The sequence below is a fragment of the Cryptomeria japonica genome, chromosome 1 (genome assembly GCF_030272615.1).
Source record: "Cryptomeria japonica chromosome 1, Sugi_1.0, whole genome shotgun sequence".
Lineage (NCBI taxonomy): Eukaryota > Viridiplantae > Streptophyta > Pinopsida > Cupressales > Cupressaceae > Cryptomeria > Cryptomeria japonica.
Window position 1 is genome coordinate 711,080,855 of NC_081405.1, and position 72,089 is coordinate 711,152,943.

The 72,089-nt window shown below is 36.3% G+C and overlaps 1 protein-coding gene across 1 annotated transcript; it reads left to right on the forward strand.

Moving 5' to 3' along the window:
* Window positions 1-30,566: 30,566 nt before the first annotated feature.
* Window positions 30,567-37,942, forward strand: LOC131062529 (pleiotropic drug resistance protein 1). Its single transcript, XM_057996223.2, has 22 exons — window positions 30,567-31,441; window positions 31,516-31,636; window positions 31,750-31,838; window positions 31,937-32,021; window positions 32,137-32,296; window positions 32,389-32,465; window positions 32,554-32,607; window positions 32,732-33,124; window positions 33,250-33,531; window positions 33,649-33,965; window positions 34,064-34,224; window positions 34,333-34,436; window positions 34,546-34,699; window positions 34,826-34,927; window positions 35,077-35,159; window positions 35,275-35,607; window positions 35,750-36,040; window positions 36,159-36,376; window positions 36,482-36,709; window positions 36,806-36,977; window positions 37,127-37,381; window positions 37,502-37,942. Exons 1-22 carry the CDS (start codon window positions 31,083-31,085, stop codon window positions 37,769-37,771), a joined length of 4,308 nt encoding a protein of 1,435 aa, XP_057852206.1. The 5' UTR covers window positions 30,567-31,082; the 3' UTR covers window positions 37,772-37,942.
* Window positions 37,943-72,089: the final 34,147 nt, after the last annotated feature.

Genomic DNA, 72,089 nt, shown 5'->3' on the forward strand with positions numbered 1-72,089 from the left:
GATGGAGGGATACCAATGTCTTGAGAGTGAGTTGTGTAGACATGACCCTTAAGATATTCTTTGATATGGAGGGGTTCTTTCTGATGAAGGTCTACTCCTTTGCCTTTATGAATATCTTGACTTGTAGGATACTCTTTTCTTTGGGAAGAAGACGCGAGTCCATTATGAGGTGGATATGATATGAGAGAAATAATGAGATCTTGAAGTGGATCGGATTGCACCAAAGTGGAAGAACCCATTATGCATGTCGAGGGTTCATGAACATCTTGCACTGACATGTTAGAATCATGAGGGGGATTAGGATCATGAGGGGGACTAGGATTGTGTAGTGGACATGGTTCAATGACAGGCTCTTCAAGAGATGGAATGGGAAAAATAATGGGATCATCAAAAGAAATGCGATCTTGGAGTGTATATGGAGCATTAGGACAAGGAGATGGAGGAACAAGTGGATCTTGTGGAGGATCTGAAGGAATAATTTGATCTTGACAAGGAGGAAGATCATTGGAATCCTCTTTAAAGTTGCTTTGCTCTGGACTTTCAATGGGATCATCATAAATGATGGAAAGGATATCTTGATCTTTCTTAGGAAGTGGAATGCCAATGGGATTTGAAAGGACATTGTTTTCATGAAATGGAAGGGGATCATTTGGGATTGGATGGACTGGGATATCTTGATCTTGCTCGGGGAATCGAGTGTCAATAGGACTTTGGATAGGATGGACAAGAATAGGGGAATCATCGTGAGTGTTTGGGAACATGGGGTCCTGGTCAACAATTGGATGGGATGATAAGGTTTCAGGATCTTGATCTTGATCTTGATCTGTTTCAAGACACGTTTCTTCATGCTCTAAATTATCCTCTTGACATGGGGTTGGACTTTGGATATGCATGGGGGATTCTGGCAAGGGATCAATGCTTTGGCATGAAGGAAATGCACTTTGAACATTTGTGATGGATTCTGGCAAGGAATCAATGCTTGAACATGAGGAAGAGGGACTTCGAATGGGGTCCTCTAAAACAGGTAATGGCAATAAAGTGCATGGTGTCATTGGGTCTTGTATTTCTGAAACATGACAAGGATGTGCATCATAAATTGGATTATCTTGGCAATCAATTATGGATAGCTCTTGGATAATTTCATCCTTGGGTGTATTGTTTGATGAGGACAATATAAAAGGTTCTTGTGAAACTTCTAAAGGTGTAGGGATAGATGCCACTGGAGAGTGAATTTGTTTGTGGGGGGATGAGGCATTGCTAGACATAAGTGTATTATCTTGATCTTCTTCAAAGAACTCACTTGGTAATTTCCTTAAGATCATTGCAATAAAGCCACCTTTCTTTCGAGGTTTTGACATAGTTGTATCTGGAATTTGAACTTGTTTGGCAAGGAGTTGGTTCTGATCTAATGTCATGTTTTGATATTGGACTTGGTTCAATTGTTCTGACATGTTTTAAACTTGGGTTGGTGTGTGCTGCAACCTTTATTTTTGAATGTTTGGTTGTGGTTGTTGACATTGATATTCCACCATTGGTTGAACCATTTGTGGACATTGTATAGTTGGTTGGACATATTGTTGAAATTGGACCATTGGTTGTATTGGTTGTATATGTTGAACAATTGGTTGTATTGGTTGAAAATTTGATTGATATTAAACACCTTCTTGTTCTTGTTGTGGAGGCACATAATGTTGAAATTGATGTTGTCTCCTTTCTCAAAATTGTTTCATCATCTCTATTTGGGAGAGGAGAGCGGGTATGTCTGATCGTTCAAGAAGAGATCTTACATCAATTGGCTCAATCTTTGGATTTTGACCTAGAAATTTTTGAAACATTTTGGCCATTTGTGATCTATTCTTCTCAATGTTTTTCACTCTTTGTTCCAAAATCTCATTTTCTTGAGCTAGTTTCTCCTCTAGTTTTTGTATTTCAAGACTTGTTTCATCATGATAAGTTTGATCCAAGCTCTGAGACATGTAGAGATTGGATTGACATGATTGATTGCTCAATTGTGATGACATGGCTTCGTAAGAAGGTTGAGACCTCATTTTAACAAACATGTCACTATGCAATGCAACTAATGGGATTGACAAATGCAACCTAAAGGATGACAATGCAACTTAATGTTTTTGTTGTTTTTCAAGATTTTGACAAACTCATGAATGCAATTCTAAAAATGAGACCCTTAGGAAATTGAAATGATGTCTAGACCTCAAAGGACAAAAGGACCAAGTGACAAAAGGACAAAATGACAATGTCTCCCCTATATGCTTGGATACTAAGCTAGGTTTGACCAAATGACATCGATGACAAAAAGACAAAATTTTGATAAGGTCAAGACTTCCTAACAATAACTTAGGGTTTATCAAAGATTTGCATTACTCAAGTATGACAAAACCTAGTTTTGACACTATATGCAAAGGGACAATTACTATGCAAATGACCCTAATATGATATGATAATGACCTAAACTTAATGAAGAGACCTAGGGTATGCAAATGTGACCTAAAGTTATGAGGACAAGGATGCAAATGCAAATGTATGACAATGTCAACCTAAGACAAAACCTAAGGCTGAATTAAGAAATGGTATTACTCTAATGCAAGAGGACACATGCAAATGGATGACCCTTATTGATATGCAAAGGAGTATGACCTAGGTGAAACCTAACCTTGGTAGTTGACAATGAATTTGCAAAATGCAAACCTAGGATGAACCTAATGTTGGACATGCAATATGACACCTAAGTGAGGACATAATAATGACATGCAAGGGGACACCTAAATGAGAACCTAATAAGGACTTGCAAATGGACACCTAAATGAAATGGACCAAGTGGAATGCAAGAATGATGCTCTAAGACCTAAGTATGGACAATGGAGGACCTAAATCTAAGTGACATGAATGTTGAGACAAGATTTTGAAAAATGTTTGACAACCATGTTTGAAGGTGTTTTGAACTTTGTCGAATGAAATACTCTTGTGTTTAACCTTGTTTTGAATCAATTTGTCTTGTTTTTGAAATGAGACACAACTCAACTTTTGACAAGCAAAGAAGACAAGATATTTTAACTTAGACTCAAGACAATCATGCTCTTTCACACATTTCTTATGGTAGGTAAAGATAATAGGTACTTGAGGTATAGACTCGTTATGAGATTCAAGGAGAATACATAGATGCTTGACCCCACGGGCTCCCCTCCACGACACTCACTTCTTAGGGTAGCCAAGCATCAGTCCCCATGGAAATCTCCCCATGGCGAACTTAGTATCTCTTCCAAGTATCCGAACTCCTCCTTCTCAAGCAACTAGAAGGATTTTTGGCCTCTAAATACAAGGTGTTTAATAAGGATTTCTGTTAAGCACTACTCCTTGGTGTCACGCAAGCGTGATTGAGACACATGCCCATCAAGATACCAAACAAATGTAGTCGCGCAAGCATGATTTAGACTGTGAGGCCCTACTTAGATGTTGATATGAGAAAGAGTTCAAGGGTCATCACTTCCCAAGTAACTACAATTCCTACGTAACCCTTCCTTCAAAGCTTTCACCCATCAAGTATTTATTTATAGTGAGTTAGAATGCCAAGGTACTCTGGCTGTGCTCACTTTGGGTCATTCCCTTCTCATGATTGTCACTTGCTTGCAAAAGAAAGCAAATGGTCGGGAAGGCAGGCCCTCTAAAGGTAACAAACAATTCGAGCCATGAGAATGATATCAAAGATCTGGATTTTTGATCACCCTAAGAAGGATGAGAGCATACTCTCCTACTCCAATGTCAAACTCGACAATCAAAGCAAACACACATTCATTCCATCCTACTTAGCAATAATACTAGGTGCCTAATTATGAATCACAAACACAAAAGTTTGGTTGAAATACAAGGCAACCTGCAAAATCACCAAGTTAGAAGTTTGATTTGTTTGGTCTTTGACTAGCGAACCTGCATAAAATTTGTTAGTAGTTTCATTTTTGTCTTTGCCATGCGTAATGCCAAGGTGTTGCACAGAGAATCAATACCAAAGAAAAACCAAAATGCAGAAACAAAATGCAAAACAAAGCAATTTGCAAGTAAAAACACTGCTTTTTACCTCTGTTTCCGGCCTTACACAGGCGCAGAATGTCTCACACAAGCACAGAATGCAGTAACACAGGCACAGATCCCTTTGACATAGGCACAGAAGTCCTTGACATAGGCGCAAATTGCTTGACACAGGCACAAAACTCTCCTACACAGGTGCAGAAGTGCTCAGAAAGCCTTGAATTACCCTGTTTCTTGGGTTTTTAACCTACAAATCAACTCAAAAGCACTCAAAAGCATGGTTAGGGGGTTAGTTCACGTTGGGTTCACCAATTAATGTAGATAGGAATCTGGAAATCATCAAAGCAAATAGATATTAAACTAGTTCAATCACAAAACCAGATTGCAATGATAACAAAACCTACAAACATTCAATAAAGATATGGAAATAAAACATTCAAATCAAATGCAAACCATCGCAAACGTGAATGTCTCCTCCAGAATTCTCCATTGTCCTTCTTTCTCCTTCAAATGGCTTTGTTTTGTGGATCTCACCTACAAGTGCATAAGCATAATATGAAAGCAAGATTGACAAGACAAGATGACAGCGTAAGGATACTAGAAGCGTGATTGATTCGGCCAGGGACTTTGATTGAAGAAATTCATCCAATTTATAGAAAAATTAGAGAAAAGACAAGATTAGCATGAAATTGATTCGAATGGAAATTCAAATCAGGAATAGCAAAATTATGACAAGTGTATGACAAATTGCTATGCAAGGATTTATGACAATTTATGACAATTTATGACAAATTGTTATGCAAGGATTATGACAAGAATTTGAAATAGAAATAGACATTTAGGAATTTAGGAGAAATTAGAAAATTAAGTTGGAAATAATGACTTGGAAATTAGGAAATTGATGAAAATTAGGTAAATTAATTAATAATTTCTCATTCATTAATTAATTTACAAAAATAGGAGGAATTAATTAGCCAATTATATAAACATTCAATTGTGTCAAGAAGACTTAGGATAAATAAATAAATCATTTATCCCAAAGAGAAAATGGAGAGAAAATGACAAACAAGGTTAAATGAATAAATCATGAAACCCTAGAAGATAAATTAGAAATGCAAGGACGACAATTAGGTCTTGATGTAAGATTGATTTGATGTTGATTCGATCATGATTTTGAATTGATAAATGATTTGATTGATAAATGTGCCAATTAATGAGGAACAATGACAAATTGATCCAAATTGACATGATTGAGAAAGACGATTATCGATGACAAACTGATCGCAAGACGACAAGATTGAAAATAACAACGATCGATGACAAATCGATCGCCAGTCGACAAGATTGAAAAGAGGACAACGATCAATGACAAATCGATCGCAAAATGACAAGATTGAAAAGAGGACAAAACCCTAATTAGGATTGACGATGTCCAAAATGATGACAAATGAACACGCACATTGATGCGACAGGATAAGATTGACCAAAATCATGACTGAAGATTGTTATCGGCAAGACCAAATTCGAAAGCAAGACAACTGAAGAATGCAGAAGAAGGACTCGATGCTCGCAAATGATAAAGACCAAGTGCGAATCATAGAAGAAATGTTAATGCGATGCAAAAACCTAAAATAAGGCAATGCGTCGATGTTAAAATATGACTCTGCAAGCGTTGACCAATTTTAGACGTCTACAGATATAGGTACCAATAGCAGCAGTAAGGGGGAGAGTGGAGGGTAGAGCAGGTGGGGGAGGGGGTGGTGGCGATGGTGGTGCAGATGTTGCTATGGAGTTGGGACAAGGAGCTGCAGGCGATGCACAGGGGGACCTACGAGAGGTTATGATTGTGCATTTATAGACTCGTCTCATTGCCGCCGAGGATCACATCTGAGATTTAGAGGCACAACTCAATGATAGGAATGCAAAGATTGCCTCCAAAGATGCTCAGTTATTGGCATGATGAGATGGTATGTACCAAACCCTGTTGTCATCAATTTGCTAGAGATGTCTAGTTAGTTTGGTCGAAAACGGTACCAATATGAGGTCACAAGGGTCAGATGCTCAACAAAGTCATGTTTATACAACTAATGAGGGTTACAATGCCCATGTATAAGGGCTTGGGGGGTTCATTTTCCCCGTTTGCATCTGACATCCTTAGATATAAATTTGTCTACTGATTAAATAAATATTAAATATCTATTTAATGACTAATATTTCTCTATTAATTAAATGGACATTTAGTTAATCCACCTTAGCCTATTCTATTATTCTAGTTAAATAAACTTTATCAATTTATTTAATTATTAACTATAGTCCAAGTTATTAAATAAATCTAATTTATTTAATATTCACCTCTTCCTCCTATTTAAATAAATTTAATATTTATTTAAAAATCATAAAACCCCAAATCAAATCTCCTTTTTAAATAAATCAATATTTATTTAAAAATGACTTATCCACTTGCATTCTCCTACAAATGCAAGTTGCACATTTAAATAGATTTTTATAAATCCTATTTATACACACCCATCTCTTTCTAGATTTTTCTAGACTCTTCTAATCCCCTTCTAGATTCTTCTAACCCCTTCTAATTTAGTCTAAGCCCTCTTCTAATCATTTGCACAACCCTAACCAGGATTAACCCTCAACCCATCATCTCACCCATTTAAGACTCTTACAAAATCATAAATGCTTTTTTTCTTCAACACTCCAACCCACATGTGTCTTGGCCCTTTAGTCAAGGCTTAACCATGGGTAAATGTTGGACAAGACTTTACCCATTAGATAATAACCTTACCCTTGGATAAAAGATTTATCCAATAACCCAACCCACATGAGGTTATCCTCGTGTCTTCTCAAGTATTAAATGTTCCTTCCCTCTCATCTCAAGGCATCTCATGCTGACACTTGTCATCATGGGATTGGGTTGAAAACCATCACATGGATCATGAATCATGCAATCTTGGACCCCACATACTAGATCAATATTGACCATTCAATCTTCTATTTTGCCTATAAATAGAACCCTTCTCCTCAAGCAAAGGAGGGAACATTAGAGCATTGTTATTATAGTAAAATTGGCTTAGATAACTAGAGCTTTTTCATAGCATCATTATTTGCATTTGCATAGCATTTGTTTATAATTTCCAACCATCTTGAATCTCCATATGGCATCCATGGCTAGTGCTGAAAGTTGAGAGCTTCATTCATTTGGAGCTTGGAGAGGAGAGAAACAAAGGAGAAGCATCACAAAGAATCATCGAGGCATCTTAGGAAGGCTGTTCACCTTTCCTTCTTTGTTAAGCTTCTTTTTTGTTTTGTAAAATCTCTTTTGATATATTTTGAAATATTTTTTTAGCTCATTTGGTTATGATTTTTGGTTGGAACTAACATACTAATGTTGAACTTTATTTTTGCCTTGTACCCATTTCTATCAGCATCATTTGGTTAACCCAACATGAATCCAACTCTTAAAAATTAGACATTTGCCTAAACTTTTGAAAATTTGTAGGTTTTTATGCACAGACTGTGTTTTAGGACCTTCGTCACTCAGAATAACACTTTTTTTGCGTGGTTTAGCGCCTTGTTCCTGGTCTATTGGGTTTTAGTATTAGTGCTTTTGTTCATTTTTATAGAGCTTTTGATCTATTGTAGTGCTTTTGCACTATTTTGTAGCACTTTTAGTTTTGAATAGTGCTTTTGTTCTATGTTGGTGCTTTTCTAACCTGCACCATTTTAGCGCTTTTGTACCGAACAAAGGACTACTATTGTAACCTCAAGGAAGATTTTTAGGCTTGCAATCCCACCATGTGCACTAACTTTTTGACTGTTTTAGTTGCAGGTTTTCTAACTCGTTGTGCAGTTTTTGGAAGGAGTTAGTTAAAACATTTTGTTTTGTTTTTGCGTTCTTTGATTTAAAATAAATATTTCTTGTTTTTTCACAAAGGGATTAAAATGAATTTCATTTTCATTTGGTGCACGTAAAACAAAGCTTCATTTTTCATTTTGGTGCATAAAAAGAACTTAATCTTTCTTTTTTTTTATAGAGGGATTAAAATGAACTTCATTTTCATTTGATGCACCTAAAACAAAACTTCATTTTTTTATTTTGGTACATAAAAGAACAAATCTTTCTTGGTTTTCACAAAAGGATTAAAATGAACTTCATTTTCATTTGGTGCACCTAAAACAAAACTTCATTTTTTATTTTGGTGCATAAAAAGAACAAATCTTTCTTGTTTTTCACAAAGGGATTAAAATGAGTTTCATTTTCATTTGGTGCACCTAAAACAAAGCTTCATTTTTCATTTTGGTGCATGATTTTTTTTTAATATTTCTTGTTTTTTTACAATGGGATTAAAAACAAACATCATTTTCATTTGGTGCATAAAATAAAACCTCATTTTTCACTTGGTGCATAACAAAGAACTTCACATTTACTTTTTGACTCCAAAAGGCTACACGACTTTGTTTTGTTGACCATGATTTTATCTTGTTGACCAGGTTTTTTTTTCAAGTTTTCCTCAAAACAGTTCAAATCATTGCTATCTTGGATGAATTAAACACCATGTCTTTTGGAACAAAATTTCCAATTAGTATTTAGACAACATTGCAATATTGGTTAAAAAGAAACATTGTCTTTTGTGAATCGAAGGTGATAAGTATATGCTCTCCCCTTAATTGGGTGATCAAAAAGCCAAACTCACCATTTTACTTGCTTTCTTTCATTTTCACAATTAAGATAAATCCTTTAGCAGGCCTGCCCTCCCAAGAAGCCCATAAGGTCGGTGAGAGGGGAACGATCTAAGTGGGGTATGACTAATGCCAAGTATTCCAACCCACTATAATCAAATATGGATGTGATGAAAAATCATGTTCAATGGTTTTACTCAGCGATTAGCCTTCCCCCAGTATCCTTGAGATACATAAAGCCTTTGTTCTAAAGGTTGGGAAGCCTCCCAAGGGAGTTTATCACTGAAGACCAAACAAAAGCATGATTAAAAACTTTAGAAGTAGAAACCTAGCCGAGTTAGTTAGCCAAACGTTTGTAATATCATAGTGCAAGAGTGGGGAAGAATCTGCCCCCAAGACACTCACCATATATCTCCCAAGAAAATGATCTAATTGAGGAGCAATTCTCTTTGGTTCACCTTCTGGACAAAGGGAAAAAAATAGGCGCACCTTAGGGTGTGACAGGGCTATTTGAGCTGACGAAGTATCAAGTGTGGGCTATTGATATTAGGAATGAACTTTTTGACAATAGTAGAGTCTATTTTATTTGTCTTTTGTTTGTTCAAAAACCTGTGAAAACAAAAGGGGATTTGAAAATATCCTTGAGTGTATTTAAAAAGATCCTAAACATACATCAACAATTATCAAGAGAAAAAAAGTGTTTCAATGTGCTTATGTGCTTGTTGTGTCTTCTTGTCAAAGAAATCATCCACCAGTTGAAACAACCTACATCCCAAAAATAAAATTATTGGAAAATCCATCAATGCTTCGTGTTTGGAAATCTCTCAAACACACCAAGAAATCAATTCATTGACAAACCAAAAAGAAGCAGTGTGAAAAGAAAATCCAAAAGAGAACAAGTTTCTTGTACAAAAACCGTAAGATATTTTTAAAACATCACACCTTCATCCATCGCTATCACGATTTTAGTTACAATCTAACAGACGATTTTGGACTAGAACCCCTCGCATCACAAGATTTCTTTCAACGAAGAGATTTATCATATAGACAAAACCATGGTCAACACATTGGTGCAGGGGCACAAGACTAAAATTAATCATTTCCTCTTCAATGAATTTCATGTTTTTGTTTCAAGGTGTTGTAAGGGATCTTAGAATCCCATGTTCATGTTTAGTTTTGATAATAAAGTCCTCATAGTCCATTTTTGTAAGGCCTAGTGGCCTAGGATGCTTTATAAACCCTATGGTCAACTATGGTCAAAAGGACTTAGGATGTGTGGATTTAGTGATTCAAGTGTATTTTGGTCTAATTAGGTCCAAAATAATATTTTTAGGCTCCTAGGTCTGTGTTTGAAAATAGTTTGTGGGCAAAATACAAAATTGACAAAAATTGACAAAATGTTGTCAATATTGGTGAACAACTTTTTGAAAAGTTGTTAAAATCATTTCCTAACATTCACAACCACCTGATTTTGGTTGGAACATGTTGGGATGGCTATATAATGCCTCAACAAACCAATTTGGAGGGTTGTTGGTTGGATATGGTGAAAGTTGATAATTTGAAGAAATAAAAAATTATGTATTTTCCTGCACATTTGCTGTTATTTCGGTTGGTACAGGCTTGTACGATCTAAAAACTAAAAAATTCTTCCATGGTGAGTTAGAGGGGTGAGATACCTTTCATTTGAGTCCAACTAGAGAATTGGAAGTGAAGAAATAAGCGAGATATTGAAGTTTTAGTGAAGATAGCCCGTGAAAGGGCATAAACCTAGGGTTTCACTTTTTTTTTCCCTTTTCTTCCATTTTAACCATGGAAAAAATCTAAAACTTGGTTGGATGGAATATTTGGGGCTGTAATTTAATATTTTCTTTGTTTCAGACCTGGAGGAAGTGTTTGGAAAGAGCATGAATTAAAAGAAGCCAGACATCTCTATGTGGCTGGCAATGCAAAAGTGGTAAAAAGACACAACAGTCCCCATAACTTTTGATGGGTTGCAAACCAGAGTCTATAACCTTGGAATTGGTGTGGATATGGATTCCCAAAGGTTCTCAAGTTGTCATTTTTCTATGGTTGCATGTCTGAAGGGTACTTCCTTCATTAAGTGCCTTATTTAGCCCTTCTAGTCTGACATGAGGGTTTCTTAGAAGTAGGGTTTATTGGATGTTCCAAGACCTGCCCCTTTGGGAAAAGTGCTGTCCACAGTAGAGTATAAGGTATGTCAAATAAAAACTAATAGTCCTTTGTATATTTTTTGAGTAATGCTACAAAGTTGGTTTTGTGGGTTAGTAGGCTTGTAGTGCCAAATTGGGCTTTGTTGCCTTGGAGTCTTGGGGTACCAAACCAAAGGGTTGTTTTGTATCTCTTGTGGTATTTGGAACTTTTAAAACCTATTTTTAACCTTTGAAAGCCTAAAAATCAATTGGGAGGAGTCGTGAGCATCTTGAGCAAGTTTTGAGCATTTTTGCCTGTGGGGTTTGATAGCCAATTTTGATAACCTTTACATAATGTCTCAGTGTGGGTTATGGGGATTAAAATTCATGTGTTGAGATATTGATATGATGCTCATAAAGGTGTGTGGTCTGGTTGGAGATATTCCTGAGTGAGGGGGATTGTCACTTATTGCAGAAAGTGAGTAACTTGAAGGCATTTTCAAGTTGTTTGAACCGTACCTCTACATAAATTGGTATCAGAGCAAGTGTGATCCTTAGGAGAAGGATTGTTTTAGTTTAGCTATGTCAGGGGAAGAAGAAGAGGGTGAGTTGTCCTCAAGGATGACTAATGCACAGATAGTGAAGTTTTTGAAGGATCAAAACTTGGTTCACAAGATTGATTCCTTGCAGAAGGAGGTTGATAGACTTAATGGGGAACTTCATAAGAAAAGTGGTGGAAACTTTGATGTTGTTGAAGATTGGAGTGATGAGGAACCCCTTGAGTAGGATGAAGAAGAAGAAGTGCCTGCTGATCAGAGACTACTTGTGAAGACCCTGAAGGCCATGGAGAGAAGGACCATGGATGTTAGGTTGGACCTACCTTCCTATGATGGAAACTTGAATCCAGATGCTGGTGTGGATTGGATTGATGCCCTCACAAGCTTCTTTGAATGTGAAGACATACCTGAAAGTCAGAGAGTTAAGATTGCTAAGTCTAAGTTGAAGGGACCAGCCCTTACATGGTGGAATTTCACTCAAGATGATAGGGTGAAGGAGAAGAAGAATCCAGTGACCACTTGGAAGAAGATGGTTGCATTGATCAGGGATGCATATGTTCCTGATGATTATGAAGTCCAACTTCATAAGAGGAGAATGAGTTTGAGACAAAAGGAGATGAGTGTCTCAGATTATACTCAAGAGTTCCATAAATTGGTGATGAAGTCCAAGGTAGTGGAGCCTGAATGTGTGAAGCTTGCAAGATATTTGCAAGGGTTGAGAATTACCATTCAAGATGAACTCAGTCTAAGCAGCCCTCCCACAGTCCAAAGTTGCTTTCAACTTGCTTTGAAGGTTGAGGAGAAACTCAAGAGGAAGAGTGATCAAGGTGGAAGAGGGAGAGGGCAAAAAGACTTTGGAAATAGGGGCAGAAATATGTCTCAAGGAAGAGGACAAGGTTCCAAAGACCTTGGTGAATCAAGTCAAGGAAATGAACAAGGGGAAGGCAGCTCTAGAGGATCTTTCAGAGGAAAGAGAGGCAGCTTTAGAGGAAGAAGTGGTGGAAGAGGCCTAGAAGGCATCAAGTGCTATAGGTGTCATCAAATGGGACATGTTGCATCCAAGTGTCCTGAGAAGGAAAACAAGCAAGGTGAAAGGAGAGCAAATTTGGTGAGAGATGAGGACACCCATAGTGTTCACTCTCAGGGATCCTTTGTACAACCCGAGCAAGGAGAAATCATGATGATGAGGAAGACCTTGATAACAGCACCAAGTCCACCAGAGCCACCCCAAAGGAAAGCACTATTCAGGACTACTTGTAGAAGTGGTGACAAAGTGTGTAGTGTGGTGATTGATTTAGGTTCTACTGATAATTTTCTGTCCATTGAGGCAGTAGAGAAACTAAAATTGAAGAGGATTAAGCATCCAAGACCCTACAAGGTATCATGGCTTACAAAGTGGCAGCAAACCATCATTGAAGAACAAACATGGGTGGAGTTTTCTATTGGCAAGTACAAGGACAAGGTACTTTGTGACATTGTACCCATGGATGCATGCCATTTGCTGCTTGGAAGGCCATGGCAATATGACATGAAGTCAAGGCATGATGGTGAGAAGAACACATACACCATCTGGTATAAAGGTGAGAAGGTAACTTTACTACCCCTACCTGATAATGGTGAAGAAGCAAAAGACTCTAAAATCATGTTTGTAAGTGAGAAAGAGTTTTTAGAATGCTTGAAAGAGGAGGATACTCCTTGTTATGCTTTGGTTGTGTTGCCAAAACAGGAAGAAAAGAAGGTGCCCAAAAAGAAGGAAGAATCTAGGAGGGTAGGACCAAAGGAGGTGGTTGATTTGCTTGAGACCTACAAAGAAATTGTAACCAAGGAGTTACTTGATTCCTTACCTCCTATTAGAGAGATTAGCCATAACATTGATCTGATTCTAGGGGCTACACTTCCCAATAAGGCTGCCTATAAGTTAACACCCCAACAGAATGAGGAAATGGCAAGACAAATCCAGGAACTCTTAGATAAGGGTTTGATTTCTAAAAGTATGAGTCCATGTGTTGTTCTAGCCATGCTAGCACCTAAGAAAGAAGGTACATGGAGGTTATGTACGGACTCAAGGGCCATTAATAGGATCACTATCAGGTATAGGTTCCCTATGCCTAGGATTGAGGACTTGTTGGATCATCTAGGGGGTGCAAGGTGGTATTCAAAGGTGGATTTGAAGATCAAAATAAGGGCTAGAGATGAATGGAAGACAACATTCAAGACTAATGAAGGCCTCTATGAATGGAGGGTTATGCTCTTTGGTTTGTCCAATGCACCTATTACATTCATGAGACTCATGAATGAGGTCTTGAAACCTTTTCTTGGTAAATTTGTCATTGTTTACTTGGATGATATTCTCATATTTAGTAAGAATAGAGATGAACATGTGCAACATTTGAATTTGGTCCTTAAAAGATTGCAAGAGGCTAAGCTCCTAATCAATATAGACAAGTGTCTTTTCATGCAGGAAGAATTGGTGTATCTTGGTTTCATTGTTTCAGGTGGAAGTGTCAAGATGGATCCTGAGAAGGTGGAGAGCATCTTGAATTGGCATTCTCCAAGGTCAATGATTGAAGTTAGAAGCTTCCATGGCTTGGCTTCCTTTTACAGGAAGTTTATAAGAGGTTTTAGCCAAGTTTGTGCACTTATCCTAGATACAATCAAGGGAGGACAAAAGTGCAAGTTTGTGTGGACCAAGGAGGCGAAGGAGGCTTTTCAAAGTCTCAAACAAAAGGTAGCAAAGCAGCCTATACTTGCTCTTCCATATTTTCAAAAGGTTTTTACTATTGAATGTGATGCATCTAATGTTGCAATAGGGGTTGTTTTGAGTCAAGAGGGTAGACCCATTGCATTCTTTAGTGAGAAACTTAATGAGGCAAAGAGAAAGTATTCCTCATATGATTTGGAAATGTATGCACTTTTACAAGCTTTGAAAAAGTGGAGGCATTACCTCCTTCCAAAAGAGTTTGTTGTTTTTACAAACAATCAAGCACTTAGCTTCTTGAACAGCCAGGAGAAGTTGAGTCACAAGCACATGAAGTGGGTAGAATCTATCCAAGCATATACCTTTACCATAAAACACAAAAAGAGAATTGCAAACAAGGTGGCAGATGCCTTGAGTAGAAGATCCTTGATAGTGCAAGAGGTGAAGTTACAGAGTGTGGGGATTGACTCCTTAAAAGGTATGTATGAAGGTGATGAAGACTTTCATGAAATCTACAAAGTTTGTTCTGATTTTTCAGAGGCTTACCATGTTGAATATGCTGATTACTTGATCCAAGATGGTTTGTTGTTCAAAGGACATCAATTATGCATTCCTAGGTGTTCTATGAGAGACAACATTGTGAAAGAAAAGCATTGTGGAAGCATGAGTGGACATTTTGGTTTGGATAAAACTCTTGAGCAGGTAAGAAGACATTATCATTGGCCTAAAATGCAGGTTGATGTGAGAAGATTTGTAGAGACTTGCAACATTTGTCAAAAGGCTAAGGGTACTTCCAGCAATGCTGGTTTGTATCAACCATTACCCATACCTACAAGGCCTTGGGAAAGTTGTAGTATGGATTTTGTCATGGAGCTGCCTAGGACTCAAAAGGGATTTGATAGCATCTTTGTTGTTGTTGATAGGTTCAGTAAGATGGCACATTTCTTGCCATGTAAGAGCACAAGTGATGTAACTTATGTAGCCAATTTGTTTTTCAAGGAAATTGTGAGAATTCATGGACTTCCACTAACAATTGTGTCTGACAGGGATGTGAAGTTCATAGGCCATTTTTGGAGAACCTTATGGAAGAGGTTGGGAACAAACTTGAACTTTAGTTCAACCTACCATCCACAAACAGATGAGCAAACTGAAGTTGTGAATCGGTCCTTGGGAAACCTATTAAGATGTTTGACCAAGCAATATGGTGAGAAGTGGGATGTTGTACTTCCATAGGCTGAGTTTGCTTTCAATGATTCAATGAATAGAAGTACAGGAAGGAGTCCTTTTCAAATTATGTATGGTCAGAACCCAAGAGGCATTCTTGAGTTGAGGGATCTTCCACAAGATGGGCAGATTAGTGCTCATGGAGAGCAATTTGCTGATAGCATGAAGGAGATCCATGATCAAGTATGGTTGGCACTTGAAAAGAGCTCTCAAAAGTACAAGGAGATTGTTGATAAGAAGAGAAGAGATGTGCAATTTCAAGTGGATGATATGGTGTGGGTGTATTTGAGGAAGGAAAGATTACCAAAGGGGAAGCACACTAAGTTACTCATGAAGAAAGTGGGTCCTTGCAAAGTGTTGAAGAAGCATGGGTTGAATGCCTATGAGATTGCTCTTTGTCATAATCTTGGTATTTCTCCTATTTTTAATGTATGTGATCTAACACCATATAAAAGTAATGTTGTTGCAGGTATGGACTTTCAGATTGAATAAGTTCAAGAGGATATGGCTGCCATACCTCATCATGCACCAAAGAAACTTGAGAAAATCATTGATGAGAAAGTCATCAAGAAGACCAGAAACAAAGAGTACAAACAATACCTTGTGAAATGGGTAGGAAACCCTATTGAAGAGGTTGTATGGATGGATGAGGCAGATATTCTGAAGCATGGTACTTCATTGGACCAACTTATCCCATGTGGAAATGAGATCAGCCCACCCCGGGAGTATGGTGCAGAGGCACAAGACTAAAATTAATCATTTCCTCTTCAATGAATTTCATGTTTTTGTTTCAAGGTGTTGTAAGGGATCTTAGAATCCCATGTTCATGTTTAGTTTTGATAATAAAGTCCTCATAGTCCATTTTTGTAAGGCCTAGTGGCCTAGGATGCTTTATAAACCCTATGGTCAACTATGGTCAAAAGGACTTAGGATGTGTGGATTTAGTGATTCAAGTGTATTTTGGTCTAATTAGGTCCAAAATAATATTTTTAGGCTCCTAGGTCTGTGTTTGAAGATAGTTTGTGGGCAAAATACAAAATTGACAAAAATTGACAAAATGTTGTCAATATTGGTGAACAACTTTTTGAAAAGTTGTTAAAATCATTTCCTAACATTCACAACCACCTGATTTTGGTTGGAACATGTTGGGATGGCTATATAATGCCTCAACAAACCAATTTGGAGGGTTGTTGGTTGGATATGGTGAAAGTTGATAATTTGAAGAAATAAAAAATTATGTATTTTCCTGCACATTTGCTGTTATTTCGGTTGGTACAGGCTTGTACGATCTAAAAACTGAAAAATTCTTTCATGGTGAGTTAGAGGGGTGAGATACCTTTCATTTGAGTCCAACTAGAGAATTGGAAGTGGAGAAATAAGCGAGATATTGAAGTTTTAGTGAAGATAGCCCGTGAAAGGGCATAAACCTAGGGTTTCACTTTTTTTTTCCCTTTTCTTCCATTTTAACCATGGAAAAAATCTAAAACTTGGTTGGATGGAATATTTGGGGCTGTAATTTAATATTTTCTTTGTTTCAGACCTGGAGGAAGTGTTTGGAAAGAGCATGAATTAAAAGAAGCCAGACATCTCTATGTGGCTGGCAATGCAAAAGTGGTAAAAAGACACAACAGTCCCCATAACTTTTGATGGGTTGCAAACCAGAGTCTATAACCTTGGAATTGGTGTGGATATGGATTCCCAAAGGTTCTCAAGTTGTCATTTTTCTATGGTTGCATGTCTGAAGGGTACTTCCTTCATTAAGTGCCTTATTTAGCCCTTCTAGTCTGACATGAGGGTTTCTTAGAAGTAGGGTTTATTGGATGTTCCAAGACCTGCCCCTTTGGGAAAAGTGCTGTCCACAGTAGAGTATAAGGTGTGTCAAATAAAAACTAATAGTCCTTTGTATATTTTTTGAGTAATGCTACAAAGTTGGTTTTGTGGGTTAGTAGGCTTGTAGTGCCAAATTGGGCTTTGTTGCCTTGGAGTCTTGGGGTACCAAACCAAAGGGTTTTTTTGTATCTCTTGTGGTATTTGGAACTTTTAAAACCTATTTTTAACCTTTGAAAGCCTAAAAATCAATTGGGAGGAGTCGTGAGCAACTTGAGCAGGTTTTGAGCACATTTGCCTGTGGGGTTTGATAGCCAATTTTGATAGCCTTTACATAATGTCTCAGTGTGGGTTATGGGGATTAAAATTCATGTGTTGAGATATTGATATGATGCTCATAAAGGTGTGTGGTCTAGTTGGAGAGATTCCTAAGTGAGGGGGATTGTCACTTATTGCAGAAAGTGAGTAACTTGAAGGCATTTTCAAGTTGTTTGAACCGTACCTCTACATCACACATTCATCCATCATACATTTCACAACTCACAATCACCTATTAGAGACTCAAAGTTTACACTTTCCATCTTCTTAAGTCATTTTCATAATCATACTTCAAATCCATCATTTTCCATAAATCATTTCCAAAATTATTTCCAAAAATTCATACATTTCATCTACTTACCTCAATCGCATCTTCCATAGTCTCATTTTTCTAAAATTCACATACCTTTCATAATCATATTTAAAAATCAAGTCATCCAAACATTTCGATATTTCATATTTCATCATCTTTCATAAATCATTTCCCAAACTTTCCAAAAATCAAACATCATAATCATTTCTTCCATACTTCTACATTTTCTTAAAATCACAATCCAAAACCAAAACATCATCATTTCTTCCATCTTTCACAATCATCATAAACCTACCCTTCTCACTTCAAAAAATCATTTTCAAAAGCAATCACAACCCCTTAGTAACAATTCCAAGATTCACATCCATTCCAAGTTTGCATTCCAAAACACATCAAAAATCCATTCTACTCTCAACAAATAAAATTTTTGTCCTTAGTTCTTTTTGATATTGCTAATAAGAGCAAAAATACTCTCTAGTGTGTCTCTACATCTAGGATAAATCATCCTAAAAAGGACATTAATAAGCATCTAGATAGGTTAAAACTAGTTCATGAGTGCATCCTCTCATTACTACGTGGCTTGGATTTGTAACAACACAAACCTTGCTACACCTTATCTCACAATTGTTGAAAAACCAAACAAGAAATTCTAGAAGAGAGCTTTGTTGATACCTAACCTTTTGTAAATAGGATCACTAATCCATACAAATTTCATTATCCAATCTTGGAATCATAAAAAAGGGGATCAAACACCCACTTGTTCACTTTCACAAATGCGCACTTCAAAGATGGCTAGGACTAGGTCTTAGATTTAAAGGCAAACTCAAAATGAAATATGGGAAGAAGAGGAAGAGGTCGTTAACCCCTTTTCAACAAGAGGAGACCCAAACACCCTACACAAGCACAAATAGAAGAAGCAACTAGCAATCCCAGATTTAATAGACTTTTTGAGGAAATTCTCAAGGGAAATGTTGACGCCCATTTTCTAAGACTTTCTCAAGAAGGAGAAAAATTCCTCGTAGACTTTGATGTATCACAACTTAGAGATATACTAGAACAATCCCAACATAGCCATCAACAAGAACACAATCAAAATGATATGAGGGAAAGTTATACCCATCTATGACGATAATTATCAACAAGGCGACATCTCGCCTCTTCCTACATAAATGGATATTTTGAGAAAAAAAATGCAAGACCTCGCCCAACAAGTACACTCAAGAAGGTCACAAAAGCAATATGCTCTCGAAGATATCTGTCCATATCCATTTAATAGAAACATATACATGCCTCATTACTTACACAACTTTGAAACCCCAAAGTTTGATAAATACAAAGGAAAAGGAGACCCTAGAGATCATGTGTGAGAATTTTACTCCACCTTCTTAGAGGTTGCCTATAAGGAAACATATTTAATGCACATTTTTTTGCAAAGTCTGGGAGGCTCAGCCATGCAATCATTCTCACACCTACCTAGTAGGATCAGGACCTTTGAAGACCTGGTACACAAATTTTTCACTCATCATGCACACAACATAGAACGTGATGTCTCCATGGCTGATCTATGCAATACAAAATAAAAGAATGGTGAGTTATTCTCACCATTCTTACAAAGATGGAGACACCTTTCTAGTAGACATTCCTTCCCCATTCCCGAAGAAAAATTAGTTGAAATTTTTATTTTAAACTTAAATGAAGAAATGGAATTCTACTTAGACATCAAATGTTCAGACAATTTCAAAGATGTGATAGCCCAAGGGATTAAAATCGAGAAAGCCCTTATAAAAAAGGGACTTGTCAAAATCTACAAAGACAACCAAGATGGTCTATGACCAACCTACAACAATGACAAATCCAAGTTTTGGGCCAAGAATAAAACATTGTTAATGATGGTGTTGTAGACACCAGAACTATCAAAATTGCTCAACCCATAGTCAAAATTACAGGACAAGCAGATAATTGCAACAACCCCACTACCAACCAAGGTAATCCCCAAAGAAATCAAGGAAATCAAGCTCCCAATATGCAACAAGAGGCACCTAAAAATGGGTACCCTACCTACAAACCCAATTGAACGTACACACCTTTGGGAAAACCTCTTGAAAATATATTACGCCAACTCATATCTTTTGATCTCATCACATTGCCTAAAATGTCACACTATGAACCACAGAGTAAACCTCCATGGTGGAGAGATAATGAGTATTGTGAATTTCACAAGGGAAAATGACACAAAACAAATAGCTGCCATCGGTTAAAAGATATCGTTCAAGACCTCATTGATCGAGGGGGTGTAGAAGTGGATGGTCACAATGTAAAAACTTTCAATACAGATCATACCATGTTAAAAAATCCACTCCCATCGTATGAGAAAGGAGGTCCTTCCCATCAATATAGGAACCAAGATAACACAACAAACTATACACGTGCACCGTATACTTATACTGTCAACCACCTTTATGATGCCAATGAACAAGTTCTCTCAACTTCTCATATATATATATATATATATATATATATATATATATATATATATATATATCAACTTTATTTGTCTCAACTTCTCATATATATATATATATATCTATATATATCTTAAAAATGATCATAAGATTGCATTAAATTAAATTTGAGAGTTGAACTTTCAATCGTCTACATCTCGCAATACTATATCATACCCCATCCCAACTCTTTGACTCAACATCTTGAAAACACTTTATATATTGATTTTCCCTTATTGACATTCTCTCTTCTAACACTTCCTAAACATAACTTCTTTGTCACCCTCAGCTCCCTGTTCTTAACACACTGAATGGTCAGATTTTTGTAGTGTATTTCAGTAAACTTTTGTGTGGGAATCATAGATTGAAAGGTATTCATAGACTTTTTTTTAAACTTCATCCTTAATGTTACTAAACTTTTTATATTTGAATATGGTAAAATGAAAGTAGTAGTATCCAAAGAACTCTCACAATTTTTTTAAAAGTAAAAGCTATAATCCTAATCAAATTTGTTGTCAACAACAATCATCATTCTCCATCCAAAATGGAGAACTTAGCAAATAAATGTTTGTCGTTTGGGGAATGTCATTTTCAAAACTTAGTCGCCACAGCTGTACTTCTTCACTGCCATATGCATGCTTTATCCACAGGAAGAAATGTAGGGGAATGGACCATGTCCATTATTGTTTTGGAAAGTAGCTAAGCAATTAGAAGAGAAGGAAGATCTGGGAAGTTTCAGCAACTAAATCTTTCCCAGAATGTGAAGGTAATCAAGCACCAAAAGATATTATCCTTAATGTCTTTGTCTAGAAAGATGTGGAGATATCAGTATCCTTTTTTATATTAATTTGCCTGCAATTTCTATGCAATTGAGGTGTTTCTTTTGAGGGATCACTCATAGCAGATGAGTTAGAAATGGGGATCAAGAATTTGATGGCAAATATAGACGAATGTTGAGATGGGTTTGTTGTTTTTAGCCGATAGGAAATCTAATCTCCCTAGGATTCACCCACCACCTTCTCTTGTTCTTTCCCCTAGCCCCCTTTCTTTATAATCCTCTCTCTTCCTCACACAGTCACAAACAGTGCAATTGTAAATTGTAAATTGTAAATTGTAATTGCAAGGGAATTCTGGCTTTCCATGCCAGATAAAGAGAAAGTGAAATTTTGGAGCAGCCATTAGAAACTATCCTCCACATAAAAGAAATGGTTTGCATTTTTTTTAAAGATCAATACTCCTTTTTTCCCTTCTTTCAAACAAAATGTTCCTAGAGGTCAGAATCATTAAAATCCTACAGTTTTAGGAAGAAACAAGGTAATTAATAATCAATTTGAGAAACATGAGATTATTATGAAAACATGGTTTAATAGGTGTGCATCTTTATAGGACCATGATATTTGTAATTTAATTTTTGAGTGGAACACGTGATCAGAAGCAAATTTGAAATATTGAAAAAATATTTTCATATTTTTTCTAGTTTTTCTATATATTAGTAATTGGTGTTTTTGAAGGCCTTTGGGGCATTTTCAGCCCTTGAAACTTTGGCATATCCCTTAAAACGTTGTCGTAGGCACGTTCTTTCAGGACTTCACCTTAAGCTTTGGGAGACCTTTCCAATGAGTTAAACGGCTTGCGATTTTGAGTCCTAAGTAGAAAGTTATGTCTAGTTAAAGTTAGGACAAAATTTCATTTAGTTTTTTGAAAATTTTGTAGTTTTGGATTTTATTATGTAAATAAACAAATATGACTGTTGGGTTTCAATTCTAAAGGGGTTTTGGTGACCCTTGGAATCTCATGAACTGATATATGTTGGATTTTCGAATTGAATAGATTACTTTTTGTCTTGCTTCAATTTCGTGTTTACCTTATTCATGTAAACAAATCCACAATACTACAGGTTCTCACTCAAGTGTTGTCATCTGAATCCATAATTCAAATCAACACAACTAAAGTTAAGATAGGTTTTCTTTCAAAATTGTTTGAGAAACTATCATTGAGTGGATCTTATTTCATCACCATATCTTGAGGAGAGACATTTTAATTATTTGACATATTTGATTTCATTTTTCTAATTTTAATTAATGGTATCTATGTCAAACCCTATTACTAAGAAAAGCATCCCATGTGTAGACCTCATAATATGATGTAAATTTTTGTTTCCTTCTCCCCTTTCTTATCTATAATTTTACTTTTTGTTCATTATTTCGCATTAGATGTATATATATGTGTGTCTTCATCTTTATTGTCATATTGTTAGGATTGTTTCCCCATTAGCACATTTCAACCTATTGTAGTGTTTATACAACATTTAAGTCATGTAATCAATTCCATGAGAACACGTCTTTCTCATCCCATTCTCTTATCTTATACTAAATTTTGACATTTTTTTTCAAATGATTGTTGATTATATTTTTTCTCATCTATGAAACCCTAGAGTACTATTCATCTAATTTTATACAAAAGAAAGATTTACTAACAATATTTTGGAATACACATGTGCACACAATATACACACATATATACATAAAATACATATATATTATGTATGTATATGTGTGTAGATATGTATATATGCATATATACATATATACATACATATACATATATACATACATATTAGATTAGGTAACTAATAAATAAATCTACACATGTTAATTTATAAATGTAGGTTAATAAATAGTTAGTTTAAATAAATAAAAAATAGTTATTTGTTTTGGAATTTATTTCTTGTAGGCGAGTTAATTTATTTTACTGGGAAAATAAAAGGACTCATAAGCAATCACATTGTAACTAAAATAAAGAATATTGTATGTAGTGAATTTCCAAATTGATATATATCATTTTATTATTGAAGTCATGGTTTAATTTTTAGAAATTTGTATTCTCTTCAAATTTATAAATCTATAAATTTATAAATATTAGAATAGCTAACATCAAGGAAGGTGACTAAGTTTGCAATGTATGAAGTGTTGATCTACATCATTGAGGGTTTTTTGGTTAATGTACTTCGATGTAGATGATCATAATACATATTGTAGCTGTGGGGAATTTATTCTTGTAAATATGAATATGCACCTTGCTACTATTATCATGTTGTTATTATAGACTATTGGAAGATCATGTAATTTCTCACACCTTGGAAGAAATGTGACGAAAAAGGAAAAAATAATTAGAAACTTATAGATATATGTTCTAGAAAAAGATAGAGATAAGGTGAACATAGGAAATAGTTAAATATTTATTTGTAGGAGATAGGTTAGCCCAAATCATAGAATAGCCTATGTAATTTTCAGAATTATCATAAGACCTCTATTTTAGGAGACATTTGTAACTAACTATGTTTTTGGTAAGTAATTTTATGTTTGATATGTTTATGTGTTGTGTGTTGTCAACCCATGTTCATCCACCCCAACATAGATCATCTATTGTCAACAATAATTTCCTATTAAAATAATATTTAAGAGCATGTGCACCATACAGGTGGTGTCAAGTTTTTAGGAATGTAAGGTTCAAATTCATTCAATAAACTGTGTAAATTCCTTTAAGCGAGTTTGATGCATACATTTTCTAAATTTTGAGTATTGGTATCCTTCACATAATACCATAGTTTGAATGCAATTAAGCATATCATTCTATTTTTTTGCAAATTGGGCATTGGTTAGATTTTGTTGTTTATGGAGCTACATCCATTCTATTATAAAATTTAAACCAAGAAATAGTTGAACAACAATTAATTTGTGCCTTTGAAGAAATTATCAGTTGAGTTAAAAAAGTGGATATAAAGACTCAATGTTGTGTAGGATAAATATATTTTGATTTTATTTTAGAAGTACTACTATAGTATTAGTGACATATGGTCAGCATCTACAAATAGATGCTCACTAGTTTTGGTTGTGGTGTGTCAAGTTCTTCGTTCATTTAAGCCATTACACTTTCTAAATCAAAGATTTTTCAAGAGTATTTGTCGACAATGTTTTGAAGGCATATGATCATATTTCTTGAAGGTAACAAAATTGAATCCACACAGATTTATTTAAGATAATTTATCCTAATATTGATATTATTTCATAGTTCCATTTGGAAAAGTATCAATCAATGTTTATAGGAATCAAAAGAAACCATACATGATGAATACTGAAATGGGGTTAAAATATAGAGGTAGTAAAGATTTGTATAGGTTATTCATGAAATGAGATTTATGTTTTAGGGTTTATTTTAATTCATTTTCTTAAGTTGTTCTAAAACAAAGAAGGTTCGAAATATGGAAGTATTTGAAAAAATAATTTCGAGGTACTAAATCTAAATTTCATTATTCCCTTGTTTTTGGTGAGATGAGGAGGTGTTTTGCATTTAGAGGAATAAGGTTACTAATTATATTTGGATTTAAAAAAAATAAAATCTATAAGTGTATTATATATAAGGAGTTACAAGGATATTGAACTATGTTTAAATTATATAAAGAGTGTGTTTTAGTACGATCAAACACCTTGCCAAAAAAATAATAATCATGGTCACACATTAATTATATTCTCAGAGCCATATATGGTAGACTTGGCATGGGCTTCAAGCTCCTCATAGAATCATATGCTACATTTGATAAATAGAGAATAAATATGACACATTGGAGGCATCAAAGGTGGGAGTAATTTTATGACCTAAGCTAGTTTCTCGCTCAAAGATGATTCTTTACATGAGAAGCACCAATTTCAATCTGCATCCCTTCATGGAGTGAGGGAGAATTGATAATTCTTGACAGAACTTGTGGATAATATAATCTCCAAAATAGGGTGGGTTTAGTATATTTACATTGGTTCAGTTTCGTTTGTACATTAGAGAAGGGATTTGGTTCTTATGGCATTGGAGGAGGGATACTAGAGATTTTAGAGGAAATTTTTTCTCTCATATGTAGACACTAAAGGAGGGATTTTGAGACACTTTGAAGAGTTGTGGACTCTCAAAGGAGAGTTATTCTCTCATTGTACATGGAGAACATGAAGATGTTCTCTCGTATAATACAAAGGATTTGTAAGTTTGATAGTCAAGACATATATTGATGGATTTAGTTTAGTGTTTTCCAAGTGAGCAAGGAGAATTGACAGAGATGCTTAATCAAAATTTCCAAAAGGGCTAATGTGTTTATTCCGTTAGCATTTCATCCTTTATTCAAATTAATGTTATGAGGGAGAAATGCTGGATTTATATTACATCATTAGATAGAAATTGGATTAGGTAAGTGATAAATAAACATGTACATGTAAATTTATAAATGAAGGTTAGTGAATGGTTTGACTAAATAATAAAACAAAAGTTAGTTATTTGGAAGTTATTTTTTACAAGTGAGTTATATTATTTTTACAATAAAATAAAAGGATCTATAAGCTATTGCATAGTACTAAAAAATCAATAATTTTTTTCCATAGTGAATTCTAAAATTAATATAGTACAATTCGCTATAAAAATGTAATGGTCCAGTTTTTAAAAATCTATAGACTCATACATTTTTCAAATTTTTATCTATTCAAAAGGACATGGATTGTTGATTTAACCAATAGGACTTGTGGACATGTTTGGCATATTTGCAAAAAAGATTTTTCATGAAATATGTAATAAAGTTAACCACACTAATTTCATATATTGAGGTTCCCTTGTTGACACTCTCTCATCTTGCATCCCACTAGATTGAATTCTTGACACTAAAATGCTCAAATAATAGTAGTGTATTTAATTGGACTTTTAGATAGGGATTTGTTCCCATCCAAGTGATATTTGTTGTGAGGAATTTGCTATATAAAGGAATCAATAGTATTTTTTGGTATTTCAAAGTACTTCAAACTCATGGCCCAAGCATTGATGAATGGTGAAGTATGATAATATCCAAGGTTTCGAAATGTTTAAGAGGAGAAATTACTTATCAAAGGTGTAAGAATATTAATGCCTAGTGCATCCAAAGGCTTGATAAAGCAAAGGGTGAGTGTCTCATAGCTTATAAAGGTTTGATGGAGCTAGATAATTGAAATGAGCAATACTTTACTATCTGTTCAAGTTGCATGCACACCAAATAAAATGGTGTGCTTCCCATGTTCACCCACTCTATCTACTTGCAATTATTGTGGGAGCTCTTTCAACTACCCTAAGTACTCCTACATCTAACACATTAAATTATTTTGGTTTCCTCTTCACCTTAGACATCAATTGTGGAGGACGTTCATTTGGTTTGTCAATTTTAAAATATCATAATGTAATTTCTAGGGTACATGTGTAGTTGGATAAAATATTTTTTTTTCATTTGGAAGGATCATAAAGTATTAGTTCTAGAGCCAATAAGAAGAGAATATTGTAAGAAGTCTTATGGTTTCATATTCAATTTTTTAATCAATATAGTTTGAAGTTGTATGGACGTACATTTGTTTAAATTCTGTAATAAAATCATTGTAACCTTAAAGAAAAATTATAAATAGTATATTTGACATTGTTTGAGTGTTTCTAAGAGTTGTTTCTATATTGTCTTAATAGATTCTTGATCAGCTAGTTAGCTAGAAGGCCATACAATCATTCCAAAACTTTATTAATGCACATTATTAAAGATTAATAAAGAAATACATAGGTTTATTTCTAGATTATTAAGTAGACTTATAAAAAGTTTTACAAATTAAAGTTTGATATAGATGGAAAATGTTGATTTCTCAATTTTATGAATCACATTCTTTTTCTAGGCTTTGTAGTATTTTTTTTGTTTTGTTTCATTTCCAACATTTTAGTTTTAGAGTTCTTTATGTTTTAGTTTGGGTCTTGTTTCCAAAAATCCTACAATGAAATAATACATAGGGGCTTCTCACGTTCAATATTTTTTATTATCTTCTCGTCAATTTCAATTTAACCATTTAGGGTTTTGCATGTGTTTTTTTAATTTCAATGGGTTCATTTAAAGGTGATGGACCTAGGATTTAATTTCCTTTTTTACAATAGTCATCCCTTGAAACATATATATTGGAGACATATTTTGATTTTAACTATAAGAGTATCATTAAATTCAATCCTCACATTCAAATGTAAATTAGTTTCTCAAGAGTGAATTTTGAATGCCAATTGGTTCATACACAACATCACAAAGGTCATCTCTAAGTATATATTTTTCAATTGTAGTATTAATCTCATCATTGAGGGTTTCATTGTGTGAGTACAAGGTTGTAATGAGTCAAATAGTAGCAATGGGGGGAAAATCATGTGAATATGTTATCTAGAATGATAGATCATTTTTATGCTCAAATTTTCAATTTTTTTTTGGTTTGGTAAGTCAATTCCTAATGGACATCTATTTTCTAATATGTATGTATGTATGTATGTATGTATGTATGCATGCATGTATATAAGTATGCATATATATAAATATGTAAATATATGTATACATATACATATACATATATGTGTATATATATATATATATATCTATATATATATACATATTTATGTATACACATGCATATTCATACATACATACATATTAAAATATATACTCAATACATACATAATCCTCAATCATGATACTAATATACATATATACATATATGTACATATTTTTGATCTAGGTATCTTTATGTTCAATAATCCATTCCAACTAACAACCAAGAAATGCACAACAAGATAGATTATAGTTGATAACACACTCCTTCACAAACACACATTCTGATACCAAATTGTTAGCACAAATGCTCTCACATAGATTTACTATCAACAATGACAAAAACTTCGTAGTTCAAAATACAGCTTTTAGATTATTAATGCACAATCATAAATCTACAATAAGGATTACAATAATTCAACTAAACCATCAATCATCATCAAACAACATGGACAATCATTAATTCAAACAATAAATAATCGAATGCTTATTTAAATTCCTTCAACATATACATTGATGACTAGAATTTAAATGAAATGCCTCTTTACTCAACAATGTTGGTCATAAGCCTGTTCGGCCAATCTTCTTCCTGCCTCTTTTGTCACCACGTCATCTACTCTCGATCTCTCCCTACTTAGATCTCAAACCGAATACCTCTCTTTTCTTACTTTCTGCTACTAGATCTCACTGTTCTATTCTTCTTTATTCGCTCCGAAAATCTATTCATTTTCCATGCTTCTGGGAGCAATTTCCTTTCTATGTCTTCAATCTAAATAATCTATCTTCCAAATATTTGTCTATGCAAGGCAAACCTTTTTAGCTTTAAGCTTTACAAACTCCTCGTTACCTCATGCCTCAAGGGAGTATCAACTTGTCATGTATTTGGACTGCTCACTACACCCAAACCTCAATGTTGTTAGGAATGTGAAGCCCAATGATCACATGACCTTTCACATTCCTCAACTCTTCATTTTGTAATTGAATATGATTCTATAAATGACTGGGTGCAGTCTATGCATATTGTATTGAGATATTGATTAATAGAGATAGTTCCCTGCTTGAGAGTGGATGTAGCCTATATGGTGAACCACTATAAATCTCATTGTCTCGTGTCTTTTGTTTGTGTTATTTTCTTTCTGCTATTTTGTGTTGATTCTAAGTTTTCTCTCTGCTTGTTTAAATTAATAGCCTCTCTCTGTTTGGCTTCCACATAACTAATTGGCTCTCTCTTACTACTCGCCTGGCCTCCTCCCACAAACCTTCCACCAACCTCAACCTAAACATGGCCTATTACTTTCTCTACAGATTCATCTCTCGATCACCAAGGAATAGATTTCTTTCCCTACTCCACCCGGTCCTTCTTCTTTGAAACCTCAAATATTGGTCTTCATCACCTATATCTTCCTCTCTCACTCAATCATTCCATACCAAACTCCTACACTCATAACCATCAACAAGATGAACTTTAAACTAATTCACCAAACCACATGAAAAACAAGAAGACCAAAAAATATGTTTGAATGATGCTCTGCATCAATATTTAAGAGAACAATATTGAATTTATATATGGAGTTAACTAAGATAATAATATTATACACAAGGGACTAAATACAGTAGTTAGATTATCAACACTATGATAACCCAAAGGAAAATATCTTGTAATATCTCTACACTGCAATATGATATTAACCTTCTTATATTCTCTTACTAGTGTTTTTAAGACAACCAATTGACCTTTAGTAAGATTTGGAGACAAGATGTGTATTTTTTTTGTACTTGTGACTGTTTGCAAATCATCCAATCCATCATTTCTAAACATTGGAATAGGATTGTCAAAGATTATATATCTCTCTCTCTATATATATATATATATATATAGAGAGAGAGAGAGAGAGAGAGAGAGAGAGAGAGAGAGAGAGAGAGAGAGAGAGAGAGAGAGAGAGAGAGAGAGAGAGAGAGAGAGAGAGAGAGAGAGAGAGAGAGAGAGAGAGAGAGAGACTTTCAGTCATCTGCATCTCTCAGTATTATGTCATGCCCCATCCCAACTCTTTGATCTCAACATCATGAAAGCATTTCACATGTTGAGGTTCCCTTGTTGACATTCTCTCATCTCACATTTCTCCAGCATGACTTTCTTGTCATCCTAAACTCCTTGATCTTGACATTCAGATGGTTGAATAATTGTAGTGTATTTCATTTGACTTTCATATGCAAAACATAAGTTGAAAACTTTGAACATAGACATTTATTTTTCACTTCACTCTTGATACTATTGAACTTTTATACTTAAATATGATTTATATAAAAACGAATATATCCAAAAAAACACAAACAATTCTCAAAAGAAAGCTATAATCCTAATAAAGTTAATTCTCAATCACAGTCATCATTATTGAATTCAAAATGGAGAAAACAAATCTTAAAGGAAAACTATAATTTTAATAAAATTAATTGTCAATCACAATCATCATTATTGCATTCAAAATGGAGAAAACAAAGAAATGTTAGTCGTTTAGGGAAAGTCATTTTCAAAATTTACCCGCTACAGCTGTAATTCTTCCCTGCCATATGTATACTATATCCACAACAGTTGTAGGGGAATGTACCATGTCCATTATTATTGTCGAAAGTGGCTAAGGAAAAAGTGCAGCTGTGAAGCAATTAGAAGAGAATGAAGATCTGGGAAGTTTCAGCAACTAAATCTTTCCCAGATTCTGAAGCCAATCAAGCACCAAAAGATATTATCCTTAATGTCTTTGTCTAGAAAGATGTGGAGATATCCGTATCGATTTTTATATTGATTTGTCTGCAATTACTATGCAATGGAGGTGTTTCTTTATGGGGATTACTCATAGCAGATGAGTTAGAAATGGGGATCAAGAACTTGATGGCAAATAGAGACGAATTTTGAGATGGGTTTATTGTTTTTAGCGGATTCTAATTTCCCTAGGATTCACCCACCACCTTTCTTGTTCTTTCCCCTAGCCCTCTTTCTTTATAATCCTCTCTCTTCCTCACCGTCACAAACAATGCAATTGTAAATTGTAATTGCAAGGGAATTCTCGCTTTCTATGCCAGAGAAAGAGAGAAAATTTGGAGCAGCCATTGAAACTATCCTCCACATAAAAGAAATGTTTGCTTTTTTTAGATCTATGTATTAACACAGTCTAAGAAACATGTAGTATAAGTGTGGTGGTGGATTTTGGTCCCATAGAGAATTTTGGTGAATTTGTTGTGCTCATTATAATTTTGTTGGCGTTGGATGTAGATTTAAACTATAAAGGGAGGTAGAAATTGTTAAAGGAGGTGATATATACTGGTACTGGTGGGCACTGAGTGTAGAGAGAGATATCTAGAGCAGAATGGCTGCGCCTATAGCGTTAGAGGGCGACAGAGGGTTAGGGTTGACATGGACTGGAAGTCTGCGTTCTGGGAGCACCAGATTGTTTGGAAGATCAACTAGTGTTTTTGCATCTCAACATCAACAGCAAGAAGATGACGAGGAGGCACTCAAATGGGCGGCTTTAGAGAAACTTCCCACATATGATCGCATAAGAACATCCATTTTCAAACAGACTGAGGGAGATGATGAGGTTCTTCACCAAATTGACGTAAGAAATATGGAGCTGGGCACAAGACAGCAACTGCTTGACAGGCTTGTGAAGGCTGCCGACCAAGACAATGAACCATTTCTGCATAAACTTAGGGAAAGGATGGACAGGTACTTGTTCTTTTCTATTCAGTTGTGAAAATGAGTGAGTATAGATAGCTAATGAGTTTCTTTGTTGTAAGCAGGGTGGGGATTACTTTGCCTGAGATAGAGGTCCGTTTTCAGAACCTCAATGTGGAAGCTGATGCATACATTGGAAGCAGGGCATTGCCCACGCTCTTCAACTATACAGCTAATGTGGTCGAGGTATTGACCATTACCAAGCACATTTCAATTGAAATCCATACATATTCTTGATTTTCTATTAAGTTATTTGCATCAATCTGATGTGTCATCTTCTGAGGAATTCTCTTTGTCAGAGCTTTTTGGAGTCACTTCATTTGTATAAGACCAATAAGAAAACTATGACCATTCTAAAGGATATCAGCGGCATCATAAAGCCTGGCAGGTGAAGAGAACAAATTGTTGCAATAACTTGTTCAAAAATTGCACCAGTACTAGTAGAATTTACAGGTGATTAACGAACGAATTGACTAAATTATGCAGGCTGACACTTCTTTTGGGTCCACCTGGTTGTGGAAAGAGTACTCTTCTCTTAGCTCTCACAGGAAAACTGGAGGCAGCACTAAAAGTTAGTCTTGATCTGTTTAGTCGAGCCACATTTGTCTTTCTTAATAAGATTGCCATTTAGAAACCCAGAGGCAGAATGAATATGAATTGAATCAAATGATGTGTGACTGTTTCAGGTGAGAGGAGAAGTAACGTACAACGGACATACGATGGATGAATTTGTGGCGCAGAGAACGTCTGCTTATATTAGTCAGCACGATTTGCACATTGGAGAAATGACTGTGAGAGAGACTCTTGACTTCTCTGCTCGATGCCAAGGCGTAGCTGAAAGATATGGTAACTATTGCTTGCTATGCATAATCACCCTGAATACTAATCACACTGGTACCTATTACTAATAATAATTGCGTGGAATATATTTGTTGCAGATGTGCTCAGTGAACTTTCGAGACGAGAGAAGGAGAAGGGGATCAAACCAGACCCCAACATTGATGTCTTCATGAAGGTACAATATAACTGATAATAGTCTGTACTTGTAGTCAAGTCATGATAATGTAATTCACTTATAACTCTTCTTGGCTTGTTTTGTGTAGGCTGCAGCTATGGAGGGACAGAAGTCCAGTATGCTAACAGACTATGTTTTGAAGGTGAGATGATTTTATATGGAATGAACATTAACATTGTAGCTCTTTAGATGTGCCAAAAGATAGGTTACTATAACGACTCAATTAGCGATGATTATGATTATGATTGTGATTGTGATTGTGGCAGATTTTGGGGTTAGACGTATGTGGGGATACAATGGTGGGAGACAATATGACAAGAGGGATATCTGGAGGTCAAAAGAAAAGAGTGACAACTGGGGAGATGATCGTTGGACCTGCAAAGGCATTTTTCATGGACGAGATCTCAACTGGTCTGGACAGCTCTACAACATTTCAGATTGTGCAATGCTTGCGACAGATTGTTCACGTGTACAACACAACAATGGTGATTTCGCTTTTGCAACCTGCTCCTGAAACCTTTGACCTCTTCGACGACGTCATCTTACTCTCAGAAGGGCAACTTGTATACCAGGGTCCCCGAGACTCAATCGTGCAATTTTTCGAGTCCATGGGTTTTGCTTGCCCCGAAAGAAAGGGTGTTGCAGATTTCCTGCAAGAGGTATATTCATCATCCTCCTCTTCTTCTCCTTGCCCAGTGCCCAGCGCCCAATGCCCACTACATTTCATTTTAACTTGAACATATTTTTGCTAGTGTTTTTCATGCCCACCATTTGGAATTAACAGGTGACATCTAGAAAAGATCAAGAGCAGTACTGGATTAGAGAAAGCCAGATATACCGTTACGTACCTGTGAAGGAGTTCGCAGATGCATTTCAATCCTTTAAAGTTGGTGTAGAGCTAAACAAGCAACTGGCCGTTCCATATGATAGAAGCAAAAGCCATCCCGCAGCTCTCACGACAAAAGAGTATGGTTTGGGCAAAATGGAGCTTTTTAAAGCTTGCTTTGACAGGGAGATTTTGCTGATGAAGAGAAGCTCCTTCATCTATATATTTAAGATCTTCCAAGTAAGTCCACCGGGTCTATTTTACAGCATACATTTTTAAGTCTTGGCCCTTGGGATGAGTACCATAATTTTTGCATAGGTTGATCTTGACGTTGTGCAATTTGTTGATCATTGCCAGATCACAACGATTGGGTTGATTACGCTCACAGTTTTCTTCCGCACAGAAATGGATGATAAAACTGAGGAGGGAGCCTCAATTTACTTCGGTGCTCTGTTTTTCACATTGGTTAACATCATGTTCAACGGATTTGTAGAGCTGTCTATGACGATGACGCGCCTTCCTGTGTTCTACAAGCAGAGAGATTCCAAGCTGTATCCGGCATGGGCTTACTCACTTCCCACATGGGTCATGAGAGTCCCTCTGTCACTCATGGAGTCTTCCATCTGGGTCGTTCTCACCTACTATACCATTGGCTTTGCCCCAAGCCCACAGAGGTATTGGATTTGATCATTCATTTCGTTACTGGATTTGACCATTTATTTCGTTATGGTGCCATCAATTCTTGATGACTCTAATCCATTCCCTGATGCAGGTTTTTTCGGCAGTTCTTCCTCTTATTCGTCCTCCACCAAATGTCTCTCTCGCTTTTTCGTTTCATTGCTGCAGTCGGACGGACTCAGATTGTGGCAAACACATTTGGATCATTTGCACTTCTGATTATATTAGTTCTTGGCGGATTCATTGTATCCAGAGGTGCCATACCATTTTCAACAAAATAAAATAGATATCACATATAAAGAAACTAGAATGCAATACAGACTTGAATTAATTTGACGTTCCTCGCGGATCTTATGTTTGCAGAGGATATCAAGCCCTGGTGGATATGGGGTTACTGGGCATCTCCTCTCATGTATGCTCAAAATGCCATTGCAGTGCTTGAATATCTAGCAAAACGTTGGCAAAAGGTTAGGATCGTAACCGAGTTATAATTTAACCAGATCAGGAAGCAGCATTGATGTTTGTCTTGTGTTGTTAAAATGTTATGATATTGTGATGGACCGGTTATTGTTGCAGCCCGGAGAAAGAAATGAAATAATTGGTACAACATTGGTAAAATCTCGTGGATTGTTTCCTGAAAGCTACTGGTATTGGATGGCCCTTGGAGTACTAGCAGGATATGCCATTATCTTTAACTTGCTCTACACCCTGGCATTGGCGTATCTAGATCGTAAGTTGAATTCTTGAAATCACCGATCCCCCTTTCTCTAAATTGTACTGCCTTACTAGGTAATGGTAATTCGAATAATTCAATAAAATAATATCTACGTGTCCATGTATATCACTACTTGTGAAGCTCTTGGGAGGCCTCAAGCAATGATTCCAGAAGAAGACGTAGAGGAAAGCCATGCAGATAAACAGACTCCACAAGAAATGAAAACTATCTCCTCTGTTGGAGGTAAGCTTGTTTGAAAGGTTTTTCTATATCGTTTGAATCAAATTGGGAGTTGGTATGGAGGGATTACTAGTAATGTTTCTTTGTTGTTTGAATCAAATTTGTAAAATTAGCAATGTTTCTAAGGTGTTGTGTTTGAACTTTGGTCACAGGAGGTAAGAAGGGAATGGTGTTGCCTTTCCAACCCTTGGCAATGGCATTCGAAAATGTCAGTTACTTCGTTGACATGCCTGCAGTAAGCTTTCTCCCGTGCCATCCCTCAGTTATATTGCATTCATAATTCTACTCCTTGGTTAAATCAACTGATATTCATAAGAGTAACTGTGTTGTTGCTTATGATATGTATGTAGGAAATGAAACAGCAGGGAGTTGCAGAGGATAGACTCCAGTTACTACGTGAAGTGAGTGGGTCCTTTCGGCCTGGCGTGCTCACTTGTTTGATGGGGGTGAGTGGGGCTGGGAAGACAACATTAATGGATGTTCTTGCCGGAAGGAAAACAGGGGGATACATTGAAGGCTCCATCACCATCTCTGGCTATCCAAAGCAGCAACAGACTTTTGCTCGCATTTCAGGTTATTGTGAGCAGAATGACATCCATTCTCCCTATGTTACAGTTTACGAGTCCCTCGTCTATTCTGCTTGGCTTCGTCTTCCAAGGGAGGTTGATCCTCAAGCAAGACAGGTATATAATTGCATTTCTCTGTACAAGTTTATAGCTGCACTTTTTCCTCCAGTCTAAAACGCAATACGATGTGCATTTTGGGTAAGGTTTATCAGAATTTAAGTAAAGTGAAGATAATTTTGTGGATTTTTTTTAATTGCAGGCATTTGTGGATGAAGTGATGGATCTGGTTGAGTTAAACAATCTGAGAGAATCATTGGTTGGGCTACCAGGAGTGAACGGTCTTTCCACAGAGCAACGCAAGAGACTGACAATTGCAGTTGAATTGGTGGCAAATCCTTCCATCATTTTCATGGACGAGCCAACATCAGGCTTGGATGCGAGAGCTGCTGCCATTGTAATGAGAACTGTGAGAAACACTGTGGATACAGGAAGAACAGTCGTCTGCACCATTCACCAACCTAGCATTGATATTTTTGAAGCCTTTGATGAGGTGGGTGTGACTGTGGGTAAATCACCCAGACTATACCTAGTTCTATCATATTCATAGCTACTCTAGTCCAGAGCATTCTACCTAATTAATCAAATCAAATGAATGTGGATCTCTGCAGCTTGTGTTGATGAAGCGTGGAGGGCAGATGATATATGTGGGACCTCTTGGTCGCCACTCTCAAACTCTCGTCGACTACTTCCAGTCAGTGAAAGGAGTTTCTTACATCACACCGGGATACAACCCTGCCACTTGGATGCTTGAAGCAAGCTCTGTGGGTTCTGAAATGCGTTTGGAAGTAGATTTTGCAGAAATATATCGATCCTCATCCCTCTACAAGTAGGAACTCTTATCTTGTCAAATTTTATTTATTCAGTCGAACTAGGTAAAACCAAAACCCTGGGTAGCTATTTAACAATCGAATCCTAATATTAACGAGTGCAGGCAAAACCAAGCTTTGATAAAGGAAATCAGTACACCTGCTCCAGGCTCCCAAGATTTATATTTTGAGTCAGAGTTTTCACAGCCTTTCTTTACTCAAATAGTAGCCTGTCTATGGAAACAACGCCTGTCATATTGGAGGAATCCGCAGTACAACGTCGTTAGATTCTTCTTCACTCTCGTCTGTGCTTTGTTGTTCGGTACCATCTTTTGGAACATGGGGAGTAAGATGTAAGTTGCATGCGCTTGAGTAACTTGTTTACATGGCTAGTACCATTTTCATTTTGGAAATTGATTTGAATTTTGGGCCATAATTAACATATGCAGAAAGAAGCAACAAGATGTATTGAATGCAATGGGATCAATGTTTGCTGCAATTGTGTTCATTGGAGTGAACAATGCCACTTCTGTTCAGCCCGTGGTTGAAGTTGAAAGAACTGTTTTCTATCGAGAAAAAGCAGCTGGAATGTACTCACCGCTTCCTTATGCGTTTGCTCAAGTAAGGAATGATCTCTCCTCTCTCGAATCAAGTGTAACTGGAGCAACAATGCTCTACTACTTTCTAGATAATATTGAGGAAAACAAACATTTCTTGTTTCTTGATCATATTAATGAGAGACATTAATAATGATGGGCTTCATGTTGCAGATATTGATCGAGCTACCTTACGTATTTGTCCAATCGGTCATGTATGGGTTGATAGTTTATGCAATGATCGATTTTAGCTGGATCGCAACCAAATTCTTTTGGTTCTTCTTTTTCATGTTTTTCACTTTCTTGTACCACACCTATTATGGGATGATGACTGTAGCTCTCACTCCAAATGCCACCGTTGCTGCAATTGTCTCCTCTGGCTTCTATGGCATCTGGATGCTTTTCTCTGGCTTTCTAGTTCCCCGACCTGTAAGTACTTCAAATATGATATAATTAGGTTTTTCCTCTTTCTACTTCAACTTCTTCTAAGGATCTTGTTGTTGAATATATGTATATATAAGATGTATGGTGTTGTGTAATTGAATGCAGAAAATCCCAATTTGGTGGAGATGGTACTATTGGGCATGCCCTTATGCATGGACTTTGTATGGCTTGATCGTGTCTCAGTATGGGGACCTCTCAAATCCAATGAGCCTACCAGATGGGCAAAAGCAGCCATTGAACAAGTTCCTAGAGGGCTACTTCGGATTTAAACATGATTTCTTAGGAGCCGTTGCAGGTGTTATTGTGGGTATGGTACTTCTCTTTGCCTTCGTCTTCGCCTGGGCCATTCGGAGTATTAACTTTCAATCCAGATAAACATTCACAATCCACCGCAATCCCATCCTGGATGTGCCAAAAAATATTCTACTTATTTGTATTTGCTTGCGTCCAAACACTACTAGAATAGAGTTTAGTTATCTCAAGAAATAATTCTTTATTTGAATCTGTACAAGTGTATTTCTTATCAAAAGCAAAATTAAAAAATAAGCCACCATACATATTTGGTGGTGCAAGTAAATTGTTGTTGAACTACTCATGCTTCATTGTTGGTATTACGATGTATTGTGACCACCCACTTTAATATAATTATTAAAAAACTTAATCTAATATTTAAAAAAAATATATTTGGACATATTCAATCATTTTGTAATGACAATTTTTTAATAAATGATCTATATTTAGATTATTCTTTTAAGTGAACGTGCTTATTTAACATATATTATTATGTTGAGTGATACTTATAAAAAGTAACAATTCAAAGAGAAATATTGGTAGACACCAAAATTAAATAATCATAGAACTCTAGAAAATGATATCACATAATAATGAATAATTGTAACTTTCTTTTTGATAAGTGATAAGGTATCAAACTTCTATTTATGTATGCCTTATCAAGTCAGGTAAGATTAGGCCTACCCATTGAACTTCTACCTCTATATGATATAAATGTAAATTACCCATTTATATATTTAAGTTACATATGTAATATATAAATAAGCCAATGATATGGTACTAATGTTGGTAAGTTAGAGAAACATCTTACATCATCTTTACAACTTAGCTAGACTTTGGGTCAATGCGATGTGCTATTAAATTAAAATATTTAAAATTTAACAGAAGGCACATCATCCTTCCTAATGATATTAATTCAAAAATGCGTTTGGGAGTATATTTACATATTGAGAAATAAAACACCACCAAAGAAGAAACCATTAGAGTAACTAACAAAAATGTGTCTAATTGTAGTAGCAAAAACATGGATAAATTCTTTAACCTGAGAAAAATTGGTAAGCTCTATCCAAGAAGAGATAGAGAAAAGAGAAAAAGGCCTATGTTGGAATTTTGATATCAAAGAATCAAGGATTCATAAGTGTTCTAGTAGTGAGAAAGAAATCAGGTTGTATAAGAGGGAGAAGTACTTGGGAAAGAACCAAATGTAAAACTTAAGAATGAGGATTCCAAGGAAAAGAAAACACTACTATCTCCCTACATGTCTTGAATGGAATAAATGCACCATAAAAACTGAAAATTAATCAAGATAATATTAAAATCAAAATGTGAAAGTGTTGGTTGATACTAGTAGCACACACAATTTTATTGATAGAAGGCTAGCTCATGAGCTTAATTATTTTATCTATCCAGTCTCTAATTTTTAATTCGTGATATCTTATGGGAATAACTCTCTTGTGGTGGTAAATTTCATAATTTTAAACTATCAATTAGAGATTTTAATTAGATTAAAAAATGTTTTCTATCCTTATTAGGGTTGTGGATGTAGTTTTGGGTGTGTAATAGCTTAATAATTAGGAACATTATTTTCTAATTTTTAAGACATATCCATGGATTTAGAACACATGGGAAAAAGTATGAATATAGAGAAATTTTATTAGCTCTCATAGGATGGAGAAATTTGTCAAGAAAGGCTCTTACAATATAGGGGCTCAATTACATTTTATAGAAGTACAAGATGTGACAACTCAAGAACACCCAAAAATTCAAGAGATCATTCAACACTCTCAATAATTATTTTAAGAATCCAAGGATGTGTACCTCTAATCATAGGCCATAATAATGACATTTAATTAATATCAAGAAGCATTGCTCATGCCAAAAAAATGTATCTATTTCTCTCTTAATATGATTGTTCTTAACAAAAAAGATGATCCATGGAGAGTTTGCTACAACTATGAGGAGTTAAACAATATCACTCATAAAGACAAGTTTCATATTTGTCTTGCTAATGAATCAAGATATAATAATTAATCTATGTAAAATAATCCAAATTGAAATCTTTAGATTCAAAGAGAATGTGTGTGTGTGTGTGTGAGAGAGAGAGAAGGGGGGGGGAGGCAGAGGTAGTTATAGAGAGAGGGAAGGAGGGAGGGATACAGGTAAAACCTTAACTTTCCATCATCAATCGTAAAACCTAGACCTTAACCCCTACATGTTGACCCCTTAGACATTGATTTTGGCATTGATGTCATGATAGGACATTATGTTTTGTTTATATAACATAGAGCATTATAACAGATTAAAGATATTCTCAAAACTTTGGCTAGTACTATTTGGTTCTTTCTCATATTGTCATTGAATGGTTTAGTGTACAAGTCTTGGGGTATATGCACGAAGTTGTGGTACCAAAAAGGTGCCACAATTCAAAAAAAATTTAAAAAGCACATAAGGCGCATGCACTATAGTGTGCACACCCTATAGTGTGCATGCCTTATAAGGCATGCACCTTATAAGGCATGCGCCTTATAAGGCATGCGCCTTATGTGCATTGTAAACTTCAAAAAAACCCTACTCCACATTTTGGATGCATTCTGCATTCCAAACCCGCGTTTTGGCATTTTTGGGTGCCATTTTTTTGCGCTCGCCCTTTGTAAAAGCTTGAAATTGGGCACCAAGTTGTCCATCTCTCATCAAAATGCTGCCACGCCATCAAAGAACTCGAAGAGGTATGTATTTTTATTTTCTTATTGTCATTTTTTTTATTAATTTGAAGATTAAACTAGGTTTATTGATTTAAATTTATTTTCATTATCAAGAAATGAGATTAGACAAGAAAATGTTGAAAACACTCAATCACCTCCTCATGAAGACCATATTGAAGAAGAAGCGCATCAATCACCTCCTCATGAAGACCATATTGAAGAAGAAGTACATCAAGAACCTCCTACAATCCCTGGACATCCCATAGGTACATAAGAAAACCAATTAGGTCAAATAGAAAATAGCCAAAAAGAGCTTGAAGGTTTAATCACAAGGCTAAAAGATCCCACTGTAACAAACTCCCATAAGACAAACCTTGCCAGTTCTTTGCAATCTATTGTATCTCACATACAATTTGTGAGTGGGCAAATAAATTTTTGGTCCCGTAAGAAGGAAGAACAAAAGCAATTTTATGCTGACAAATTATCATATGCGACAGTGAAGAAAAAGAAAATTAATAAATTTGACTTGTGTGCTCTTTTTACAGACCCTCGAACGAATCAACCTTTACACCCTGGATGTAGGAGATTCCCTATTCATTGGTGTCATCATGAAGGGATTAAGAACAATTTTTGGGATAGGTGGTGGATGGTATTTGATCAGCCCCCAAGCAATAATCATGAGGTACCCCAATACTTTTTGAGAAAACTATACTATGAGTTTGTCCTTAATGAGATCCCAAACTATTTTGATTTTCTAGATTTCCAAGGTAGAGGTGGGGGTTCCTCACATGATAGAGAGGGTGCACAACATGATCCAAATCTCCCACCAAGACCCTTGGCTAGACCTATGGTGGAGCATGTTATTATTCCTTCCATTGTGAAGGAGAGTATTGAGGTCGAAACTCTAGACTCGATTAGCTCACTCACTCAGACCCTTATACAGTATGCTAGGCCTCTAGTAGAGGGTGATGCGAGTGATGATTTTGATTCTTCTAGGCATCGAGTTCCAACTCATTTTTGTCGATCTTGTGGTTCTCTTTGCACTTATGATTCTAATAGTTTTGAGAATGCACTTGCACGAGCGGAGTTTGCTACAGAGAACATTGTCATGACAGAATCCTTGTTGAATGAAACATTTGGCATTGATACCCAGGTGAATTTCATTACAGGTTCATTTCATTCTTTTTATTAAATCTTATATGTAAATTTGAGAATATATCTAAATTAGTAAATTATTATGATAAAAAATCAGGGTCAAAGTGTTCACAATACTAGCAACATTCCTACAGCACCCTTTTTCACTACTTTGTTGACTCCACAGGTATACAACGAGTGAAAAAATATAATTATTATATGTAGATAGTTGAACCTTATGTGAATGATTTTCTAATTACTCCTGTCAAATAGTTTGATGCTAGAGCTTCAACATCAACACCTCGTAGTGTATTTCATCGACAATCTTTCACCCAGGTAAACAATTTATCTTTAATGTTGTTATTAAATAATATAGATAGTTTTGGCGATTAATCAATATACTTTGTTTAATTTTCCGATGTTGACATCAAAGACTCCTCCTATTGTCCGCACGTCAATGGAGTGCGGTGTTGCTGCAGCAGTAGCAAGTTTGACTGCTTTAATAGAAGTATGAGACTTATTTGTAAATTTAGTAAATTTAGCATTACATTTGTTATCTTAATAATATGTTATTGAAAATTTTAACGACACTTGTATTTAGTTTAATTTATATTGTGACGCTTACAAGAGGGGCTTGTCACTCCAGATCATGAACGTGCACCTGTTGTGGATGAACATCATGATTATTTGTATGCGATAAGTGACTATTCTATTATATGTCATTCTAAAATTCAATTTTTGTATATGCTAACATCATTCTTTTCATTGTATCAGGTGGAATTACAAAAAAGTTTGGAGAGGAGGTTGAGTGGACGTACTCGAAAGACACCTGCATCATATACATCTCCACCCCCTCGACAGGCAAAGATATCCCGTGATCTATTTCCTTCCCCTAGAGGGAAATGAATAGAATAGGGTCCTATGTTGTATGCCTATATGACAATTTTGAACATATGTTTTGTATTACGAATATGTGACATTTTATCGCCATATGGCTTTTGGCAAGCTCCTATTTGACTTTATTGGATACCATGTTGTATGCCTATATGGAAAATTTGAACATATGTTTTGTATTACGAATATGTGACATTCTATGTCCATATGGCTTTTGGCAAGCCCCTATTTGACTTTATTGGATATCATGTTGTATGCCTTTATAGCAATTTTGAACATATGTTTTGTTTTATGAATATGTGAAATTTTAAGTCCATATGGCTTTTGGCAAGCCTATTTGTTTGTATTGGATATATTTGATAGTTTTAACAGTATACAATGTTGCATGGATTTGTAGCTTTTTGTTTAATGCAAATTATTTATCATGGTTATCCATAATTGCAGTACAAATGATTAGATGAATAATTACACAAAGTTTATTATTACTTAAGCTTTGAACCTAAATAGATGTTTGTAATCCAAGACACAATCCACCTCGACGCATACCAGCTGACGGTTTGGTGCCGCAACACAACCCCGTAGGATTAGACAGATCGTTCTTATGATTAACAGGCACCGAGAAATGCGATGCCGAATATTGACAACTTTGAGCAATTTGAGCACTTGGGCGATTTCGCTACTAGGGTGTGGCCCGCAACGATTGGGCGAGTTGCAGAGAAAAAAGAAGGCATTCCTAGTGTAAACCCGGCCACCCCGACGCGTACGAGCTGACGGTTCGGTGCCGCGACGAGTGGATTGAAAGATGGGGCATTGTGCAACTTTTCATTGAACTCATCTGATGCTTTTTGTCGCAACCGAGAAAGAGTCGCCATGAGCAACAAGATCTGAGTCTACCGAAACCGAGAGAGACTTTTTAGAGTTCCATAACATGACCCCATAGGATCAGACAGGTCGTTCTTGTGATTAACGGGCGCCAAGAAATGTGATGCCGAATATTGACAACTTTGAGCAATTTGAGCACTTGGGCGATTTCGCTACTAGGGTGTGTTCTGCAACGATCGGACGAGTTGGAGAGAAAAAAGAAGGAATTCCTAGCGTAAACCTGGCCACCCCAACGCGTACGAGCTGACGGTTCTATGCCGCGACAAGCGGATTGAAATATGGGGCATTGTGCAACTTTTCATTGAACTCATCTAACGCTATTTGTCGCAACCGAGAAAGAGTTGCCACGAGCAACTAGATCTGATTCTACCAAAATCGAGAGAGGCTTTTTTAGAGTGCCATAACACGACCCCGCAGGATCAGATGGATCATTCTTATGATTAATGAGCGCCGAGAAACACGATTCCAAATATTGACAACTTTGAGCAATTTGAGCACTTGAGCGATTTCGCTACTAGGGTGTGTCCAACAATGATCAGGCGAGTTGGAGAGAAAAAAGAACACATTCGTAGCGTAAACCCAGCCACCCCGACGTGTACGAGTTGACGGTTTGGTGTCGCGATGAGCGGATTGAAAGATGGGGCATTGTGCAACTTTTCATTGAACTCATCTGACGCTTTTTGTCACAACTGAGAAAGAGTCGCCACGAGCAACTGGATCCGAGTCTACCAAAACTGAGAGAGGATTTTTTAGAGTGCCATAACATGACCCTGCAAGATCAGACGAATTGTTCTTATTATTAACGAGCACCGAGAAACGCGATGCCGAATATTGACAACTTTGAGCAATTTGAGCACTTGGGCAATTTCGCTACTAGGGTGTGTCCTGCAATGATCGGGCAAGTTGGAGAGAAAAATGAAGGTATTCCTAGTGTAAACCCGACCATCCCGACGTGTACGAGCTGACGGTTTGGTGTCGCGACGAGCGGATTGAAAGATGGGGCATTGTGCAACTTTTCATTGAACTCATCTGACGCTTTTTGTCGCAACCGAGAAAGAGTCGCCACGAGCAACTGGATCCAAGTCTACCGAAACTAAGAGAGGATTTTTTAGAGTGCCATAACACGACCCCTCAGGATTAGACGGATCATTCTTATGATTAACGGGCGCCGAGAAACACGATGCCGAATATTGACAACTTTGAGCAATTTGAGCACTTGGGGCGATTTCGCTGCTAGGGTGTGTCCCGCAACGATCGAGCGAGTTGGAGAGCAAAAAGAAGGCATTCCTAGCGTAAACCCGGCCACCCTGATGCGTACGAGTTGATGGTTCGGTGTCGCGATGAGCGGATTGAAAGATGGGGCATTGTGCAACTTTTCATTGAACTCATCTGACGCTTTTTGTCGCAATCGAGAAAGAGTCGCCACGAGCAACTGGATTTGAGTCTACTGAAACCGAGAGAGACTTTTTTAGAGTGCCATAACATGACCCCGCAGGATCAGAAAGATCGTTCTTACATGTCACTAACATCGAGAAAAACCATGCCGAATTTTGACAATTTTTCACACTTTGAGTGATTGACAACAAATGAGCATTTTTTACATCTTTTACCATATTAGTAGCGTATACTTCATGAAATGATCCCATGTGATCTCTAATGGTCCAAAATAACATTATTTACATAAAATCACACAAAACAAGACAAAAACACATTTTTTAATATTATAATGCCTCGAGTAGTCAAAAATACAATTCATGTACATATATCCAAATAAGATTGATATTACAATTTTTTACATTTACATTTAATCCAATGAACCATTTGGATCTGCTCTACTCTTTATCATGTCTAGTATGGCCTCATGGTCAGACTCACGAACCTTCCATAGGTTCTTGTTTAGTGGTCTACCCCCATATCTGATCAAATGAACATTTGAAGCTACAAGGTTAGAATAATGAAGAATCTTCCTATGTCTCGAAGTCCTCGAACAACCACAAGTTAGACTTTTTCACTAGGTACCTTCTAAGCCATGTACCAATAACAACTATTGATCCTGTGGGGTACTCAATATTTTCTCCATCTACCACAGGGCGATCCAATTTCTTTTTTGCGTCCACACAACGACACAGGTAATAATTTGTTCCTTCTTCATTGTCTTCAGCTGCAATTACTGCATAAACATGCCCTTCAATGATAAAGAGAAGAATTTAGCAAACAACTAAGGTAAAATATTAAAGTACAAAAAATTGCATGTGGATAATTTACTTGGTTGGACTAAATCTGACACATGGTCAAAGTCAATTGATGCTTTCATTTGTGTGAGTTGTAGTGCACTCAGAGGTCGATATGTCTCAAGTGGGATTAGAGGTCTCATACACCATTCGTTCACCCACTCCTTTGACTCACAGTCATTATAGGCACCATCTCTACATGAAGAACAATAACATGCTATCCGCCACATATGGATAGTCCATGAACCTGCATTAGAGCTTTTGAAAGAGTGTAGCTCACTCGATCCTGTCAATTTACAACAATCTTCTAATTTTGCAATGTTAGTATCATCTACCAACCAAAAAAATTTGCAAACTAAAGACTTACCTTGATTACCTGGACCAATTGTACCATTGCACCATTGAACAATTGATTTTGCATCTTTCAAGTTTGTATTCCCTTTGTACTTTAACTCTTCTCGTGCTAAAGCTCTTTTAATACATGCTCTGGCACCATCATGCTCCCCTTTTCCATGCCTAGCCTTGAGAAATTCCACATATGTTGAATAGCAGTCAACTTATGCATCCTACTCAACCGATAAAATATCTGAGAGTTCTTAAATTGCGATGCACAATTATTTGACCCTATGATATGTTGGCGGAATGATATGCCTCGGCTAGCCAAATCATCATAGAATATCTGAAAACAACCTTGCACAAACTTTGCAGAGTGTGAGCGATCATCACTAATGTAAAAATGATACTCCCTCAATATCTTCCTATCCTCTTCCATACCATCATGTGCATGAATGAATGCTATATGCACAAAAATGGCAGCTTGTGTGGAGTTGTAATGATTGTATGAAGTGGAAATGTGTCCTTGCATAGCTTAAATTGTGAGTCCAACCAACGAGCTCAATGGTTATGCCTTGCATACTCATACACTATATTCTCATGAAAGATGCCCATAAACTGATACACTGGAATCTTCTCACTAACCAATTCACACCTTTTGGCTTCTTTTCCATCTTTTAGCATGTAGGCCACTGTCTTATATTTTTCAAATTCTACTAATTCATTACCAATTTCATGTCCAATATCCATATGTTGACAAATTTGTAAATGTTGCAATCCGCCACAATCAACACATGTGCCATCCAAGTGACACTTATTGTATATACTTGACCATCTACTCTTTCACATAAGATGCTAGATATGAACTCCCTTGAAGATGTCGGTGGACCATTTATGTTGCATTCCTACAAAACATCGTTAGTATGCAAATCTATACATATGCATTGATAAACATCATAATGGTTAGAAAATTTAATATGTACTCTACAACAAGTTGTGCGTGTGTGATTTATTTTGACATAAAAAGGTTGTACCATTTCAAAGAATCTTTGACTGATTTTTATTTGAGAATACATACATTGAAACTTGGCAAAAAATTATGTTTGAGTCATATCCAAAAAATGTTTCGGATGTGGATCACGAATTTTTTTACCAATCCTCTTTCTTACAACATCTCTTTGATTTGGAGAGACCCTTGTGTTATTCTTCTAAAACTCTTCAATTAGGGATCTCAAGGCTTCAACAATTGCTTTATCTTTCCGTGGTAATCTACCGAAAAATTCCTATAACTCATTGTTATATGGATCCTCCGCTCTTTGTCGCCTTCCCAAAGCTCTCATTAGAGTTTGTCTACTTATCTTCAATTGTTTACTTGTCTTTCTAAGGAGGTGAGCTTTCTTAGTTTGAGTGCTTACAATTCTTGATGTAATGACTCGTTGTGTGGCATTACTATCTTTTGTGTGTGAGTTAGAACCAACAGTATCATATGCATTCATCAAATTCTTCACAATAGATTTGTCGCTTGATTCAATCGATGTTCTTAGCCCAAGAATCTTCATTATAGGCCTAAATTTCAGATTTCTCATCATTTCAACAAATAGTTGACATCATTCTGTCTCATTTAAAGGCTCAAAAAATATTTTCCATATCCGGTTAGCATGTCTTTGACAAGTATGCTTCGGAATCTTGTCAACCATTGGTTTCAAAACATTAGCATCAATATCAATCAAATACTTAGGCTTTCTATGCAAAACTCTAGGAGGTGTTCTCAAACTTTGAGTTACCTCAAGATTAGGAATGTCAACAACATTAGGGATAGGTGGCATACCTTCAACCGGAGATAAAAATGATGACATACCTTGAAATTGAGGTGTATAAGATGGTGTAGCTCCAATACTTGATGCCAGTCGTGATGTACTTGCAACGTCAAATGTCATAGAGAGAGTGCATTCAATATGAGATGTTGTAGACACCAACGGTGTGCCAATAAGAGATGGTGTGCCTTCAACTTGAGATGTAAGAGATGGGGTACCTTCAACTTGAATTGTGGCAGACATGCTCTCAACCTCAGGATTCAATTGTCTCATTACACAAAGGTTTTTCATCCATTGCCTTTGTGTGGCCAATTTTGTCTCTCTCTTAGATTGGATGGATATTTCATGTTCCTCTTCAATTGGCACCTCTTCAATTGGCACCTCTTCTTCTATGGTATTCAATTTCCTTTGTTCATGAAGTTGCTTCATTCCTTCTCTTTTTTTTGCATTCTTAGCTTCACGCTCTTCCGGTGTTACATTTTTTGGTCATTTCCTCGGCATGATGATGATTTCTACATGTACATGCACATAAAAGAGAATAAAGTGAAATTATGCATCTATGACTGTCCTAATTATGCATATGTTAAAATGGATATATGAAATTGAAATTATTTCATGTATTCCTTTTCTAAATTATTTCATAAGATCTTAAAAAGGATGTATGAAATTGCAAATTTTGTTTTAAACCACTAAACAAATAATTTTCTTATGCAACTTCCTTCAAATGCATTGTTAAATCTAATGTAAATCTAATAGGATTATAATCAATTTTGACTCACACTTTTATTCTAACATTTAAACAAAATAACACTTCATAAGTATTTGAATTCTAAAAACAAGAAAATATTACCTCAATTATTCAAACTTGATAAAAAAAACTATGTTCTTCCTCTTTGACATTGCCAAATGAAAAAAAAGGTGGTGGAGAGCTAATGGAATGTATAAAATAACCTTGCATAAAATGTCAACACCATGCAAAAAGCATTTTTTTGTCTGATCATGTGCAGAAAGAAGACAAAATGAGAGAATGTGGGCTTGGATCACGGGTCAAGGGTCCCATATAACCGTTTTTTAGTGCAGCTCATTTGGCTAGCGCCAAATATGGCGCTAGCCAAATGACTTCAATTGAAATTTTGTACCTTTGATAAATTTCTACTCTATACCCTATAACCTTTTTTTGTGCAGCTCATTTGGCTAGCGCCAAATATGGCGCTAGCCAAATGACTTCCATTGAAATTTTTTAACCTTTGATAAATTTCTACTCTATACCCTATAGTTTGATAGCCACAACCATAAAAATTAAACCATATGACTCTTTAGGACATAATATGGTGTCTTAGGACACCATATGACCCCTTAGGTGTCGTTATGGGTCGTATAGTGTCCTAAGGGGTCATATGGTGTCTTATGACCCCTTAGGACACCATATGACCCCTTAGGACACAATATGGTGTTGTTATGGGTCGTATTGGGCCATATGGTGTCCTATGACCCCTTAGGACACCATATGACCCCCTAGGACACAATACGGTGTCGTTATGGGTCGTATGGTGTCCTAAGGGGTCATATGGTGTCTTATGATCCCTTACGACACCATATGACCCCTTAGGACACAATATGGTGTCATTACGGGTCGTATGGTGTCCTAAGGGGTCATATGATGTCTTATGACCCTTTAGGACACTATATGGTGTTGTTATGGGTTGTATGGACACCTAAGGGGTCATATGGTGTCCTATGGGGCCATAGGACACCATATGACCCATTAAGTGTCATTATGGGTCGTATGGTGTCGTAAGGGGTCATATGGTGTCCTCTGACCCCTTAGGACACCATATGACCCCTTAGGACACAATACGGTGTCGTTATGGGTCGCATGGTGTCGTAAGGGGTCATATGGTGTCCTATGACCCCTTAGGACACCATATGACTCCCTAGGACACAATACAGTGTCATTATGGGTTGTATGGTGTCCTAAGGGGGCATATCGTGTCTTATGACCCCTTAGGACACAATATGGTGTCGTTATGGGTTGTATGGTGTCTTAAGGGGTCATATGGTGTCTTATGACCCCTTAGGACACCATATGACCCCTTAGGACACAATATGGTGTCGTTATGGGTCATATGGACACCTAAGGGGTTATATGGTGTCCTATGGGGCCATACGACACCATATGACCCCTTAGGTGTCGTTCTGGGTCGTATGGTGTCGTAAGGGGTCATATGGTGTCCTATGACCCCTTAGGACACCATGTGACCACCTAGGACACAATACGGTGTTGTTATGGGTTGTATGGTGTCCTAAGGGGTCATATGGTGTCTTATGACCCCTTATGACACCATATGACCCCTTAGGACACAATATGATGTCGTTATGGGTCGTATGGACATCTAAGGGGTCATATGGTCTCCTATGGGGCCATAAGACACCGTATGATCCCTTAGGTGTCGTTATGGGTCGTATGGTGTCATAAGGGGTCATATGGTGTCCTATGACCCCTTAAGACACCATATGACCCCCTAGGACACAATACGGTGTCGTTATGGGTCGTGTGGTGTCCTAAGGGGTCATATGGTGTCTTATGACCCCTTAAGACACCATATGACCCCTTAGGACATAATATGGTGTCGTTATGGGTCGTATGGTGTTCTAAGGGGTCATATGGTGTCCTATGACCCCTTAGGACACAATATGGTGTCGTTATGGGTCGTATGGACACATAAGGGGTCATATGGTGTCCTATGGGGCCATAGGACACCATATGACCCCTTAGGTGTCGCTATGGGTCGTATGGTGTCTTAAGGGGTCATATGGTGTCCTATGACCCCTTAAGACACCATATGACCCCCTAGGACACAATACGGTGTCGTTATGGATCATATGGTGTCGTAAGGGGTCATATGGTGTCCTATGACCCCTTAAGACACCATATGACCCCCTAAGACACAATACAGTGTCGTTATGGGTCGTATGGTGTCCTAAGGGGTCATATGGTGTCTTATGACCCCTTAGGACACAATATGGTGTTGTTATGGGTTGTATGGTGTCTTATGACCCCTTAGGACACCACATGACCCCTTAGGACACAATATGGTGTCATTATGGGTCGTATGGACACCCAAGGGGTCATATGGTGTCCTATGGGGCCATAGGACACCATATGACCCCTTAGGTGTCGTTATGGGTCGTATGGTGTCGTAAGGGGTCATATGGTGTCCTATGACCCCTTAGGACACCATATGACCCCCTAGGAAACAATACAATGTCACTATGGGTCGTATGGTGTCCTAAGGGGTCATATGGTGTCTTATGACCCCTTAGGACACAATATGGTGTCGTTATGGGTCGTATGACGTCCTAAGGGGTCATATGGTGTCCTATGACCCCTTAGGACATAATATGGTTTCGTTATGGGTTGTATGGACACCTAAGGGGTCATATGGTGTCCTATGGAGCCATAGGACACCATATGACCCCTTAGGTGTCGTTATGGGTCGTATGGTGTCGTAAGGGGTCATATGGTGTCCTATGATCCCTTAGGACACCATATGACCCCTTAGGACACAATATGGTGTCGTTATGGGTCGTATGGACACCTAAGGGGTCATATGGTGTCATATGGGGCCATAGGAAACCGTATGAACCCTTAGGTATCGTTATGGGTCGTATGGTGTCGTAAGGGGTCATATGGTGTCTTATGACCCCTTAGGACACCATATGACCCCCTAGGACACAATACATTATCGTTATGGGTCGTATGGTGTCCTAAGGGGTCATACGGTGTCCTATGAACCCTTAGGACACCATATGACCCCTTAGGACACAATATGATATCGTTATGGGTCGTATGGACACCTAAGGGGTCATATGGTGTCCTATGGGGCCATAGGACACCATATGACCCCTTAGGTGTCGTTATGGGTTGTATGGTGTTGTAATTGGTCATATGGTGTCCTATGACCCCTTAGGACACCATATGACCCCCTAGGACACAATACGATGTCGTTATGGATCGTATGGTATCCTAAGGGGTCATATGGTGTCTTATGACCCCTTAGGACACCATATGACCCCTTGGGACACAATATGGTATCTTTATGGGTCGTATGGTGTCCTAAGGGGTCATATGGTGTCCTATGACCCCTTAGGACACCATATGACCCCTTAGGACATAATATGGTGTCGTTATGGGTCGTATGGACACCCAAGGGGTCATATGGTGTCCTATGGGGCTATAGGACACCATATGACCCCTTAGGTGTCATTATGGGTCGTATGGTGTTGTAAGGGGTCATATGGTGTCCTATGACCCCTTAGGACACCATATGACCCCCTAGGAAACAATACGATGTCACTATGGGTCGTATGGTGTCCTAAGGGGTCATATGGTGTCTTATGACCCCTTAGGACACCATATGACCCCTTAGGACACAATATGGTGTCGTTATGGGTCGTATGACGTCCTAAGGGGTCATATGGTGTCCTATGACCCCTTAGGACACCACATGACCCCTTAGGACACAATATGGTGTTGTATGGACACCTAAGGGGTCATATGGTGTCCTATGGGGCCATAGGACACCATATGACCCCTTAGGTGTCATTATGGGTTGTATGGTGTCGTAAGGGGTCATATGGTGTGTTATGACCCCTTAAGACACCATATGACCCCTTAAGACACCATATGACCCCTTAGGACACAATAAGGTGTCGTTATGGGTCGTATGGTGTCATAAGGGGTCATATGGTGTCCTATGACCCTTTAGGATACCATATGACCCCTTAGGACACAATATGGTGTCGTTATGGGTTGTATGGTCTCCTAAGGGGTAATAGGACACCATATAACCCCTTAGGACACAATATGACCCCTAACGACACCTAAGGGGTCATATGGTGTCCTATGACCCATTAAGACACCATATGGTGTCGTTATCGGTTGTATGGTGTCTTAAGGGGTCATATGGTGTCCTATGACCACTTAGGACAAAATATGGTGTCGTTATGGGTCCTATAGTAACGCAAGAGCTCATATGGTGTCCTATGACCCCTTAGGTGTTGTTAGGGGTCATTTTGTGTCCTAAGGGGTCATATGGTGTCCTATGACCCCTTAGGACCTAGAGAGAGGAGGGAGTGAGGAAAAAACTGAGGGAAAGAGGTGAGAGAGGGATTTAGATGGGTGTAAGGATGAAGAGGGAGATAGCTCAAGGGATAGGAGAATAAGGGAATTATGAGAGCTAGAGAGGGGAGGGACAAAGAAGAGTTTGTATCTATTCCACATTTAGCGTGCACCAAATAGGGAGAGTGCCAAATGTGTACATAGAAACCCCCATCTCACCTCTCCCTTCTTTAGCTCCCTTCCCTCATAGTTCCATCTCTCTCTATGAACTAGATTTCATATTCGCTCTCTCCCCTTACCTCTTCTCGGGCTCTTCATTCTTATAGATACATACTCTTCTTTGTCCCTCCCCTTTCTAGCTCTCACAATTCCCTTATTCTGCTATCCCTCGAGCTATCTCCCTCTTCATCCTTATTTGGCGCACGTCAAATGTGGAATATGGACCACATTTGGCGTGCACCAAATGGAATATCCATTCATCACATTTGGTGCATGCCAAATAGGATGACCATTTCAAGCTAGAGACGTGTTTTTGTTAGAACATTGAAAATTTTGACATATTTTTGGTCGTGCTCTTCATCAAGTTTGCACATGTTTCAATGAAGTTAAAAAAATACCGTGGTAAACTTGAGCTCCCTCATAGCTATCCAAAAATGTAATTTATTTCAAATTTTGATTTTGTTAAGTCTTTCATCTATAATTTCTTTTGTTAGTGTGTCCGTTTTTTGTCAAAAACCAACAAGCACTATTTTGGGTATAGATTTTTACACGTTCATCAGATTTTGAAAAAATTTACCATTTTAGAAACTAGACTCCATTCTACACAATTTTAAAAAAAAAAGTTTTGATTTTTTATTTGTTTTCAATGATTTTAGTGGGAAGCACGCTCAATTTTTTGTTTTTCAGGATGATAGTTCTGATACTTAATGTAAGTACAGATCCAATAGCTAACAAGATGAGAGGGGGGGGTGAATCATACAAACTTAATCTTCCATAAAAATAATAGATTCAACCTCGATAAGATATACTTCAGTAATATAACCAAAACTGCTAAACATGCAAACTCAAAAGCATATAAACATCATAACACTCATAACACTAGATTTAACGTGGAAACCCAAATAGGGAAAAACCACTGTGGCATTTCAGACCCACTAAGAAATATACTCTTCTAGAGTATGCTCGGTTAAAAGCAAATCCTGTTAAAGATCACAAACACATTGCTAGATGTGACCCGGTTAAGGGATTTCCCTCAGATCTGTTAGGATCTTCACCTTGTTAGAAGTGACCTGGTTAAAGGATTTCAAACACTCAATCAGAATGTCACCTTGCTAGAGGGTTTTGCAAATAAGACTGTTAAGTCCACTCGGTTAAGAGATTTTTTGTCACTTTACAAAATAACAGTAATAAAAATCTATTTGCAACTTCACATCTAAAATGCTAAAGTAGATTCTTATTTGCTCAATACAATAGGACTTATCTTGTCCATCTGTTGGGCTCTATACTTTGTTATTTAAACAGGTCTTCAAGCTTATGTGCTCGGTAATCACTATGTAGCATCCCTGTGCATACACTTGCACGCATACATTGTTTATCAACAGTTCCTTATTTATAAACAATTTGCTAACCGCTTAATCTCCTTGATCACATTTCCCATGATCAATTATAGCCATCAGATCTTCAAACTTTGACCAGGTTCAATGTATCCTTCTATCTGAAAAACATTTTACCCCACCTTGGAACTTGCATACATTTCTTGGAACTTGTGCTAGGGTATTGCGGTTCAATATGAGCTGTAGATCTTCTTGCCAATTTTCCTTTGCCATAGATTCTTTAACAAACTTCATGCACGACATACCAATCATTCAATCATAGCCAGCTCATCAGCTTCCTTCATTAAATAATGCTTTTATTCATTCAATGCATTTTGTTACTACTCGGTTGCAACTCGGTAAATACTAAACTTCACTCGGTAGACATTCTGCCTTCATTAATCGATAGCGATAACCTTAGGGTTTACCGACTAGGTTCCTTAGGGTTTACCAACTAGGTTCTTTGCTCGGTAACATGGTATAGTATTAACCTTACAATCAATAACATATGTAGGATATCAAAACAATCTAAACATCATGATCTCATCATTGTCTAACTTGGTAATAGTTGCCCATTGAATAACTTATTTCTCCCCTTATTCATCACATTCTTTCTGTGTCTTTTACCGACATCTTTATACTCATCAAATCATACTTTTTAAGATATGGCAACATCATACTGAATTAGAAAATCAATTTCTTGACATCAATGACAAAATAATAATATTAAGACAGTAAACATCCTTAATCAGTTATATCCATAATCATCAACAATCTTCTCAATATCCTTATTGAAATGCCAACAATCTCTCCTTGTCTATCATAATGCCAACAATCTCCCCCTTTGGCATTGATGGCAAAACCAATTGATTTGACCTAATTGATTCGGATTGCTGTGAGATTCTAAAATGCTGAAATGCTCTCCCCATGTCATCAGTCTTCTCCCCCATACATTAGTATCCACTCCTTTTCTCCAGTCTTCTCCCCCTTTGACAACAATGTCAAAAAGTAAAGAACTAAAACATAATTTCTTCTTGTATGAATTGATTTCCTGCTATTATATCAATCTTAGTCTCGGTCAGAGCATTTTGTCTTGAATTCCTGTCCCCTGTATTGTTTCCTGTACACCTTTAGAAAACATCCTAAAGTGTGTAAATTAGCATCAACTCCTAAAAGATATTCTGTAGACTCACTGAATTGATGCTTTCACCAAACTCGATCAGTGAATGAAAGATAGGGGTAGGACCCCTAACTTACTTCTGAGATACTCAAAAGTGTCCCTTAGCAGTGGCTTGGTGAAGATATCTGCTATTTGTTCCTTTGTGCTAACATACTCTAACACCACTTTCTTCTCTTGAGCTTCTTCTCTAAGATAATGATATTTGATAGAGATGTGCTTTGTCTTAGAGTGCATAACATGATTCTTTGAAATGTTAATGGCACTAGTATTGTCACAGAATATAGTTACTGGCTCGGTAACTTTCTCATTTATACCTTCCAATAGTTGTTTGATCCATGCTATGTTGGTACAATTCAATGCTGCAACAACGTATTCAGCTTCTGTTGTTGACTGTGAAACACATCCTTGTTTCTTGCTAAGCCAACTCACTAGTCTTTCTCCTAAAAAGAAAGCTCCTCCACTTGTGCTTTTCCTGTCATCAATGTTGCCTGCCCAATCAACATCAGTATAAACTTTTAAATCAAAATCATTTCTTTTCTAATATACTAAGCCATAATCTTCAGTGCCTTTCAAGTATCTGAAAATTCTCTTGATTGCTGTCATGTGTGTTTCCTTAGGATCTGCAGAGAATCTTGCAACTATACCTACTGCATGTGCTATATCTGGCCTGCTGTGAACAACATATTGTAGCTTTCCAATCATGGATTGGTAAAGTGTCTCATCAAAAGATGCAGATTCATCATTCTTTGATAGTTTACAGTTAGTAGTCATAGGAGTACTTACTGGTTTTGAATCCTCCATTCCAAATTTCTTCAAGATTTCCTTTATGTACTTGGATTAAGTAATGAAAATCTCATTTTTCATTTGCAGTATTTGTAAGCCTATAAAATACTTTATCTCACCGATTAATGACATCTCAAATTCTTTGCTCATTTCATTTCCAAAGTTCTTGCATAAAGAGTCATTTCCACAAAAGATAATATCATCAACAAATATGGCTGAGATCAGTATTCCATTTTCATCATTCTTCATGTACATATTGTTGTTTTCACTTGTCCTTATAAAACCAATCTTGATTAAATAAGAGTGCAATCTTCCATACCATGCTCTAGGTGCTTGTTTCAAACCATATAAAGCTTTGTTCAATTTACATAACTGATCTTTATTATTGTCTTCAATAAATCCTTCAGGTTGTTCAATAAAAACTTCTTCTAATATACCATTCAGAAATGTAGATTTGACATCCATTTGATATACCTTGAAATTCTTGTAAGCAACATATGCCAACAATGTTCTTACTTCTTCAAGTCTTGCCACAGGTGCAAAAGTCTCACCATAATCAATTCCTTCTTCTTGGGCATAACCTTTGCAAACTAGTCTTGCTTTATTTCGAATGACCTCACCTTTTTCATTCAACTTGTTTCTGAAAATCCACTTTGTACCGATTACATTTTTGTCCTTCGGTCTTGGGATTAGTGTCCATGTGTCATTCTTCTTGATTCAATCAATCTCTTTTGTCGTAGCATTTATCCAATCTTCACTATTAAGTGCCTCTTTCACTATTCTCGGTTCAAATTCAGATATCAGACATGTGTTCTGTCTCAGTTTGTTCCTTGTTATCACTGGATCATTCTTATCTCCTATAATCTAACTTGATGCATGATGTCTTCTGACATACTTGGCTAATACAAGCTCGATAGGCTCTGTATGATCTTCTTCATCACTCGGTAACTGGATATTCTCTTCATTTCCTTCTGTAGTTTTCTCGGTAGGACTTGTCGGTTGAACATAGACAAATTCATCATAGTCTTCTCATTCCTTGGAATTTCCTTCATCATTTCTTTCTGCAAATTCATCAATTTTTACATTTGCACTTTCTAATATTTTGTTAGATGATTTGATCAGTCATTTAAATGCTTTACTTCTAGAAGAATAACCAAGAAATGTTCCTTCTTCACTTTTCTGATCAAACTTGCCATTTCTATCATCCTTGTGTACATAGCATCTACTTCCAAAGATTTTAAAATAACTTACATTAGGTTTCTTGTCATACCAGATTTCATATGGTGTCTTCAAAGTTCCTTTCTTCAGTTGTACTCGGTTCAGGGTGTAAACTGTTGTGCTTATTGCTTCTCTCCAAAATGTTTGTGGCACTTTCTTTTCAATCATCAGGGTTCTGACACAATCCACAATAGATCTGTTTCTTCTCTCAGCTATTCCATTTTGTTGTGGAGTTCTCGGTGCAGAGACTTGTCTTTTAATACCATGATCATTGCAGAATAAGTTGAACTCATCAGATGTGAACTCTCCTCCTCTATCTGATCTAAGACATTTTAGTTGTCTTCCTGTTTCATTTTCAACTCTTGCCTTGTACCATTTAAACATTTGAAAAGCTTATGATTTTTCTTTTAAAAACATTACTGACATCATCCTTGAGTAATCATCCACAAATAATATGAAATATTTATCACCATAATAACTTTGAACTTTCATAGGACCACAAAGATCAATGTGCACAAGATCTAAAATTCCCTTAAAAGTGTAGGACTTACTTGTAAAGCTTGATTTTGTCATTTTACCCATCTAGCATCCTCGACACATAGCATTCTTAGGCTTTTCCAAACTCGGTAGACCTCTTACTCGGTGCTTCTTGCTTATTTTGATCAGATTATCAAAATTTACATGACAAAACCTTTTATGCCATAACCAGGTATCATCTATCTTTGCATACAGACACTTGTTCCAAGTTGAGTCAAGATGGAATGTATTACCTTTTGTTTGTGTCCTGGTAGCAACTAACTTTCCATGCTTGTCATGAACTTTGACAATTCCTTTCTGAAATTCTATTCGGTATCTTGTATTGTTTAGCTGTGCTACACTCAACAAATTGTATTTCAAACCTTCAACCCAATAAACATCATTGCATCTTGGATTGTCAAGAAGTGTTATAGATCCTTTACCTTTTACCGGACATGGTGCATCATTACCAAATCTTACATAACCTCCATCATAGTCTTCTAACATAACAAACTTGTGTTTATCACCTGTCATGTGATGTGAGCATCCACTATCTATGATCCAAGAATTATTAGTATTTATGTGAGATATTAGGGCTTTTTCTTCATACCTTTCTTCATCTGATCCATCTTTGATGGCCATATAAACTACTTCCTCTGTATCAGTTTCATCTGATTTATCATCATTGGATTCCTCATCAGCTATTAAGCATGACTTTCTATCTCTTCTTCTGAAGTCTCGGTGTCCTCTGTAATGATTATCTTTCTATCTGTCATCTTGGTAATCTCTCTTTTCAGTAGAATCTTTGTCAGGACAGTTAGAAGCAATATGTCCTATCTTATCACAATTGAAACATTTCAAAGGTAGTTTTCCTTTATACTTACCTTTGCCTCTCAGTAACCTTCTGCTAATAGTGCTTCAAACTCTTCTTGCTTTTTGATTTTTTCATACAGTTTGTGTAGTTCTTCCATGTTCTTGCGAAATCTTTCACTTGCTCCACTGTGATCCCTTTTAGTGTACTTACTCATTCTATCATTGTAATCATCAGATTCACCAATAGAAAAGAACTAAATGCAGATTCAACTTTATTTACCGATGACCCACTATTATCAAAGTTACTTAACTCAAATGCATGTAGCTTACCAATAGTAGCATCTAAAGAAACTGACATATTGGGTACAGACCTTAATTCATTGATTGCAGATACTCGGATTGCATAAGTCGGTAGAAGGGTTCTTAATAACTTACTTGTTATATCCTTTTCTTCAATAGTTCCACCTGCTCCTTTGATTTGATTGACAATCTCCTTTAGTCTTGTATTGTACTGGGTTATGTTCTCACCTTCATTCATCCTCATAGATTCAAGTTGTCCTCTTAGACTATCCACTTTTGCTCTTTGAACATGTTCATCTCCACCATACACAGATATGAGCTTGTCCCACATTGCCTTTGCATCATTGCAGCCTTCTAGATCATTAAACTCTGAATCGGTCAATGCAGATGTTATTTCAATCATTGCTTGAATATGTTCTTGCTTTGCCTTTATCTCTTCCATTGTCAATGGATAGGTGCTCGGTGTAACGAAATCATTCTCCAGATAATATACATCATATTCTCCAACTCCTGATAGGTACAGCTTCATCCTTTTCTGCCATCTAGAGAAACTTGACTTGTTCAGCTTCGGTGCATCCCTCTTATACATCTTTGGATATTTGCCTCAAGTACCTTTAAACTTTTTCTTCTGGAGTCCAAAGCTCTGATACCAATTGATAGTTCTGATACTTAATGTAAGTACAGATCCAATAGCTAACAAGATGAGAGGGGGGGGGGGGGGGTGAATCATACAAACTTAATCTTCCATAAAAACAGCAAATTCAACCTCGGTAACATATACTTCAATAATATAACCAAAACTGCTAAACATGCAAACTCAAAAGCATATAAACATCATAACACTCATAACACTAGATTTAACGTGGAAACCCAAATAGGGAAAAACCACTGTGGCATTTCAGACCCACTAAGAAATATACTCTTCTAGAGTATGCTCGGTTAAAAGCAAATCCTGTTAAAGATTACAAACACATTGCTAGATGTGACCCGGTTAAGGGATTTCCCTTAGATTTGTTAGGATCTTCACCTTGTTAGAAGTGACCTTGTTAAAGGATTTCAAACACTCAATCAGAATGTCACCTTGCTAGAGGGTTTTACAAATAAGACTGTTAAGTCCACTCGGTTAAGAGATTTTCTGTCACTTTACAAAATAACAGTAATAAAAATCTATCTGCAACTTCACATCTAAAATGCTAAAGCAGATTCTTATTTGCTCAATACAATAGGACTTATCTTGTCCATCTGCTACGCTCTATACTCTGTTATTTAAACAAGTCTTCAAGCTTCTGTGCTCGGTAATCACTATGTAGCATCCCTGTGCATACCCTTGTCTGCATACATTGTTTATCAACAGTTCCTTATTTATAAACAACTTGCTAACCGCTTGATCTCCTTGATCACATTTCCCATGATCAATTATAGCCATCAGATCTTCAAACTTTGACCAAGTTCAATGTATCCTTCGATTTGAAAAATGTTTTACCCTGCCTTGGAACTTGCATACATTTCTTGGAACTTGTGCTAGGGTATTGCAGTTCAATTTGAGTTGTAGATTTTCTTGCCGATTTTCCTCTGCCATAGATTCTTTAACAAACTTCATGCACGACATATCAATCATTCAATCATAGCCAGCTCATCAGCTTCCTTCATTAAATAATGCTTTTATGCATTCAATGCATTTTGTTACTACTCGGTTGCAACTCGGTAAATACTAAACTTCACTCGGTAGACATTCTGCCTTCATTAACCGATAGCGATAACCTTAGGGTTTACCGACTAGGTTCCTTAGGGTTTACTGACAAGGTTCTTTGCTCGGTAACATGGTATAGTATTAACCTTACAATCAATAACATATGTAGGATATCAAAATAATCTAAACATCATGATCTCATCATTGTCTAACTCGGCAATAGTTGCCCATTGAATAACTTATTTCTTCTCTTATTCATCACATTCTTTCTGTGTCTTTTACCGACATCTTTATACTCATCAAATCATACTTTTTAAGATATGGCAACATCATACTAAATTAGAAAATCAATTTCTTGACATCAATGACAAAATAATAATATTAAGATAGTAAACATCCTTAATCAGTTATATCCATAATCATCAACAATCTTCTCAATATCCTTATTGAAATGCCAACAATCTCTCCTTGTCTGTTATAATGCCAACACAAGATGTGTCCACTTCAGAAATTAGTAAAAAATCATATACTCATTAAAAAATTAGTTGAAAATTTTGGCATAAACTACAAGGTGTTAGCTAATTTCTCACCAAAACGATTTTAAATATTCAAAAAAAAAGTTAACATAATAGGGGGGCCACAACAGACACTATGTTATGTTTTTTGCATAAAAATAGGACCACTTTTTGTGGCCCCCCTTTTTGAAGCCCTTAATCTCCACCATTTTCAAAAACAATTAGTAGTTTAGAAAGTAGACTCGAAGCACTCTGACTCTTGTTCTTGTTGCATCTTCAAATTTGGAGTGTAACTATCTTCAATTTGTCGTTGCAGTTCAAACTTTGCTAATTTCAGAAAAAAAGAAAAGAAAAAAAAAAGTGGCATCTTAAAACCCCCTTTTGGTACCACAACTTGGTGCACATACCCCTTGTTGTTTGATGCTTTATGTATCTTATTCTGCATTAGTTGTTAATGACTCATATGTTTTGTATTTAACAAGAGATTGATACCTTATCAGTGTTTCATGATAAGATATTGATGCCTTATTAAAGCAAGACTATAAGTTATTAGTAGTCTAATGCCTATGAGGTATATAGATGTCAAATAATGAGAGCTTGAAGGTATTTTGTGTCCACCTCAAGACATTTGACTATAATCTCCTTAGTGGCAAAAACCAAGGTTTTATTCTATGATCATGACATATGTGGTATCATTGTTATTAAAGGTGATCATATTTTTTATATTGTGGATGAGTTTGAAAAAATCATGACAAGCATGTGCAAATAGTTTGATACCATGTAAAAAGGAAGAAGTGGTATACTTGGTTAAATGGTCATTGCTTGAGGAAAAATATCATTAGCAAAGACATAAAAGTCCTTGGCTTTGAAGGAATTAAGTAATTCACATGGCATATTGGTGATTAAATCTTTGTCGGCATTTGTTTTTTATACCTTTGTGATGTCAAAATGATATTATCATTTGTGTGGCATGAGATAAGTCGGTCAAACAACAATATCTTCTTTGTTGATTACTATGCATAAAAAAAATTCATTTTTTGAGAGCTAGGGCACTAATAGCATTGTAGTGGTTTCTCCATGAAACCCTAGCTACAAACTGCCATGGTATGTTTGACCTTGGGCACAACTGCCATGGCATGATTGAGCTTGCAGTGGACTAAAAGTAACAGTTTGGACTTTGGGTCAGATCGTGGAGCATGGCAGTTGGACAAACTCCGTGAATCCGGTAATCTTGTTTCAGTTTCTTGGATTTAAAAAAAAGGCTGTTTTTTTCTGATTGTCAACTACATGGTAAATATGAAGTCGGTTCCTTGGTTGATTATGTACAACCTCTTTATGCTCTATTTTGAAACATTATTTGTTCCATAGCAGTCAAAATTGGTTTCAAATTTCAGTTAAAGAGAAGAGTTATTGTCTGCCATTTTGGGGTATTTGGAAAAACAATTTTGAAAGCTCTTTAAATAAGTTTTTATTTTTTGAAAAGAGGGTTTGAAAAGAGAAAAAAGACAATATAAGGATTTTGTGATCTGTTATTATTATTTGGGGGTTCTTTTATTCACAAAACTATCTTTCTGAAATAGTTGCAAAGGACATTTTCTTTCTATCATTTTGTTTGACAATTGCAAACATTATTTGAAAATTTTGTGTTCAACTTGAACTAAATCTATTGTAAATCTTATATGCAAAATTGATGTATTGTTGAAAATTAATTTTTATATGAATATGTTTTATATTTGGTGGGCTTCTGACAGTGAAGTTCATGAGGTATAGAACATGTTTGTATAAGACTGAGTTGTGACTCAGAGAAACAAAGTAACCCTCTATATTTATTCTTTCAAATTGTTAAGTTGTTATAAGGTCTTGTCAGTGAGACACAGTGACCTCTTTGTGAACATCAGTGAGATTTAAAATTATCTCTGCCTGTGAGGCATTGAGACTATTGTAAACAAACTTTTATCATATAAGCCAGTGAGGTAATTTGTGAGTGGTTTTTATTCTCCGGGAGGGTTTTCCACTCAAGAAAATGATGGTGTCAATGTTATTCTGTGAACTCTCTAATTATCTATATTGCATGCATACTTCATGTTGATTGCATTGCTCATGTTTTCAAAGTTTCAAAAATAGAATATCACTACATTTATCGGTTGTTTAATCAAATTTATTTTAAAAAGTAATTTAGCTTCAAACACTTATTCACGCCCCCCCCCCCCCCCCCCCCCCCTCTCAGTGTTTTCAATACTCCAACACTAAACTATAAACTATACACAATTGGGGAAATTTTGGAATTAGAGTTTCAATTAAGATAATAAAACCACTAATAAGTCAAATTTGCCAAAATATTGAAAGAGGGGTGAATCTAATAGATCTAGCCACAATCCAAATATGGAAAGGGTTGAAATTCTGATTAGATTCATCGGTTGTTTGTTTCTTACCCTCTTTCTTAGTTGAAATTAGACGTTAATTGTGAAATTAGGGTAAAAAAATGAATAATTGAAGTCAATTATAAAAAATAAACTGCTACAAATATCCCATAGAGCCACACACTGAGATCTGGGCAAAAGAAGATGTTTAGGACCTGTTTCCAAAAGTTCGACCTAGTTTTTCATGACCAAGTAGTACAGAGTCACCCTAGTCCTTTGAATTTAGCTTTGTTGAAAGTTGAACTTGTTTGTCACTGTTGATAGGGGTTTTCCTTAGGTCAAACCCTTGTTTAGGAATTAACCTCGAAGATTAATAGAATGGATAGATTTGAAGTAAAATGCTTGCAATTGAAATGTATACCTTGATGAAGTTTTGTCTTGATCCTCATGCAAGGGTTTTAGGATATCTTGTAGACTGTCTTCAAAGAAGGTTGATCATGGATGCCATCTTGAATACATAAATCTTGAATACATAACTTGACTTCACTTCTTCTCCAATACTTGATGAATGAATTATTTCTTTCTTACTTGAATTTGATAGATTGTAATTCAGATAGCTTAGAGGATTAGGTTTCAAATGAGAGGGGTAGAACTCCTTTTATACCTGACTACTCAAAAATTAGTATAATTTTCTTGAGTAGGCTAACATGGGGTCAAATTTCCCACTCATATGAGATGATCATTATGAGGACCAAAAATGGTCCCTAATTGAGAGGACCAAGGTGTTGGGTGTCTTGGTCCTATCAATTAGTTTTTAGTCTTGGATGAAAGACAGAGAAGGAGATGAAATGCAAGTCTGTGTATGGTGTGAGAAAAATCAGAACATGCATCATGCATCAAAAGCTGAAGCGCCAAGGTGAGGTCTAAGTGAGGATGAAATTGTATGCAAATACAATTTATGAGGCTAAATTTAGCCCCCACTTTAATAGGAGTATGAAACTAAGCATACTCATGATAAAGTACAAATGCACATTGCAACTTTTACCAAGATATCAAAGAGACAACATGCACCAAGCCCCCAAGGACTTTAGGATCTTACTACTCTAATATTGAGATAAAAGGGACAACACATGAAAGGGAAAGAGAGAGCATGACTGCACTGGCCTAGTAATATACTCTTACTATGAGTCACGTATGAGAAAACTACCAAATTACAAAGCAAAAGGCTCAATTTGCAAAGTAACTTGAGTATCAAAAATATGTCATGGTGTGTGCATAAAGTGTAACATTGAGAAGAGTGTATGCTCCCACATTAAAGCGATTGAATACACCTTATTGGGAGCAATTTCTTTAAGGTGGCATGCATGTCCAAAATACAAGCACGTTACCACAATGAGATGCCCCCAAAGAAAGGACAAATGAAAGGATAATGGTCACAAAACATATAGGAAAAATCACATGAGGGATTCACTAACTTTGGGGTCAGTATGCTCTTATGATAAATAATGTATATCAAGAATATTTGTATTGAACTGACCTCATCCCCCAAAGGTAGTGGAACTAAAAACACAATAGAAGAAGAGTAAAAGAGAGAAAAAAAAAAGTGGCTTTTTGAGTCAATATGGAAGAGACCAAAAAGAGATCTCAACACTTTGCATTGCCCCCAAGTAGACAACACAAGGCAAAACATATAGAGGAATTGAGACACAAATAGAAGAATTTCACAATGGATTTGGTCTCTTTATTATCTTGCACCAATAGAGTAATAAGGATCATCTAAAGAGATCCTAATATAACACAAAAACATGTCAAACAACACATCATGAGGGAAGCACATTACAAACAAGCAATCACACAAAAGAGAATCTACGATATGAGTGAAGCTAGTCAAGAAATCATCTGCATCCCAATCTTGTTGCACATAATTCAGGGATGGTGGACAAGATGCAAGAGGGGCCACTTTAAGCATCACAAATGGAGCCACTACAAGTTCCAAATAAGGACCACGCTCTAATGATGAATCACTTTGTTTGTCACTAGGAGCTAGGGTTAATGCTTTTAAAAAATATGAAGATAATTCATGATTAATCTCAACAAGTTCATACATGTCATTGGAATCATTAGAATCTACATTTTTATTATGAATAACATTATCATAATGTCCATATCATCATCTAAACTAATAAAAATAGGATCTCTAACACAAAAAAGAAGACGAACCATCATTTTTCTTATGCATTTTTTATTTAGGTGATTTGATTTGAATTTCCTCCCTAGTATTAGGTGAAGGTTGGACAAATGGGACCAAGTCAACATTTGGGGTCTTTGGGGAGGAAATGGTTTGGGAAGCAATTTCACAAGCCTTAGCATGATGTCTTTGTTGGTTTTATCTCACACAATGATTCCTTTTAGATTTAGTCAAGACTTGCAAAGGTTTAGGATCAATGGACATAGGCTTTTTTTTTTCCCTTATAGGAGGAGGGATGAAATAAACCCCAATAGGTTGAGGGAGACTTGATGCCAAGTTCTTTCCTTTGTTGGAAGAAGGAGGTGGGACTGAGACATATAAAGAAGGAATAGAAGGTGTAGGAAGAATATCGGGTCCATTATGATGACGAATATCCATGGGTTTAGGGTCGCTAGGTTTACTCAAGGCTATGATCATCTCATTTTTCCATTTCTGATAAGATAAGAAAGGGATGTCATTTCAATTCTTAAGAGGCTCAGGTTGTTTAGGCCAAAATTAATCAAGAGTGAAATTTCCACACTTCGTTGTGGGTTGGTAAAGGCTATGATTAATTGTTATAATAGTACCATTATGAAGAAATTTCAAACATTTATGAATTGTAGAAGGGATAGCTTTCATGCAAGAGAGCCAAGGATGTCCCAATTTCACACAAACTCGATTCGATGTAGAAATAATAAAAAAGGTGACATCTAAGCACTTGGTACCAACATCAATAGGAAGGGTAATAGAACCAATACTAGGGCAAGAGAAACCATCATATACCTTAACCATAACATCAGATTTATCATAGGTTACTTGATGCAATTGTAAAATATAAATATGTTCTTTAGTAATCACATTTACCATACATACTGGATCAATGAGCATCGCTCGTGAGAGTTTGCCTTTAATCTTCACAATGATATATAATGGGCCATCAGGTGTAACAATAGTCTTACTAGGATCAAAATTAATGAATGTCTTTTGGAGGTGTAGGTTTGTCAATAAGGTTCACAACATTATTAGATTCTAGACCAAGTTCATTAGGAGAAAAATCAAGAGAATCAAACTCAACAATATTGGTAGAATGAGAAGAAAACAAATTGGTAAAGATTTAGAGTTTTTGATTAGGAGAAGATTGAAATTTATTCACTTTTTCATTGGCACCGGCTACAGATATAGTATTTTTATCAATGAATTCTTGGATCTTATTTCTCAACTTGTAACACTTCTCAATATCATGGCCAAATTGATGGTGATATTGACAAAAAGCTTTAGGAACACAACAAGGTTGCAATGTTTTAGATGTGTCAATTGGCTTGATGGGAGGAAGTTGCAACACATTAGTGTTTATTAACCTCAACATTATACTATGAAAAGACTCAGAAAGAGGAGTTAATTCTTTTCTAAAGTATTTGGATAAAGGGGCCACACCTAATGTTGTGGTTGCCATTTGAGTGTTGATGTTGTAATTTATCTTGATGAAACCTTTGTTGAGTTTGAACTTCATAAACGATTGTTGAGAACTCTCATTCATATCAACCAAAGCCATTGAAGAGGATGATTCAAATTGACTCACTTGAAGCTAATATTTATGAAGTGTTGCACACCATTGTATAAAATAAGTAAACTCTGAAAATATAAGCTTATCTCTAATGTCTTTTTGTAAATTAGCAATGAAAATTCTTTGAACGTCATGATTAGGCACTTGATAAGAAATTTGAGAATGCAAATGTTTATATCTACTTATAAAACCAGACAATCTTTCTTAACACCTTGCTTACAATGAATCAAATGAGTCAAAGTAATCTTAGGATTAGTGTTATTTTGAAATTGTTGAAATGAAGTGATAGAATAAGGAGACAAAGAACAATACCATTGCAAGGCTTTATCTCTAAATATTCTAGTAAACAATTTAGCCACAAGTATTTGGTCATGAGAAAAATATCTACACAAAGTTTTAAATGTCTTCAAATGAGTTAAGGGGTCACATTTTCCATTATACAACTTTGAGTGAGGAACTTCCATATGGTTAGGAGGATCCACAAAGACAATGCCATCAAATAGTGGGCTCACTACAACAAATGTGGGAACATTGAACTTCAATTGAGTTATGGAAGCTAATTGGTGTTGTAGGGATGTAATAGTTTGAGCTAGGTTATTGATGGTTGCTTCAGTGGATGGATTGAAATTGGACATATTGGATTGTGATGGAGGAGAATATTGTTGTATGTAGATGGAGGTTGAGAATAAGGATGAGGACCGTTATGGTTTGTGGTATGGGAGATGGTTATGAAACAAATGGAAGACTCTCGGAAGGAGGCATGTACAAATATTAATTAATAGGATTGATCCCATGACTAATATGTGTAAGATTACAATTTTGTGTGGAAGTAGTCATGATAAAAGATGTAAATGTAGGCACACTAGGCAAGGATGTGGGCATAAGAATGGAATGGTTAACTTCTATAGTGGGTTGAGAGTAACCAAGGACTTTAGCATAAATTTTGATTGGCATAATATTAGTATAAAAAATATGAGCAAGGGCACACAACAAACCCACACCTATCTTATCATTTTGTACCATTCTTTTCAATCCTTCAATCAAGGTAATTGCCTCACTATCTGAGTATTGTTGACCCATCCATTGTTGAAGATTTTCAAATTCATTGTCAATCTTTTTCAATTGGTCAATAGGAACCCTAATCAGTAATTCATCCACATCATGAGAAGTATGAGGAGAATGAGAATAAGTTATGACATTTGTTGGATTAGAGGATGCACCAACATTCAAATGGAATAAGTTATCCAGCTGAGACTCCATATGCTTAGTGCTTAAACTGTGGGAAGCCTTAAATTTACTTCTTCTCATTGGAATATTGTATGTAGGACTAAGGGTAACAAAATTCATGCACAAAGGAGGAAAAGTTGGATGCAAAAAATATGATTAAGAAATGTAATTCTTTGTAAAAATGATTGATTAAACAATTAATTAAGCAATTTGAATTATGATATTGAATATTAGATGCCTCTAAATCTAAACATAACATGTCATAACAATTAGATTTGAAAATATAAATGCAAAATTATGCAACCCACGAGTCAATTTTAAAATAACAAATTAGGGTTTTTGTGAAATTAACCTCTAAATTTATGTAATTCAATTGCAAATATGGTTTATGAGTGCAAAAATTAATGCTAAAATGCATACAAATCAGATTTGAGACAATAAATCATAAACAAGCTTGAAAGAAGTCAGGTTCACCAAAATGTTTTAAGGAAAATTTGGAATTAGGGTTTCAATTAAGATAATAAAACCACTAATAAGCCAAAAAAATTTAAAACATTGAAAGAGGGGTGAATCGAATAGATATAACCACAATCCAAATAAGGAAAGGGCTGAAATTCTAATTAGATTCATTGGTTGTTTGTTTGTTACCCTTTTTCTTAGTTAAAATTGGAAGGTAATTGTGAAATTAGGGTAAAACAATGAGTAATTGTAGTCAACTATCAAAAATAGACTAATACAAATATCCCATGGAGCCACGAACTGATATCTAGGCAAAAAAAGATGTTTAGAACCTGTTCCTAGAAGTTTGGTCTGATTTTTCCAGATCATGTAGTATAGATTCACCTTGGTCCTCTAAATTTAGCTCCATCGAAATCTAAACTTGTTCATCATCGTCAACTCTGTTGGAACCCTAAGTACAACTCTTGAGCCTGTTTCCAACACACACAAAAAGAGAGAAATATGTTGTGTATAGGGTTTTACCGTAGGTCAAACCTCGGTTAGGAAATTAACCTTGAAATTGAAATAGTAATTGAAATGGAAATTGCTACAAAATGCTTTCCTTTTGAGGGAAAGGCCCAATCTAAAGTAAAATCCTTGTAATTGAAATTTATACCTTGATGAAGTTTTGTTTGATCCTCATGTAAGGGTTTTAGGATGTCTTGTAGAATGTCTTCAAAGAAGGTTGATCACAGATGCCATCTTGAATGCATAACTTGATTTCACTTCTTCTCCAATAATTGATGAATGATTAATTGCTTGCTCACTTGAATTTGCTAGAGTGTAATTCAAATGGTTTAGAGGAATAGGTTTCAAATGAGAGGGGCAGACCTCCTTTTATACTTGACTGCCCAAAAATTAGTTGAATTTTCAAAGTAGGTCGACACAAGGTCAAATTTCCCACTCATCTAAGATGACCTTTATGAGGATAAAAAATGGGCCCTGATTGAGAGGACCAAGGCATTGGGTGCCCTAGTCCTATCAATCAAGACTCATTCTTGGAGGAAAGGAAGATAAGGAGATGAAAATGCAAGTCCATGGATCGTGTGAGCTCAAAATCGGAATGGACATCAAACATTGAAAGCTAAAGCGCCAAGTTGAGGTCTAATCGAGGATGAAATTGTATGCAGATACAATTTATGATACTACAAGAATAAACACTAAAAATTGATATTAATTATTTAACACTAAAACCTAAAAATTAAATTTAATCCCTAAACCCTCAATAATCAACCCTCCATCATAGACTATGAAGCTTAATCCCTAAACCATGAATATAGTGAGAAGGGATTAGAGAGAAAGATAGAGAGGGGGACCTATGGAAGGATAAGGAAGAGGTAGAGGGAAGGAGGGATGGAGGGAGGGAGGGAGAGGTAGAGAAGGGAGAAGAGGTGATATGGAGAGAAGTAGATAGAGATAGAGGGGGAGAGAGAGGTAGAGAGGGGGAGGGAGAGGTTGGTAGACCCTCAACCTTCCATCATCAATTGTAGACCCTAAACCCTAGGCCTTGAACCTAAATCCTATACACTAAACCCTATATCTTGACATTAATAATATGACACTAAAACGTACAAAATAAAATTCAATCCCTAAACCTCAATTCTTAACCCTTCCAAGATCAACTATAAATCCTATACATTGAACCCTACAACTTGACATTAATAATTTAACACTAAAACCTAAATAATTAAATTCAATCCACAAATCTGATCAATTCTCAACCCTACATCATCAACTATAAACCCTAAAACCTGTCATTAATAATATAACACTAAAACCTAATAAAATGAAAATTAATCCCTAAATCTCAACGCTCAAACTTGAAATTAAAGAGGGGGAGAGAGAGTGAGAGAAGTAGAGGGGAGATAAAGAGAATTAGAGAGATAGAGACAAAGATATTGAGAGGTAGAAAGAGTGAGAGGGATAAAGGGATATGTAGGGGGAGAGAGAGAGAGAGAGAGAGAGAGAGAGAGAGAGAGAGAGAGAGAGAGAGAGAGAGAGAGAGAGAGAGAGAGAGAGAGAGAGAGAGAGAGAGAGAGAGAGAGAGAGAGAGAGAGAGAGAGAGAGAGAGAGAGAGAGAGAGAGAGAAAAGTAGAGAGGGTAGGAGGGAGAGAGGGAGGGAGGGATGGAGAAGTTGAGAGGAGAGAGAGAGGGAGAGGGAAGATATATAATAGAGATGAAAGGACATAGGGAAGGAGAGAGAGAGAGAGAGAGAGAGAGAGAGAGAGAGAGAGAGAGAGAGAGAGAGAGAGAGAGAGAGAGAGGAGATGACTTTTCCTTCACAAAAATATGAGTGTGTTATAATGTCCTCCCATTATGGGAAGCCTAAGGTAGATAGTAATGTAGTACGTTATAGCACACACATGTTATTATCTTACTTGAGAGTTTCCAACACTTAGGGTTGGATTTTTCGCTGGACATCCAACCCAAAGACGTGTTTTAAAAAAAAACTTGTAAAAAATTGACACAATCTCAAGTGTGCTCTCCATCAATTTTGCATGTGTTTTAATGTCAAGTCAAAAAATGATATAGTGACATTTAGCTCTTTCTTATCTTTCTAACCATTTAATTTTTTCTACATTTCAACTATGTTAAGGTTTAAATGATCTTTAATTTCTTTTTCTAATTTCTCCATTTTCATTAAAAACTTATGCATGATATTTTTGTCTCATTTTTTACTCATTCATCAAAATTTAAATTTTTATATATATTTATAAACTAGACTCCATTCTACACATATTTAAAATATATATTTTTTATTAGTTTCAAAAATTTTTGGGGGGAAGCATGCTCAGTTTCCTATTTAT

Coding starts and splice junctions, on each gene's coding strand:
- LOC131062529 (XM_057996223.2), top strand. CDS start 31,083: ATGGCTGCGCCTATAGCGTTAGAGGGCGACAGAGGGTTAGGGTTGACA. Junction 34,928..35,076: donor AACTATCTCCTCTGTTGGAG/GTAAGCTTGTTT, acceptor CTTTGGTCACAG/GAGGTAAGAAGGGAATGGTG. Junction 35,608..35,749: donor TTGATCCTCAAGCAAGACAG/GTATATAATTGC, acceptor TTTTAATTGCAG/GCATTTGTGGATGAAGTGAT.